Source organism: Notolepis coatsorum, assembly GCF_963971535.1.
Source record: "Notolepis coatsorum genome assembly, chromosome: 8".
Lineage (NCBI taxonomy): Eukaryota > Metazoa > Chordata > Actinopteri > Aulopiformes > Paralepididae > Notolepis > Notolepis coatsorum.
In genome coordinates, this window is record NC_140172.1 from 616,879 (window position 1) to 688,967 (window position 72,089).

Sequence of the window (72,089 nt, forward strand, 5' to 3'; positions counted from 1 at the left end):
GGAGGATTTCAACAAGATAAATGCGACAACAGTGCAAAATATTTCACTATATTTGATCATGTTAAAAAAGGGAAAATAAAAAACATTGTACACGTGCCCTACTGATTGTGGTCTAAATACGCCGATGGTCCCGACCGACCACCACTCATCACGTGTGCCCACGCGGGACGAGACAGTGCGCCGGACCGACACAAGATGGCGAGCCAACCCACTGAACCTCAGATCTAGATCAAGGCTATACCCCCGCCTGATCTGATTACCCCTGTTGCCTCAACAGCCTGGTAGGATTGTGAAATTACCTTCCTCATTCCCAGTGAGGAAGTGGATCAGGAATTAACGAACTAATTGAACTTGAGTCACAAGAACTTCCAAGGACCATCATATCCTCTTCTATGATACGAACTGATTGAACGAGAGCACAAGGACTTCCAAGGGCTTTTGACCCCGTTTCACCTTTTGTATTTTGATATTGTATTTTGTATTTGATTGGTGCACATTGTATATATGGGTACTGATATTTCTCCTGTAAGAAGGGAGAGTTAAAGGGTAAATGCACCCAAAAAGATACTTGAACCACTGATATTTCTCCTGTAAGAAGGGAGAGTTAAAGGGTAAATGCACCCAGTATGATACTTGAACTACTGATATTTCTCCTGTAAGAGGGAGAGTTAAAGGGTCAAATGCACCCAGTAAGATACTTGAACCACTGATATTTCTCCTGTAAGAGGGAGAGTTAAAGGGTAAATTCACCCAATAAGATACCTGAACCACTGATGTTTTCCTGTAAAGAGGACGAGTTAAAGGGTCAAATGCACCCAGTAAGATACTTGAATCTCACTGATAACATATTGATTATAGTTGAATCACTGATTGTTCTCCTGTAAAGAAAGATGGTTTAAAGGGTCATTTCACCTGATAAGGTCCTTGCATTCCCTGCACACTTAAAGGTTTAAATTAATATGTTTAAACACTTACCTATTGAGATGATAAACTGATATAGAGTTTACTGAATGATAAATTGGTATAGAGTTTACTGATCTGCAATTGCAGAAGAAAGATAATGAGTTACTCATGAAAAAGGGATACATCTAATGTCCAACTTTAAACCTAGCTTTTAGCTAGTGATAACCTCAGAGACGTCTGAACCAAACCAAATGTGTTGATCCAATCAACCTAGAACCTGATATCGAACTAACCCTCCTGAAAGAAGGAGTGGTTAATGAAAGAACCTAAAAGGGATACTTCACTTTACCTCACTTTATGTATTGTAATTGTCTAGCTAGCGTGCTTGTTGTGAATAAACTACCGGTCACTGTTATAACCTTGTCTCTGGTCTACTACTCCTTTAACTGTGTATATTACTCCTCTCCTCATTCGACCCTAGAACTGGTCCGTGGCGAACAGCTGTTACTGTTAGTGACAAAAGTGCTACATTATGCTGCAAGTGACGATGCAGGTTGATGATGTCATCAGTGAGCGACTCCACTAAGAGGCTTGTTGTTATGCTCCAAGTGGCGATGCAGGTTGATGATGTCATCAGTGAGCGACTCCACTAAGAGGCTTGTTGTTATTCTGCAAGTGGCGATGCAGGTTGATGATGTCATCAAGCGCGCCGATAGATATTTAGCGTCGGCTCAGAAAAGTAAAAACCAATACAGATAATTTCCGATATTACATTTTAATGCCAATATCAGTTGATAATATTGGTAGGCCGATAATATCGGACATCTCTAGTTATTATTATTATTATTTGACCCAACTCTATTTTGAAAAACAAGGCAAAAACATCTTTGTCCGCTATTGCCGTGAATTCAAATGTAGTTATTTGCCCACTGCAAATGTTGTAGTATTCTTTTAATTGCACATATTTGATGATATAGGTATATGTTATTATTTTATTTGGAAAGCACTTGTATATATGGTGATTGTAAACGTATACTTATTTACAGTATTGCATTGTATTGATTCTTACAATGTGTTTTTATTCTTTCAGGGTTTGAAAGAAGCGGAGGGAGTTCCAGAATTAGTAATTGCCCTCAGTAATATAACAGGTTCCTTTGAACACCTAATTACACATTCATCTGCAACCATGAATACCATTGTTGACATCCTGGACACTGTTGCACATGTTTCCTCTAATATCAGTGAATCTGTCATGGAGGTAAGTTAAAACTCAATTAAAAACCCCTTGGAAATGGTACATGTCACCAGTTGCCTAAATAGTTCCTGTCACGTTTTATGATATGTTATGATATAATAATAATAATAACATTGATTTGTATAGCACCTTTTATACAAAGATTGCAGCTCAAAGTGCTTCACAGTAGCAAAAAAAACAGGCATAAATTGAGCAGAAAATTGGCAGATCAAGAGCATCCAAATAGAACACTAACTGCGGGATCCACTAAGAATGGATTGCGCGGTGCTAATTAGACACAAGTTGCCTCCAGCTCAAGCAATCCTTTATCTACTGGATGAAATCAAGGATGATATTGAGCCAGCCACCTAGAGATCTCATGCAATTGTATTTATTATTTAAATATTGTTATTTAACGTTGTCGGCTTTCCCAACGCTGTCTGCGTTATTGATTGATTGATTTTGAAATGAGATTTAGATTTTGCATCATGCTGCAACTTTTATTTGTGTTATGCATTGCTCTTGCTGCTTGTTTGATTATGTCTTCATTATATAAAGAACTTTGAACTGCAATCCTTGTATGAAAGGTGCTATATAAATAAAGATTATTATGATTGACTGCACTCACGTTCCAATTGTAGCACCAAGCGAAAACTATTGTACCACGCACACTCATATGCTCCAGAATAAACTTTTAATTCATAGCGTTCCGTCGGGTCCATGAGGACCTGGAAACACGGCCAATGAAAAGTGTATTCTGGAGCATATGAGTGTGCGGTGGTACAATAGTTTTTGCTTGGTGCTACAATTGGAACGTAACTGCAGCCAATCATAATAATCATTATTTATATAGCACCTTTCATACAAGGATTGCAGTTCTAGGTTAGTTTAGGTTCGGTTTAACGTTAGATAATGTACAAAATAAACGTATTTCCGGTGCTTTTAGACTTCGCTCTTTTATTTTGAAAGTATCGTTACAAGCCTAAGGCTTTGCAGTGATAATTCTACGATGGTATAGTGGTGCTCCTTTTCTCTGCGTTGTAAAAACGTTTGTATACTCACTCAATAGCGTTTTGAATGAAGTGAACGAGCCAGACGAAGTTCTAAAGTCTTAAAAACAGCTTGTGTTTATTCATTCCAAAAGCACAAACTAAATTAATTGAACAGATATTCGAATTACTTCTATTTCTTTTTTTTGATCAAATATTTTTATTTTCTTTTCTTTTTTCCAACATGAAACAAAACATATCACAATACAACAACAACAATACATAAAAAGACTTACTCAACACCACATGACAAGACAACTACTGATACAACTGTACAGTGATCATCCTAACATGGACACTCGCTCGTTCTCTTCCCCCCCCCCCCCTCCCCCCGCTCACCCCAGGACCTCAACATGAGTCACACTCATAATACATCACAATACATCACTCAGCAAAAAAAAAAAAAAAAAAAAAAAAACAAGAATCTAAACAAACATTTCCAAACTTATATGTGTTCCCTCAACTTTGCCACTGTAGCCAACCAAATTACGATATCAGATTCCCTAACCCCTATAACACGTGCCGTGGATATCTCCAAATAGATCACGTCAAGGTAGGTGAGAAACCATACCTTTGGACAGAGTCTATCTGGATGAAACCAACGTGAGGCAATCAATTTTTTTGCGGCTGTGAGGCCGGCCAAAATTAGTTTTTTCACCTGTATAGAGGTCGGTAATTTAGAGAGATCATTCAGTAATAGTACAGAAGGAGATACAGGTATGGTTAGAGAGAAAATGTCTGAGAGCTGATATGTAACATTTTCCCAAAAAATCACAACAGGAGGGCATTCCCAGTACATATGCATAAATGTACCTGTGGCGCCACTTGGACACAAGGTACACAGAGAGTCAGGTCTGAGACCCATTGAATTCAATCGTCTAGGGGTTAAATAAGTCCTGTGAATAAAATTCAGATGAATCTGTTGGTGATCTGGGTTGTGTGAGGATAACCGAACATTTTCCCAGACTGCATCCCAATCAAAATCTACATCCAACTCCGGAACATCCTTTCTCCAAATCGTATCCAGGGGGAGCTCTTTATACGAGGTCATGAGTAAATGGCGATAAAAGTCAGAGACAAAGCCTCTCGATGTCTCCTTGTCATAAAAGAACTTGTGAAAGCGGTGATGCACTAGTGGAGCATCCCATGGCACGCCATGAGCCTTCAGAGCTGCTCTTATTTGTAAATAAAAGAAAAAGGAGGTTCCGGGGAGATCATATCCGTTGGATATATCCTGGAAAGATCGGAGGCCAGAGTTATCAAAGATATCCCCCAATGTGTGGATACCTTTCTTTTCCCATCTAGGGTACCTAATAGGTTGTTGTTCAATAAGGAGAAGATTGTTATTAAATAGAGGGGAATGCGTGTGCCATTGATGGCGGTTTGTACCCACTTTCTGAGTGTCACGCCAAGTTTGGATCACATGTGTGATTAAAGGGCCAAATCTTAATTTACATTGTTTAATTGATATGTTGGTATACACAATATCCTGAAGTCTATATGGGGACACCAACTTCTCCTCCAATGGTCGCCAAGATACAGCTGCTTGAGCATCAAACCAAGTGATCAAAGGTCTCAGAGAGAAAGCCTGAAAATAATATTTAAAGTCTGGAAATGCTAAGCCCCCATCGAGTTTACTCCTTTGGGCAGTTGATCTCTTCAAGCGCGGGCGTTTATTGTTCCAAACGAATTTATACGAGGCAGAGTGCAATTTCTGCCAGTAACCAACAGGAGGAGGTAACGGGAGCATGGAGCTGATAAAGTTAATTCTGGGTAAAATATTCATTTTAATTATTGACGCACGGGCCTGTAATGAATTTTTTAATTTGGACCATCTGTTAAAGTCATTCGTAATCCTGTCACCCAAGCTGGAGTAATTATACCTTACCGTCTGGCCTATAGTGGGGAATATTTCAATCCCGAGACATTTAAAGTGCTCCACCATAAGCATGTTTGCCGGTAAGATGGTAGCCTTCGCAGGCTCATTAAGTGGAAGAAAAGCAGATTTTGGCCAGTTGATCTTAAAGCCGGACAGGCTGCCGAATTCATCTATCACGCCGAGCAGATGAGGTAGAGAGATGGAGGGATTTTGCATAAACAGGAGTACATCATCTGCGTATAAGCTAATATGATGATGTGTGCCCTGAATTGAAATAGGAGACATAATTTGGGATTGTCTTATGTATTGAGCTAGGGGTTCGAGGGATAAAGCGAAGAGTCCGGGACTAAGAGGACAACCCTGTCTAGAAGAACGCGAGACAGAGAAGAGTGGCGAACAGAACTTTCCCGTTAAGATCATGGCCGAAGGCTCAGTGTATAATACTTTGATCATATGAATGAAACCCTCACCCAACCCCATCCTTCTGAGAACTGCCCATAAGTAAGACCACTCCAATCTGTCAAATGCCTTCATTGCGTCCAAGGATATGACCGCTGTAGGGGCTGCAATATCCTTGCTGGCATTGATCACGTGCAGTAACCGTCTGATGTTGTCAGTAACCAGGCGGCCTCTTATGAAGCCGGTCTGATCAGGGTGAACTAGAGATGTCATGTGCTTTTGAAGTCTGGTGGCTAGAACCTTGGCATATAGCTTAAGATCGGCTCCGAGGAGACTTAGGGGCCTGTAGCTGCCACATTCGGTGGGGTCCTTATCCTTCTTGAGTAAAACAGATATAAGCGCCATATTGACATCTCTAGAAAAATTGCCCTCTTTGATTGAGTGTAAGATCATTGAGAGTAATAAGGGGCCGAGTACATCCCAGAATGCAAGATAGAGTTCCGGTGGAATGCCGTCCCATCCGGGAGCCTTGCCCCGTTGCATATCCGCAATCGCCTCTCTAAGTTCAACCAGCGTGATAGGTGCAGCTAACAACCTAGCACTATCTTCTGAGATCTGTGGTAGATTGATTTGATCAAGAAAATCCTCCAGCTTGGTATGATCAAAGACCACCTCTGACTTGTACAGATTGGAATAAAAACAACGAAATGTATCATTAATCTTTTTTGGGTTGGTGGTTACCTCCCCCTGTTGGTTCTTAATGGAAGGGATATCCGCAAATTGCTCACTGGCACGTATCTTCATAGCTAATAGGTGACTAGGCCTGGAGGCGTGAAAGTAGTAGTGCTGTCTTGTTCTGTGCATCTGAAATTCAGATTGTTGTCTTAAAATAGAGTTAATCTCTTTTTTCACTACCTTAATTTGAAGCTCCAGTCGATTAGAGTAGTTGTGCTGCAAGGAAGAGATCAACATGGCTTGAAGCTTTTCCAGTTCCTCTAGCTTGGAGAGACGTCCCTTGCGGAGATTAGATGCAAAGAGAGTAGTGTTACTTCTGATAAATCCCTTAACCGAATTCCATAGGATTCTGGGGTCCTGTACAGAGCCAACATTAAACTGTAGGAATTCAGTGAGCTTCTCTTTAAATTGCAAGTTAAACTCTCCGTTTTTCAGAAGTGTTGAGTTAAAACGCCATCTAGGGGCACGGGATGTTATTTTACTGAGTGAACCTTTGAGGAGGATACCTTTGTGGTCTGAGAGTGCTATGGGCACTAAGTCAACATCAAAGCTATCAAAGAGATGTGGGGAAGAAAAAACATAATCAATTCTGGAAGAGGTCTTATGTCTCGACGAGAAGAAGGAGTAATCCCTCGCAGATGGGTTGAGCAAACGCCACATATCAATTACCCCTGTGTCCTTAGACCAGGCCTTTAGGGCTGTGGTAGCTTGCTTCTGATCAGAGTTTTCCGTGTGATTGGATCTATCGATCAATGGATCCCAAACTGCATTAAAATCAGCTCCTACTATTAAAGAGTAATCAGGTAGTTTCAACATAGCTGAAGTTAGTGCAGCATAAAAGTTAGCGTCATACAAATTAGGGGCGTATGCAGAAATCAGCGCAATTTTCCGGTTAGAGCATTCTATTTTAGCAATAGTGATTCGACCATTTGCATCAGACCACACATCTAACAGTTTAATATTCAAATTTTTCTTCGCCACTATGGCTACCCCTCGGGTCTTGGTGCCAAAAGAAGAAGAACTTATGTTATGATAAAATTTATTTGCCAATTTTGCATTATCCGCCAATAAAAGATGAGTTTCACTCAGCAAAGCCAGATCCACTTGCTTCCTCTTTAGCCACGTTAGTACACTTGTGCGTTTATGTGGTATATTGAGACCCCCTGTATTCCAGATCAGGATATTCAAATTAGCCATAGTCTAAAAGGGATGCAGTCTGGTTGAATGTAATTCGTTTGGAGTAGAAAACTATAATAGATACATATTCACTTGTTAAGGTTCCATTGAGTACCGAGCGTGAGCGTGAAAACAAAAATAAAACAGAGCGAGTCGACTGAAAAGAAAAACAAAAAACACAATCCCCCATTCCCTCCCCCCTCCCCCCCACTACTATAACTTCTCCTATCCGGAGATTAAGCTGCATCCCACCTGGTCGTCTGCAAACTAAAATGCAAACAGCCAGGTAAAAAGCAGACTTCCTTCTCAGTGGCTACACGCCACGCTCCCACAACAGTAACAAAAAAAAGTATAATTAAATGCCTCTAAAAGGTAGAGAGGAGAAAAAAAAAAAGAAAAAAAAAAAAATAATAATAATAATAATAATAATAATAATAATAATAATAATAATAATAATAATAATAATAATAATAATAATAATAATAATAATAATAATAATAATAATAATAATAATAATAATAATAATAATAATAATAATAATAATAATAATATCAATAATAATAATTATTATCATTATTGTTAAACCGTAGTGGTTTAATTAAGTTTAAACAAGTCGACACACACACCCACAACTGAATGATAACCAATGGGCAGCACATCCTGCAAACTGGGGAGGGCGCAACATTGACTATTAGTCTGTTATTTCTTAAAGTATGCTCTTAAAACTCAGAGCAGAGGGTACCTGCCAATGTACAGTTTCCTCCCCCTCAAATGTATGTATTCTCCTGTATGTCATAAATGTATGGTTGCCACAGCACTATATATCTGCATGTAACAAATATTATGAATTAAGATTGAAAAAGAAAAAGAAAAAGAAAAAGGGGGGCCCTGATGTAAACAAGACCAGTCCTTATCTGTTCTGCATCCCATCAACAACCATTGGGCCATACTGCATTGTACCCACTCTGCAAACCGCCAGCAAAACCTCCAACCAATCAATCAAACCTTTGCCTGCAGTTTGGGGGTAGTGCAATTAGTTTGCCGCACCGGGTGGGGGCGATGTGCATGAGTTCGTCCGCCATCACAGCGAGTTCAGAGTTCAACATGTAAATGAGCAGATAGTGACGCGTCTGGTCACCGACGCAGCCAGGTGCTGGGCGTGACGTTTAACTATAGTGAAAGAGCATGGCCAATGAAATTACAAGACCCCCATTCATGAAATAAGTAAGCAGGAGCAACTCGGCGACGGTCATAAATATCATAGATATATATATACCTCCATGATAAACAAGACGATAAATCCGCGTCACGCACAGGAGCAATACAAAATAGAAATCATATCGATAAGCATAGCTTAGAGTAAACAAAATGCACGATTTGCAGTGGAAACTATTATAAATAAACAAAACAAAACAAAAATAATAATACGGGCGATGTTCCCGAGCGACACACAATGTCCCAACATCACCCATCTAAGCACGGAGATAGACAGACAGTCGTGATGTTTAGTGTGTTACCCAAAGTAGACATGGGTAGGATAAACCGTGTCATGCACAAAAGCAATACAAAATATAAATAATATCGATAAGCATAGCTCAGAGTAAATACAAATGTACAATTTACTTGGAACGGAGAGCATAGCGCTAGTACCACGGCAAATAGCAGATACAATTATCCATATAACGTTGTAAACAAAACGAGCAAAAAAGAAAAAAAAAATTAAATGAGAGAAGAGGCTCCCCGGCGACATATGTCCCAACTTTAGCCGTCTAAGGATGAAAGCACGGAGATATAACTATAGAGTCGTGGTGCTCGGTGTGTTACCCAAAGTTTCACTCTGCTGGAGTCGATGTGTGTTGTTTCTTCAGAAAGTCTGTAGCTTCCTTAGGTGAAGCAAGATGTCTTTTTGCGCCGTCTTTGTCTTTGATGAAGAGTCTCGCTGGGTACCATAAGGATGGTTTATATCCCTGCTGGTAGAGGGATCCCATAACATCTCGGTAGCGGGAGCGTTGTTCCAACACTTCGGGGCAGTAGTCCTCGAAGATTAGCACAGGTTTCCCCCTGTAGGTCAGCGAACCTCTCCTCTTCCGAGCCTCCCGAATAATAATCTCCTTGGTTCTGAAGCGGTGTAGGCAGGCGATCACCGCCCGGGGCCTGGAGCCAGGGGCTGGTCTGGCCGTCAGCGCCCTGTGGCAGCGATCAAGTTCGGGTGGTGTAGCAAGCACTTCCTTGCCCAGAATTTCCACCAGCACCTCGGCAAAAAAATCATTGGGTCGGTCGCTTTGGATAGACTCGTCTAGCCCTATTATGCGTATGTTTGACCGACGGCCACGCGACTCAACATCGATAAGCTTGTTCTTCAGTTTGGCGTTGCTCTCCTCCAGAGTCAAACACCTAGCCTCTAAGCTCACCATCCTATCGGACCATGTATTAAGTCCATCCTCCAAGGATGTCAGACGCTTGGCATGGTCAGCCACGGATAACTGGAGGTTATCTAGTTTGGAGTCGGCCGAGGCGGCGGAGACTCTGAATTCGAGCGTGAGGTTCTGAATTAGTATGGCAATGCTCGTCAAATCCGTCGGCTCGTCGTTTGTGAATGGTAGATCCGCGTCCCTAGTGTCCTTGTTCTTTGGCCATTTCGATGCCATTATGCCTGTCACAGCCAAAAATTCATTAGTAGCAAAATATCCGAAGAAAGAAAGTAAAAAAAAAATAATAATAATAAAGTATCAATGAGGCTTTTTAGCATAGGTTTGTAAAGTTGGGGAGTTGCAGCGTGGAGAAACACGTCTACCACATCCTATACCGGAAGTGAAATCAGCTCGAATTACTTCTATTTCTAACATGTTTCAGCTCTACAATCTATCTATTGCGTCTTCGGGTTGTTGATATGCGTTGCCTCGGCAACACGGTCATCTGGTTCAATCGTCTGCTGATCTTCTTTGTTTCCTCGGACCTGGTGGGTGTGTTCTGTGTCTTCTCTGTTCTCGTTCGCCTTTAAAAAGCCTCGGTCCAGCCTCTGCGCCTGACGATCGCTAGGAGGCTGGACCTTGTTTCCTGATTGGCTGTTCTAGACGTCGGCCATTTTGGATCAGCTCGACGCCATTTTGCAAAGACATACTACCATAGAAGGCTAGATTTAAGTCTTCTAGGGGACCGGCCCTTTCCTAGTTTTCAGTTTTTTAGGTTTAGCGTTTAAAGGTATAATATCTGATTTTACTATCTTAAGAATTAGAGATTAGTTATTACTTTGACTAGACACTTAGTTAAAGTCTTCCCGAATTCTGTGGCATTCTAAATACCTAATTAACCTATTGTTGATCTTTAGACAAGCTTATTGCATTATATATATTCTAAATTAGTATTTATTGAAGTTAGTTTTATTCTTAATGGTTTACACAATGTTTTGCTAAATTAATCTTCTGTTTTAAACTATATTATTTGTTTAATTAAACTTAACAATGGTTATTAAGTGTCGTGTTTAGTCTTAAATTAATCAGTACAATTTTCTAAACAGATTGATTCCATGTTTTCTACTTAATTAATATTAGTTTTGGTTGCTGTTTTCACAACGGTAAGCCAAATTATTTCTTTGTTTAGATGTAATCATAGCTGTTTAAACGCCTTTCCTGTCTTTGCCCATGTGAGACCAGCTGGCGTCTTTGAAGTATAATTCCAAATGGCTGAGGGCCAGGTTTTTCCCCACAGTCCTATTTTTTTACAGCAGACTGTTGAGCAACATATCTTACCCCCTATTGTTCTGCTCAGCTCGGTAAACAAACCCATCTATTGAAATGCTAACTTTAGCCAGCTTTGGCTCAGTTTTTATTGTTTTACTGCTCACCAGAGTGGGGGAGAGGGAGAAACCTATTCAAGACTGTATGTTAATTTAAGCCTATTTGCTCTGTCACAACCTGTCTGCAGACAGGGTGTCTCTAGTTTGGATATAGCAGAAATCTGCTATAGTATTGGTTTTGTTCTCTCTGAGATATATTAAATATTAACAGAACAGAGTTGGTTTTCCACTGTTTCTTATGTGCTTTTTGCAAGATTAATAATACTAGTTAACTGTTTTCCTAATACCAATTTACACACAGAATTCCGACCCGTAGCTGAAGATCCAAGTACATGATTCATGCAGAAATATACGACAGATCCCTCCTTGAGGGTTTAATACCCTCATATGCAACCAGTAATTTCTAAATTAAACATGTCTTTATCCTTATATAAACCTTAATCTGTTAACTTTAGCGTACCATTACCATTACTCTGGATACTACATACAATAAAACCCTCCTTTACGCTTTAAGCTTATTAAATTTAAAAAATACAAAAAACAGTTTCCTTCTGTACTGTATAAAATCATCTTTCACTCTCCCCCCCTCCCTCGTTAGACTTTTCCCCAGTCTCACACACCATCAGTTATTATACGACATCACGACTAAGAAAGTTGTTCCTGTTTTTCCAAGGAACTACCCTTTCAATAACAGCTTTTTTGTTTTATGACTATATTTATCCGTGTTCTTAGATCAATGTGTAGTTATGCAATTCACTCTGCAAGAAAAAGAGTAATACATCACAAAAAAAGATTAACATTCTTAAGAAAAAGAGGGGGAGTAAAACCAAATGATATACAATTTCCCTCTACCGACCTCTAAGGTCTGAATTATCCTTAGCTTCAACCCTGTCAGTTATCCCTCACAGATACCTCTGAGGTCTATTGATAACTCGTTGCGGTCATTGTTCCGTTGGATTTGCGCTAATCGCTGTTCCCTCCAGTGTGTACTTGGATCGTCAGTACCAATGGAATCCTTGGTTTTCCTCGCACCTCACTTAGATGAGTGCTGACAAACCAATCTCCCATTCGTATCCTGCAGTGATTATTTCACTTCGGTGGACAACGCAGGTTACTTATATCCCAAATTGATTGAAAAATCCCCAATTTTCTTCCCTCAGATACTTGTTATTGTTCTGAGTTGACAACTTTTCCTTTTCCAAATCATTTATCTATATATTTCATGGCTTCTATATGTTAGTATTCAATCAAATCGCATTTCTCTCATTTCTTTGTGCTGTACTATTACTAGACCAAATGTCTCAAGTTCAACACAACATTTACCCCACCACCCTTTGAGTGTGTAATTATTATTACACAATCATACCTTTTTCCAGATAGGTCCTTGGTCTGGACAGCTCAGCTCTGACGGCCTTCACCAACAATTCCTATATGAGTGGTCACAAACCATATTTCCCTTAATCTTACATCTTTCACACACTCTGCCAGCCCCTTACAAGCTGTCAAGAGTCCCCCATAAGACAATTATCAATTACACATGTCCACACCTTACATTAAAACTATTTGGCCAATGGCGACCAAAATTATCAGAGCTCGGCTATGTACAGAGAACCTCGTTTCCCCAACTCTCTTCACACCCCAATTTGTGACACAACCTCCCAGATTCTACATCTGGACTCTTAATGAGTGGAAAACAGAATTATGAATTAGCTCTCATCCACCCCTCCGTTTCCAGCTCATCATATAGACACTTCTATCAGTCCCGCTGTGTCACTCCACCAACCTGTACCCTGACCGACGAGAGTTCGCCTCTCAGCCGCCAGGATCTAAGAAAAAGAAAGAGAAAGGAAAAGAAAATCGAATACAAAAATGTAAATATGATTGTCATATCACGCAACACAACTCACAATTTCTTCATCAAACAAAATCAGACTTCCATCCAGAGGCATAAATACCCCTGCAAAAACTAGGAAAGAAATAAAACGAAATAAAACAATATATATATATATTTTCTCGACTTTTTTCTTTTTCTTTTTTTTAACACTTTAATCACCGGAAACGCCGAAACTCATCATTGCCCGCCATGCTCATTCTGCCGAAGACGCCGTAACACGTCTTTGATATCAATATTTCAAAAATCTGTCATCGAAATCATATTTCTCTCCCGGGGACCTGATATATACTGCTGAGCTCCACTCAACTCTCTAACGGTTCAAGAGCGCCATCTGGTGGCTGATCAGCAGATTGCCCAACAGGAAGTCATGTGGATGAAGTGGTGCTCACCCATATTTCGTCCGGGCACTCGCTATCATTAGCAGGACTCCATCTTGACACAGTGAACACCGATCGGTGCACATAACTCGATAAACAACATGATTTGGACGTATACTATTATACAACCTGGAAATGGATCGGATATTTCGACATCCCATAATAGAAAAAATTCTATTCCACGCTCATCCCCCAACGGCGCGAGGAAGATACGGTGAGTTTCAGCGTTATTTTCTAATGTCTGCTATACTAACTGCTCTGATGATCATATGACCCACACTAGATGAATGATATAACGTTGCCCACGGAATTATAAATGACCCCCCGCCCATCCGGTCAACATCAGATCATACGTAGTAACTTCTAGAAGTACCTCCAGTTGAAATTTTTTATCTGGCACCGATCGCTACCAAACTATTTGATCATCAATATAATGCATTTGGGGCTATAAATCAAGTTCTGGAGAGAGCTGCAGAAAACGATAAAAACATACTTATACTTTAGACCGTATTTTAGTATGAATATGTGAATGAAAAAGTATAACGTTGCTACACCCTGAACAATAGATATAGGACATTGAATGGGCCATAATAATGTCAATTTAGCAATACAATTTAAAAAGTTATAGCCCTGCAAAGAAGGGGAACTTCTCCATAGACAAATAGAGCTGGCTAGGGATGGTAAATTATGAATTTAACCATGGCGATCAAAGTGTTAAAGTCTTTTTGACCACCCTTTGATCAATATATCTACTGATCAAGCATGAATAATTACTACTGGTCACTAGCTGAAGTAGTATCATATCATTTCACTGTCTACTATTATATTGCTCCATTATCCTGTTTTAAACCCACCAAAATTTGTTAATATGATTAGTCATGCATCACTAGTTACTTCATCTCCTCACATCCCACTTACCACTGTTAGTCTTCCACAGCCGTTTTAGTAACTTGCACACATAATCTAACCATCCAACTTATCTATATATATATTTATTTTTCCTTTTATCCCTTCATTTTCATTTCCTATATTTTTTTTTCTTTTTTTTCTATTCAGTCTCATGATTTAATATCTATATCTATTTTCCTGAGCGGCATAGCGTCTCCTGTGCATTTCCTCATCGTTCCTTTCAGCCTGTGGCCTCTGCAGACACAACGTTACCACCTTGCAATTGGTTTGATAATGACCCAATACGCCACAGTTCCAGCACAGCTGTCTGCCTGTACCACAATCCCCGGGGGCCTCCTGCCTGCAATCGGATGGCTCCGATCCCCTTGACAAGTTTACCGGGCCCAGGTTCTGTCCTTGCTCTCGGCCATTTCCTCCACGGCCTTCTCCTCTGATGGTCTCTCGACCCCCTTTCTGTCCTTGGGATCAAGACCCTTGTCTGCAGTCCCTGGCCATATGTCCTGTTTGGCCACAAACCAGCATTTTCTCGGCTGGTATCTCACAGTCCCTGACAGGCTCACATCTCTCCGGTCCCGCCTCGGACGTCTCCCTGGGCAGGTCCTGCTGTATTGGGGGAGATGCACATACCTGTCCTTTTCTGCCGCTGCCCCTCGGGCCTGTCCTTGTGAGGGACCTGGAAACTCACCCCTCCCGTGGTATCCATCACCATGCCCCTGCTGTTCAGCTCTCTGTCCGGGCAATGGAGCATGTGGCATCTCTTGGTCATGTATCTCTCGTCTTGCAACCTGCATCAATATTCCAAAAATCGTAGTTGCCATCCTTTTAGCCTGTTCATCCTGTTCTCGCTCTCTTACTTCCGCCCAGTGCGCAGCTTGGTCGATAGCCAGCTGCCTCTCCACCAGGTCTCTACGGACTGTCTCATTCCGTTCGAACGCTTCTACGAACGCTCTCTGTCGTTCTTCTCTTCCTCCACCCTGGCACTGGCTGTCTGGCTCCCCGTCACCGGGCCCCGCCTCTCATTCTGGCTCTGGTGCCGGGGAAGATCTGGGCATGGGGAACTTGAGGGCTGAGACAATTTCTCATGTTTATCTCCATACCTGTTGTCGGTCCCACGTATTGGCCACTCCATCTGTGTCCCCAACCCTTGTCCAGCCTCTGTTCCAGCCGCAAGGCCAGGGTGGGCCTCTTGGGACTGCCGTGACAATGCAGCCTTCCTCTGTCTCTTTCTCTGTCCTTTTGTCAATTTGTAGTTACCTGAAATGGTTAGTCCAGCATGGATCGGCCCTGCCGACTCTTGCTTGACGGACACTAGTTGTCTCTGTTTGTCTCTCCTCAATGACCCCCTGTGTTGGAGTCAAAGTCATCATTTCAAGTCCCTCTATCATGCTGGTCACATGAGGGAAGTCCATCACATCCAAATCAATCAGGTTAATTTCAGTTGTCAATTCTATCTGGGGAGTGTCTGCAAAGGTATTTGGCTTTCTCTCACTATAGGCCTTGTATTTGTCTATCGCCCTTCGTGCTTTCTTTTTCTGCTTTTTGTTTTGGTTATGCAGTCTATAGCGACCTCCTTTTTTATACTTCAATACAAGTTTTCGTAAAGGCCTGAATATTTTTGGCCATTTCTTTTTATTTTCTACCGTTATACTGATCGTCAACACTTGTTACTGTTATTTCATCTACGCTTCTAGTTGCTCCTAACCAAGGTGAACTTGCTCTATTTTCGCCATTCTCACACTTTCAACCACTCCTGTAATATTACCGTTTGGAAAAACAAGCTTCTCTGCGTTCACTTTATCTATCAACTTGGGTTAACTTCACCCACACTTCCAAACTTTTTACCGGTGTAGACAGGAATTGGTAACTTTCTTATCTTTCATACAATACCCCCCAGGCTCTTTTTAGCCGTTTGTCCCCGTTTGGTGTTGGAATCATCAGAACTGCATCTGTCCTCGCCCCGTACCTGTCAAGACAAAAGAACAACACCTGCACTTAATGTCAGCGCCACTTTCCCTCTTTATTCCATTAATATTTTACTCATGTAATGTCAGGCTTTTCTATACTAATAGGACTATTGAGAGCTAGTGCAATTCATTTGAACACAACAACACAGCCTTAGCTTTGTTTTCTCCGTTGTCCCATTTGAAAACTGGATTTTCCAATAGATTGTTGTGTATTATCTCACACGAATCTCTGGGGAATACAAATTCGCATCAACCTCGCCCGTCCGTTCCGGTATGCTGTTGGTCCTCCTTAGAACAATCAGAATTAGTTTCACAACAACCTATCATTCCTAAACTTCTGGTGGATATTCGTTATTTAGCTTTTCAAATTTTCTTTTTTCCTTAATGAATTTGTCATATAGATCTCATAAAATACTTTGAATGACAACGTCAGCTTAATGACTATGTGTAGATGTAATTTTAATTTTTTCTTCTTGCTTTGTTTATTTGTCTCTGAGAAAGTCTAAAATGTATTCCTATTTTACATCACAATTAATATTCACATTTCAATATCACATGTCACATAACATCATTCTTATAATCATTAAACTACCCGTCATTCCCCCCTTGGACACCAGTCTTGGTGTTCAACATTTCTGCCCGCTTCTAACAAGGAGAATAAATAAATCTTTAAAGGCTCATACCTCTAAACCCTTCGTTCATCATGTAATCCCAGCTGCCTGTGTCATAATTCACAGACGCCAGTACCACACTTCATCGAATTCCCTACATTCCTCTGACTTCTCAAAGGCCTGCCAACCTCAGCCCAAAACATCTCTCTCAGTTTGCAACCTGAAAGAAAACCTCTAGATTCCTTTTCCCAAGGAATTCCACGATAAACGTCCAACCATACTCGTACCTCGACAGGCCAGTGCCCATACGGCACCCAGATTCACATTCATAATAACAACACTTCTATCCAAAGAAACACACACAATATGGCGTAAAGCCCAACCCTGTTTCCAAATACCCCCCAACCCCGACTAACACACTTCTACCTTACAAAAATAATGCACAAACCTAAGCTTAAAATGAGAAGTGATTTCCTTCTCATAGTCATATCACCTGTCACCTTAGTGACACATGCACAATGGACGACTTGCAATTAACACCAGTCCATACACCGGGTCAACATCTAATTTACAACCGCCGCAGAAGAAAGGGGCTGTGAGAAGCTTGGAAGGGGGGGGCACTGAAAAGGGAATTACAACTCACAACAGGAGGGGGGGAGTAGGGGAGTAGGGGGCGTCTCTCAGCCTTCGGACACCGGCGGGGAGGTCCAGCCGTACCTGTCGTGGGTCTTTACCAGGGACTTAAAAGCGGCCTCCGCTACCTTGCGGCTGAAGGCCTTCTTGGTCTTCCCAGTTTTCCTGCAGATTCGTCCCTGTCCTATTACGAGGCTTATGGCAAACTGCCTCATAATGGTCTCCGCGGTGTAGGCGCTGGACAACCCGCGCGGGATCAACAGCTCCATGCATATGGCCCCGCCTTCTAACTCCAGCCACGGGGTGAGCACCCGCATGAAAGGCGGAGAGAAGGGGAATTTATCGGGGAAAGAGACATTCAACAGTATAAACTCTGTGTTCGTTTCCTTCATGTCCTGCCATAATGCAGAGTCTACGTCTACCTGGTGAAACTTGATATTCCAGTCGAAGAGGTTGTCCTCGACCAGTTCCACCGTTATAAAGTTGTCACCTAGCCGCCGGATACCCTGGAGCTCTTTCATGAGTCTCCGCGTCCGGACCTGGGTGCAGTGTCGCCAGTGAGGTGCCGATGGCGGTGCAGAGGGTGCACTGGTCGCTTTCACCCTGGCGATCACACCTCCTGCCATTTGCTGTTTCTCCTTCGCCCCTTTCACCATCTTTTATTGGTCAAATCAATCGTGCATTAGTCAATTTTGGTGATTCGTTCCTATACAATTCACTTATGACATTTAAGTAACATTAATCAACTACAGTATCACGGAGACAACTACCTATTATTATCACTCTCCATTCCAGTCGATCATAATGTACATGACCATATTACGGAGTGCTTACCACCGTCAAGAAAGGGAGAGAAAGCGAGGGAGAGATAGAGAAAGCAGCAGGAGGGAGGGAGAGTTAAGGAGAGAGGGGCTGACGCACCGCTGAAGCACCACTGAAGCACCCCTCGTTAGTGTCAACATGCTGATGCTAATACTAATAACCATAAGGAGAGCAGTCAGTTTTTGTGCCTGTCCACCTGTGTGTTCGGCGTGCGACTTGGTGGAGATGTGTGCTCTACTGAGCGCACCTTTCTAGTTTGCAAATAATACAACCACCCTGAAATAAGCAGATGTGTCATACGCGCAGGAGGTCAGGTGCTAACAGGTAGGCTATTCAAACAAGCAGGAAACCGCAGACCCATGGCGCTACCTGCACATGCCTTCAACAAAACATCCCTGTGTTACACTCAAAAAATTTAAAATTTATAAATAACAAACAAAGTCAAACAGGTGCCCCTTACAATCTGATATGACTACTCACAGCTTCTACATCTACACTGCAGTCAAACGAAGAACTGCCAGGCCCACCACATGTCTACCCTAAAAAAAACTACATCAGGCCCTAACACACTACCTGTATTTTCTGGCACCCTAACCTACCTACCCTGAAGCTAAAGCACTGTAGACCTAACCCTCTTCAACCACACCTGCTACCAGCCAAAGATCATATTGACCACCCACCCGTCAAGTATATGGTATGATACAAGACAAGTAGATGGTACTAATCACTTCTATGACTGCCCCAGGAGTAAGTGGTACACAGGAAGCTGACAAACAACCAGAAAATAATGACACTACCTACATGTGGTGTCCACTAAACTATATAGTTTAACAGCATACAAGTAGTCAAATCAAATCACAAAAATAAGGGCATACTCACCTGTTTGAAGACCGGCTCAAGCCCCCACGTTACACAACATGTAACGATCACTACCCAAACTACAGCACCAAGACACACCATGCAAAAAAAACAACAACAAACAAATTCTAGGGGTATCTGTTTTCCAATTCACTCCCGGACGAGCGCCCAATTGTTACGACCCTGGCTCAAAGGGAAGCAACATTAGTGCACAGAGACATCAATGGTCTGTGTTTAAGCCAAAAGACTATTCTAATTATGATAACTAGCTCAACTAAAGATCAAAAATGGTGGAAGGGTAAATACACTGTTTCAACAATCTCTTCTAGCAACCGTGACCCTGCATGTGTGGGTGAGGAAGTGACTTTGAACCTCCCAGCCAGGTGTCCAATTAGCAGCAATCAGCCAATTAGCAGCAATCACCTGCATGCACAGTGACACAGGAGTAACCAAGATCATGGTACATAACAGTAGGGGAGGACATGTCCAACATGAGAGTAGGGGAGGACATGTCCAACATGAGAGTAGGGGAGGACATGTCCAACATGAGAGTAGGGGAAGACATGTTAAATTGTTTTCAAAGATTATTCAAATTTGTATTGTTTAAAAAATGATTTTACTTTCCCAAGCTCCAAGATATCTCTGAACATATATACTGTATATAGATTTATTTATTTATGTTTAGGGTGGCTATAGATGCAAAGATGTACCCTGACAGATCTCTTTGTGATCCACAGAATGTCCTGGCAACGGTTAATGTCCTGATCTCTCCTGAAGCAGCAGACTCCTGGACATTTCTGAATGCAAATAAAACCAGCTGCACAAGCAGCCGCTTACTGGGTTCCCTGGAGACCATTTCAGGTGTGCTGGAAGGGGCATATGTTGACATAGCAACCGAGCGCATCGTGCTAAACCGAACCATGTTTAATAATTCATTCAAGGCAGACCTTAACTCCGGCATCAGCATTGACATTCCAGACACCAACATCACTGACCTCCAAATCACTACCATCAGATTAGATCTCAAGCATGTTCTTCCAGCCAGGAACAGCAGCTTCAATGACAGCAGCTTCAGCAGCAATGAAATTGTCTATGATAACGCTATCAATGCCTTTGTCGTGCTGATCAAGGTAAACGCAACGATTAACAATGTAACCTTGAAGTTTGCCAAGTTGAACAGTTCACTGACAGAGAGCCCACAGTGTGTCTTCTGGAACTTCAGTCTTCATGATAATCGGGGTGGATGGGATGATGGCTTGTTTGTGTCTGATATAGATAACATAGTCACCTGCAACTACAACCATCTCGCCTCCTTCTCCATACTCGCTAGCTCTGCTTATGGTCCGAGCTGGCAAATTAATTGGCTGTCTCTTCTCGTCATCTTAATTCTCTCTTCTTTCCTCTTTCTGCCATGTGTATGTGCCGGGTGCCAGTGTATCGAAGACATTGAGCCTGTGTAGCCCAAGGTTGGGTGCTACCAGTGGTGGTGAAGGAGGCACTTTCCACCCTACATTGTAAAGGGATTTGAGTGTCTAGAAAAGCAAGTAATTATTATTATTATTATTGTGATTTGGAAATATGTGCTCAATGTTAGCGTGAGCTTACTACATGGCTTTACTAACGTCACATGCTGTTGTGTTTACATTCTGAATGTTGCAGAAGAAACGTGTCACTTTCAGTAGCGCCTACGTGCGCACGTTATGTTAATATCGTGATTAATTCATAGTAGAGATTTAACAGAATTAAAGATTTAAAGCCTTCGATGCCGCCTGTACATTTCAGGCTACAATCTTTTCTTTTCTTTTCTTTTTTCTTTCTCTAGAATACAGACAGAGCATTGAGTTTATGGTGAATTCCCATAGGCATGCCCTGGGTTATAGAGCCAGGCGCTGCTGGGATGTGCTGGAATTTAGTTTTGTGTTGTCATGTATTTATGTTATTTGTTGTGTGTGTGTGGGTGGGTGTGTGCTTGAATGTATGTTGCTCTCCTGCTCCCTGCCCTTTATCCACTGTCCCTCCTCACATAATGCGCCCCGGGTCGATCTAACTATTGGTTGAGGGGCACAATATAAATAAATGTATCATATCATATCATCATATCATAAGATTGTATATCCCGTTTTTTCCATTTCTCTTTTTTATTAATTCAACTCTGGTATGATGAATACTTCTAAAGGTTTAGATGTTATCCACCTGAATATAAGGAGTCTGTACCCCAACATTGATCTACTGAGAGCTTGGCTTGTCTACAATAATCCCAGTGTAATTACTGTGTCTGAGACATGGGTTGCATAGTGCAATCTGAAAACGAGGTTGGACTTGACAACTATGTGATGTACAGAGCTGATTCTAGAGGTGGAGGAGTGGCTACATATGTCAAATCAAACCTGACATCTGAGCTTCTCAGGCCAAGGGTGAACCCTATAAACTTTGAGTGTCTTTTCATTAATATTTCTTTTCATGAAAATAAACAGTTTGATGCTGTTCAAAAATGGTTAGCTATTAACACATTTTTATTAAATAAGAAGAAGTCCTATAGTATGCGGTTTGGCACTAGATCAAATTTGTTGCAAATATCAAATCAGTTGTCAATTACGTTTTTAGATGATGCTCCTCTCGAGAATGTCAATGAATATAAGTACCTGGGTATTTGGCTTGATTCTCAACTCACTTTCAAGTCACATATTGATGCTGTGATAAAGAAAAAAATTGTAGCCTGAGAATATTGTATCGTTCTATTAACTGTGTTTCTTTTCAAGTTAAGAAAATAATCATTACACAGCTGGTACTTCCAATAGTGGACTACGCAGACATAGTCTATCAGAACACCACACTAACAAACCTCTGTCCTTTAAATGTCACTTATAATAGTGTTTGCAGATTTATATTGAGGTGCTGTGGTATAATTTACCTGTGTTAAATTATATTATTCTTAAATAAGCAGTGTTAACTTCCATTTTGAAACTCAAGATAAAGGTTTAAAGTAGATTCTCAGGTGACTGAGCCACAGGAAGCATATTATGGTTAATTTGGATACAGCTGAGATCACTAGACAAGAGGATAGGAGATGACATAGTCTTGTGAATATAGTAGCCACTGTGTTGCCAACAGCTTCAAAGGAAACATACACAATTAAAATCATTGATCAGATTAGAATGTGAAGATTCAGGGCCTCCTGGGAGACAGAATGATTTGGCCTCAGGAAGTGTTAAAGTCCAAGTCACATGGTTAGGTGGCCACACAGCTGTGTAAACACAGAGGTGAGAAGCTAAAGTTCATCTGACATGTCAAAGTGTAAATAGCATGTAAGGTGATTAAGGTAAGGTTTTAAGAAGTCAAATCATATGAAATGCCATATATATATATATATATATATATATATATATATATATATATATATATATATATATATATATATATTGAACTGGTAAATAACTAGTGAATGTGAGCTTTGTGATTTATTCTGGGACGAAACTGTTAATGTTTTATATTGAAATGTGTTCTTGAAAGAGGAAGCTGGAAAATCATATATCATGTGTATTAAATGTAATAGTTATAATGAGTTAGCCCTAGAATGGTTTGGAAGCAAATACTAAGTTCAGTTGAGCAGTTAGGGAAGCCACGCCTACTTTTTCAGAGTCAAACAGACATGGTGATGGATTGGAGGAAAATCTGGTCTGATGTCACTAGCTGTGAGGTCATCACCCTAGCCTCTGGCCTGCTATAAATAGAGGGCCACTTAGACACTAGGGGAGAGTTGAACGAGATGATGATGATGAAAAAGAAGAAAAAGACGTCGGATGGACTGCCCCAATGATGAAGAATAAGCTATATCTCGTTGCCAAGGACGAGATACGATCAGAGAACATTCTTGTTAAAGTAGTTTGGAGATCCAATGCAAACCTTGAGTTATTGTAACCATTCAGTGTTTTTGAGCAACAGCAAGAGTTTTTACAAAGCAGCCATCATCTTGCTTCTGTTAATAAACTGCCACAAATCAGGAGCGCATGTCTGGACCTCCATTTCTACCATGAAGGGTACAGTTGGGTTGATACCAACGCAAGTACAGAGGACAGAGTATCAGAATCTCTGATACTACAAGTGGTGCGGTGGCGAGCTGAAAGACCTGAACGCAACTTCCAACTACAACCTACACTACGAGGCTTGGGGTGAGTTACACAACACACCCTGGGAAAATGGTGCTGTGGGGGCTTAGTTGGCTGGCGCAGTCACAAAAGAGACCGGCGTTGCGTGTGTGGAATGGCAGCGTGATATAGCTTGTTCGGCCGTCTGAGGAAAATTTGCCGGGGCGGGAGACGGAGCTGTGATGTCAGAAATGGCTGTCTCTCGGCTTGGCTCAGCTTTTCTCGAGACGTGGGGGTAACGTTTTTTCTTCAGTGAGGACCGGCAATTTGTAGGCTGACCTGGCCAAAATAGGGACAGAAAGGGACAGAATAGTGGCGTGACCGGTTACAGAATAGGGAGTCGATGTAGAACTGAAGGTGAGGAACAGATACGAATCGGGAAGCTAAATATATACCCTATTTAGTAGTCACGACAGCACAGTTGAGACGGGGAAGGAATAGCTTGGAAGATGGAGTAGGGGAGAGCAGCAATTTAGAGAGACGTGGGGCAGCATAAAGGTTGAACAAGGAATAGATGGAATAGATGTGGGTTTTTAGTGTGCTGTCGTGCCCTTTAGGAGGAGAAAATTCGTAAAAGAGCCATAAAAGGTCGGCTGGTCCTTTCTTCTGAGGCTGTAAGGTGCCGCGAGAGAAAATAGATAGTATGGGATTTGACTGCGACCACGAGAGGATGGTAGTAAAAATTTGGAAGATCGTTTGACTCAATTTGATCTGCCTAGGAAAAGTGTACAGTTTCTGGGGAGGTCAGGGAACAATGATCTGCAGAGAAGTCGGCGCAAAGGCCTTGGTATGTTATAAATGTAGAAGCGTCTTGTAATTGTGAGCCATACGTAAGGCCGCAGTTTGTTAGTTAAATTTATGTAATGAAGCACTGAAACTTCAAGGAAAGTAGGTGGGCGGTTCTTTGAACCTAAATGGCTGACAGAAGGGATTATATTTGTATACAAAATACGCTTGTGTTATGGTACAGGGGCTAAATAGGAAGTACTTAAGGTTGTTGTTAAATACGTGTGTTTTAATAAACAGTATGGCTGTAAGAGTAATGTTGGATTGTCGTGTCGCTAAACTAAACAAAGAGGTTTGAAAATACGAGCATCTTGCGAGAGCGGCGGGGTTTGGCGTGTAATGCGATGAATATTATGTGTTTAAAATATGTTGCAACGGTCGGATTGTTGTTAAAAACGGAGGGATACTAGCTAAGTTGTTGGGGAGTTGGCGTGTATAAATTGATTGCTTTAAAAACGGAGAGAAATGTCGTAATTACGCTGTTTAAAACGGGGTGATGGGCGAAAATCTTCGGTTTTAGCTTAACGTGTGGGGTGAAGTTCAATTCACGAGCGGGTAAGGGGCCTACGTAATGTTTAAAGAACCAATCTAAGGTTGTGTGGAATTTACAAATATAGATGTGAAGAAAGATTTTGAAGAGATGTTTTAATTTTCTATTAAATTAGATAAGTTGCCGGTGAGTTAACGTTAGAGTGACGCGGCAAGGAAAGATTACGTATGTCCGTTTCCGGTTTGCGCAATGAGCTCTGGGTATCGTAGTGTTAGTGTTTAACGTTATGCTGTGTTTATGTTTCAATATTGTGTGTTTGTAAATGTGAAGTGTGGGGGATGTTTGTTGTGTGCGTGTTTATACAGTGGGTCTGGAGTGTGATTTGTTTTATTGTATTGAACTTTGGATGCAAAAGCGGACACGTATGACTCCAGGTCAGAAGGTTGCGTGTTTAGATCACGTCACAGCGGGAGTGATTAGTGCTGTCCAGTTGTTCATAAAGTAGGGAATATATATCGCACCACCAGTGATGCCAGTAACGCGTTACTAAGTAACACGTTATTGTAATCTGATTACTTTCCCCCGAAAATAGTAATCTAACGCGTTAATCTTTAAAAGCCAGTAATCTGATTGCAGTTACTTGTCCAAGTGGCTGTGCATTACTATTTCGTTACTATCTCATCATAAATTCATAATGCAGGCGGAATGCAGTATTTTATTTCGTTTTCAACAGTCAAAAAAACATTTTGAGCTGTTTTTCTTTTGGGAGTGACGTGGTGTGGCAGTGAAAGGGTTAAATACAAGAATGTGTCCCGCGGCGTGACTGGTCCCTCTGTCTGTGAGTGACTCTGCTTTGGTTCAATCACATTCCCCATCCACAGTCTGTGAATCAGAGGCAGAGTAGGGCGGGTCTTCACAGCACGTCATGTGACATATGCGCCAATCGTGTGACAGCAGCGCTCCGTCGTCGGAGAATTCCACCCCAAAACGCTTGGCAAAATTAAAAGTTAAACCGCAAGATGACTTTTGCGGTTTCTGTTCAGAATTCCACCCCAAAACGCTCGTCTAAACGTAGCCTCAGTCACTACTTCACGGCGGAGGAAACAAAATACTGTCTACCGCTAAAAACAGCACATCCAATTGCATTGAAAGCATCTGGAATCACAACACTAGCCGACGCTTCGACTAGGTACAGGAGGGTTGATGGTGGCAGAGCAAAAGCTCTTATTTGCCAGATTTACAGTTAATTTACATGTTAAAGAGAGACTGATTGTATGTTTATAGAGAGACATTTATAAAAACAATTTAATAGTTACAGTTGATATAATTGAATAGTTCAGCCTGCATTTGTTAGATGTGATACACTGGTTTTGTAAAACCACTGGCTGGCTGCTCTAATGCTGTGAGCATCATAGACTGTTGCTTTACCATACTTGATGGTACAGAAGCTGAAGCACTAGTTTAACAATTTACGTTATGTGCAGAGAAACAAGTTAAAAACAATTTATGCACTTTCAATAAAGCGTTTAAAAAAAACTGTTGGGGGAACGACGACGACTTCGTAACCTAGTTACTTTCAAAGTAACTAAGTTACTCTGATAATCAAGTAATCAGTAAAGTAACTTAGATTACTTTTTAAAGGAGTAATCAGTAATCAGTAATCAGATTACTTTTACAAGTAATCTGTGGCATCACTGCGCACCACAGTGTGCATGTTAGTCGAACGGTCAACACTCTATCTCGCTCTATATAACATTTTCTTTCTCACGCATATGCTCTCTCAGGGTAATATTGTGTGGGGAGTGTTGTGTAGTATGAAGTGTTGTTGTTTGTGTTTTGGGTTCACTTTGGTGTTGGGGTTGAGTGGGACTGGTGTCTCACTGGGTTATTGAGTTGATATTGATATTAATATATATGTGTGTGTGTTTAGAGTAGTCTGGGTACCATTATGGACGGACTGACCTGTTTAAGTGCTTAACACTTTGATTGCCTAAGGCTAAATTCATGATATACCATCCGTTGCCAGCTCTATTTAACATGGAGAAGTTCCCCTTCTTTGCAGGGCTATAACTTTTTAAATTCTATTGCTAGATTGCCATTATTAGGGCCCATTCAAGGTCCTATATGTATTGTTCATGGTGTAGCAACGTTAAACTTTTTCATTCACATATTCATACTAAAATATGGTCTAAAGTATAAGTATGTTTTCATCTCTTTCTGCAGCTTTCTCCAGAACGTGATTTATAGCCCCAAATGCATTATATTGATGATGAAATACAGTTTGATAGCAATCGGCGCGATATAAAAAATTCCAACTGGACGTACTTCTGGAAGTTACTACACGTCATCTGATGTTGACCGGATGGGCGGGGGATCGTTTATAATTCCGTGGGCAGCGTTATACCATTCATCTAATGTGGGTCATATGTTCATCAGATCAGTTAGTATCGAACACGGTAATATTACACGCTAAAACTCACCCCAGTCTCCTCGGGCCGTTGGGCGATCAGCGTGGGGTAGACAGTTTTCCATTATGGGATGTCGAAATACCCGGTCCAGTTCCAGGTTGTATAATAGTATATACGTCCAAATCATGTTGTTTATCGAGTTATTGGCAACGGATCGCTATGTATTGTGTCGAGCTCGAGTCCCGGGACCTATAGCGAGTGCCCGGAAGTAATATGGGTCGGCCACCAGATGGCGCTCTTGAACCGCTAGAGGATTGAGAGGAGATCAGAACTGTGTGTGAAGGCTGCAGAGGGGAAATATGATTCCGATCACAGATTTTTGAAATATTGATATCAAAGACGAGTTACGGCGTCCTAGGCAACTTGAGCATGGCTAGGAAAGACGCCTAAACACGTTTCCAGCACTTAAAGTGTTAAGGAGGTTGGACGTTTGTGTGCATCTTGTAATTCCTTAGGAAGTAGGGCCGAAGTGGTTTCTTTCATGTTCTGACGAGGATGTGGGGGAAGTGTGCTTTAGGCTGGTAGTGATGGACCGTTGATTGTGTATCAAAGTGCTGTGGGAATTCAAGAGAGTGTGGTGTTCAGGTTCCATGGATTATGACGTGGGATGGCTAGATACTACATGAGAGCGGGAAATTTAGTGGTAATGAGGCCACTAAAAAAAATTTTTCTCCTTGTTGGATGTGTGGGGGATGTATGAGGAGTTGTGGGACGCCAGGCTACACTGGTGTCCGGGGGGATATCGGAATAATTATGTATAATTGTAATAAGATGTTATGTGAAAGCAGAAAAATGAAATATTAAATGTAAATTTTAATTGTGATATTTTAATTGTGATATTAATAAATAAGAGTAAATACATTTTTGTTTTCCCATAGTAGGATGGTGGACAGTAAGCAAACAAGAGGAAATGTTAGAAATGATAGGCCTCTGTGAAGCTAACTGTGAAGATTGTTTTCAAGGAGGAACCAGGAAATACCAGAGTGGGCTCATGGATTAAGGCAACATGCGAGAGGCCACAACAGAGTGATTGGAAATCCAGAATTTTCTAGCTGGAAAGACAACGGAAGAAAACAAAGCTAAGGCCTTTTGTTATGTTCAAATAAATTACAATCTCTCTGTATATTATTAAGAGTAAAAAGCCCAGCATTCTGAGAAAGTAGAACACTAGAACGAAATAAAGTGGGAAATGTACACTGAAATTAAGTGTATGTTTTCTTTTGTCTTGACAGGTTCTTGGTGAGGAGAGGGGAAATTCTGACGGCTCCGATACCAACCAGAACATAAAGGCTGTAGAAGCCTTAGGGTACCGTATAAATAAGAAGGTCATCAATTTCTGGTCTGCACCAGTCAAATAAGAGTGTGGTTGAATTTAAACCAAGATAAACAAAAACAGAGGAACTTGCTTTAACAATGGTAATATTACATTTATGCAGAGATGAGAAGAATGTCTAATGAAGTGCAAGTCAAAATTGAGAGGACTTTGTTAGCTGCCACTGAGAGGTAGATAGTTTTGACAGTGGGCAAAGCGAAGAACAGTAGACAATTTGCTCATCTCATAGAACTAATAGAATATTGGAACAGAGGAATAAACATTGCCTAAAAATTGTTTAAGCCAGTACAAAGAATCAGGCAAGGGCTAGCAAGTGACCTCTGCAAATACTCATCAGACAGTGTTGCCTAGTGATTCTAACCTGATAGATTTGGACATGGCAGACTCCAATCGTGGGACAAACACAGTGGAGAGAATTGAAGTGACTACTTTGACTCCTACACAGGGGGTCAACGAGGAGGGGCAAACTGGAATAACTGTCTCAGTCCAACAGGTGTCCGTCGAACAAGGGTCAACTGGACCGGTCCAAACTGGATTAACCGCTTCGGGTAACAACAAAATATCAAAGAGACAGAGAAGGGCGGCATTATTACAGCGGTTGGAGCAAAACAACCCTGGCCTTATGGCTGGGACAGATACTGGACAGGAGCTGGAGGGACCAAGGGAGTGGCAGGTACAGCTACATATCCAGGCGTCCGAGCCCAGGAAAGTAGTGGAAAATGTACAGGCCATTGTACAGGAAATCCAGCCACAGGTAACCCAGCCACAGGTAACCCAATCACAGGGAACCCAGTCACAGGAAGGTATCTATGTACTGGCAACAGAGGAACCCAGGGGCCCGGGCCCAATGCACCAGCAAGACCAGAGAAGATCTGGTTGGGTGGCCCGGGGCCAAAATGGATATCGGAGAGAGGGACCTGGAGGATACCAACCACAGCAGGGTTCCTGGATACCTGTGTGCTGGAACTGCGGAGGAAGAGGACACATGTCACGACAGTGTCCACAGAACAACCCAGGAGTACAAGTCAAGTCAAAAGTTTTATTTGTCACGGCATACAAGTATACAATGAAATGCGGGTGGTCTTGCCCGCAACAATGTGCATAATACAATAGTAATAACATATAATATAATCCAATAGAACGACATTGTGCAATAAAACACGAGTAGGGCATATCGGTATATGTACATAAGTTATTTACAGAGCATGGTAGGACATGCTAGGTCCTGTGGTAGTGCAATACACTGTTAGCTACGGATGAGGCACTGGGTCTTTCTGTACATGCTATATTATACAATCTCAAGTTATACTATACTATTCTTAAAGTGACCTTTCCTTAGTGGCCATAAGTGTGGGCGTGTGCAGCATGAGTGTGTGCTTTCTCATGTTAAAGTGGCTGCTAGTGTGTGAGCGTGTACAGTGTGTGTGTCGTGTGTGTGCTCATGTGTGCTTGTGTGTGGAGAGTTCAGTGTTCAAGGCTCTGATGGCCTGGGGGAAGAAGCTGAGCCGAAGTCTCTCTGTCCTAGTAGTTGGTGTTCGCAGGCGTCTGCCTGACCTCAGCAGCATGAACAGGCTGTTGTTGGGGTGGTGAGGGTCTTTCATTATTCTGCAGGCTCTGGATTTGCACCTCTTGTTGTATAGAACCTGCAGGGGTGGTAGTGCAATACCTGTAGTACGCTCGGCTGAGCGCACCACTCTCTGTAGGGCCTTCTTGTCCTGTGCCGTGCTGTTTCCATACCAGGCAGTGATGTTTCCAGTCAAGATGCTCTCTACAGCTCCGGAGTAGAAGGACTGGAGTATCTTCCCAGATACTCTGAACTTCCTTAACTGTCTCAGGTGGTAGAGGCGCTGCTTCGCCTTTTTTACGACTGAGTCTATGTGTGTTGTCCATGTCAGATCCTCTGAGATGTGGACCCCCAGGTACTTAAAGCTGCTCACCCTGTCCACGGTAGCCCCGTTTATCCTCAGTGTTGTGTGTGTCTCCTGCTGTCCTCTCCTATAATCCATGATCAGCTCCTTGGTTTTACCAATGTTCAGGAGCAGGCTGTTGTCCTGGCACCAGCGTTCCAGTACCTCAACCTCCTCCCGGTAGGTCTTCTCGTCGTTGTCCGAGATCAGCCCCACCACCACTGTGTCGTCCGCAAACTTCACTATGGAGTTGGAGCTGAACTTGGCCACACAGTCATGTGTGTATAGTGAGTACAGCAGGGGGCTCAGAACACAGCCCTGGGGGGACCCGATGCTCAGGGTGATGGTGTTGGAGGTCTGACCCCCCACCCTGACCGCCTGGGGCCTTTCGCTCAGAAAGTCCAGTATCCAGGCACTCAGAGCGGGGCTCAGACCCAGCTCGATCAGCTTGTCCACCAGTCTGGTGGGGACTATGGTGTTGAATGCTGAGCTGTAGTCAATGAACAACAGTCTCACATAGCCCCCCTTCTGGCGGTCAAGGTGAGAGATGGTGCTGTGCAGTACTTGGGAGACCGCATCATCAGTGGACCTGTTTGGCCTGTGCAAAAAAAGATTATTTTTATTTTGATGAATATTAAAAGCGGGTTGAATGTTGTTTATATTATGTATGAATTGAGTTAAGTAACACAGTAATTTATGTTATGAAGTACACGGAAGTACCCTATGAAATTTATTTTTTAAATTTTTTTAATTAATTAAAATGTTTATAAATATTTAATGGTTGGTTATGGTATGTACCGTATCAACGGTTGTACAGTGGTTTATGAACCACCGAAGAGTGGTTTGTGGTATAATTTACCTGTGTTAAATTATATTATTCTTAAATAAGCAGTGTTACCTTCCATTTTGGAACTCAAGATAAAGGTTTAAAGTAAATTCTCAGGTGACTGAGCCACAGGAAGCATATTATGGTTCATTTGGATACAGCTGAGATAACTAGACAAGAGGATAGGAGATGACATAGTCTTGTGAATATAGTAGCCACTGTGTTGCCAACAGCTTCAAAGGAAACATACACAATTAAAATCATAGATCAGATTAGAATGTGAAGATTCAGGGCCTCCTGGGGGACAGAGAATGATTTGGCTTCAGGAAGTGTTAAAGTCCAAGTCACATGGTTAGGTGGCCACACAGCTGTTTAAACACAGAGGTGAGAAGCTAAAGTTCATCTGACATGTCAAAGTGTAAATAGCATGTAAGGTGATTATTTAGAAAAGTATGGTTTAAGACTTTACTGAATTTAGGTAAACCAGTGTCGTGTATTGTCAAAATAAAATATGTCTTCTCCCAAGGAAATGTGCAATCCTACACAGTGGCTCAGGAGGTAAAGTGGGTGTCGGTAGATTTGGCACAATGCCTAAAGATAGCAGTAACAGATAAAACAGGCCACTGTGGTAGAAATACCTTCCCCCGCCCAAGCACACATTCTAAAAGTAGAAGGATACCAAGTATTTTATTATCTTTAGAACAGATGGGGTTTGTCAGATAAGGAAGTTAAAACCATAAAGACACTCAAAAGGAACTCAGTTGGGACGGAGGTCAGTAGATTATCTCAGAGGATACGGCCTTAGGTCAACGTAAGGGTCTGGCCTTGTGTTTATGGTATTAGAGAAGCTGAAACAATCATTAATCCTGAGAAAAGGGCCTGTGAGAAACAGATCTGGGTTCAGCAAGGACCAGAGAATAATAACTTAGAATGTACTAGAACAAGAAAACATATTGATCTATTAAGAGGTAAATTTGGCTACAACTGATATAATCACATTAGCAAATAAGTTAGAATGCCTGAGTAGGTGAAAAGGAGAAAACTAATTGCCTAAAAGATTAGAGAACAGTTAACCAGAGAATAATATATAAGCAATCTAAAGACTAATCAACTTGACATAAAACTAAATAAGATACTTAGTGTTCAACTAAGCTAAAAATACCACTTTAACTTATATAGAATAACTAAGTTTGAGCAGATCAATAAAACAAGGTTAAAGATTACTTTAGAGAATATGAATACAACCAGTATGATTAACAAATAATAAAAGGTTTAAGTACAAAGTTACATGTGGACATAACTCAAGGAAAGACTGTTAGAAACTGTAGTCAAAATAAAGAATAAATCTCTTAATGATAAAGGATAAGAAAACCGGGACCAAGTACTTTTAATCTGTTAAATCAAGAAGCCACGTATGCTATTTCTGTTTAAGGACAGAGGGTCTCGAGAACTGTAAAACTTCCATATAAGGGAACGAAATACTTAAAATAGTCCTAGATGTAAATAGGATCTGTGCCTTTAAGGATACAAAATGGCCGATATCACGTTAAGCCAATAGAAAACAGTGACGCCCCTAGCTATCGTCACCAGGACGACACGGGAAAAAGGGGCAGAGAATTGTCTTTATCTACAGACGCTGGGAAGACGATGAGAGAGAGAAGACAAAACGAGCTCCCAGCTCTGAGATCACGGAAAACCAGGGTTGCCTTGCCAACCAGCAGCAAACAAAGGACGGGCCTCGTGTTGCCGAGACAACCAAACCGGAGAAGACGCTCTGAGCTCGGCACCAGCCGATCAGAGGACATGAACCGACAGCCAAACCGAAGACGATGATTTTAGATATAGAAAGTAAATCCAGTACTTGTTTGATTCATTTAGTTTGTGTTTATTTGGAATGGAATAAACACAGCTGCTTTATTCAAAACATCTCGTCCGTGCTTCCTTCCTGCAACCGAACCCAAATTGAAATGACAACACAGAGCGACGGGGAATTCCACTATACGATCAGAGAGATGATAGATATTAATGAATGATTACTTCAAATGGCGCCGTGCCCCGTGCTGGATTCGAACGAAGCCGATTGAAGACGACGAAAGCTACTTCTCGAAGGACCGAGAGGTTCTCTCCCTGTCTTCGACGCCTCTACGACTGTTTTCTTCACCTCATCAGCCAAGGACAGCGGGTTTGTAGGTAAGTGAGGAAGATGGGGCGTCTATTGGTGGAGGACGAGCAGTCTCCGAATGGGGGTTGCTATGAATAGTTACTGTGCTAGACCGGAAAAGTGTTTATGTCGGCAGACGCCAGAGACCAATATTCACAACCTTGGCTCTGGTCTCGACCGCGCGATCACTGTGGGGCACAGAGATAGATTAGGGAATTAAGGTGTGTTCGGTTAGGAAACCTAGGATTAGTACAATGGGTTGACGTGAATCTGCATTGCTAGTCGTTCTGCGTAGGAACAGGGCAGCTAGCATGTGGATAGGGAAAACCAATCAGGGATTGGTAACATGACTGATTAAAATGGTGTTGTTTAAGAGTGAGGGTGCTAGTATGACAACTCGGCCCACTCCACGGCAAACGTGCCCGCGCTCGGAGTTCGCCCCATGGGGTGGGAAGAGGGTCATACAGTGTGATGAATTGCAAACCCTCTATTAAACAATAGGATGATAGTCGGTGAGGAAGGTAAAGCTAAGACTATTCTAGGTGGGATCGTGCGCCCGCAGGCCTAAGGTTACTTGTGCCAGTCCGTCAAAAAGAGACATAGCTTTAAGTCGATGTGCGTGACAATTGATTTTTGGGAGACGTCGCAATTAATTCAAAAATGTACAAAAGCATCGAAACAATTCGACCGTGATTTGCGAGTTATGATCAAATTACGGGAGGGAATATTCTTAGATGGGAGAATGATGTAAGACTATCGGGAGATTGAAGCCTCGCTGAGAGCACAGAGGGACTGCAAGCGCCGATTTGAGAGATCCTCTTGGGTCAAGTCTCTGTACGATTATTCTGCTGAATTGGAGCGAAATATCCGAAAGGGCGGGGCGATGTTTTCAAACGCCTGTTTATTATAGGAATAATAAGGAGTACTTAATTAACTGATCAGCTATCTGCACTTATGGTTAGGACATAGGGAAGAGTTGTATGATACGGGCGATGTTTAGGTTAAGAAATGCAATAAACAAGCACTGAGGACGATTGTTGCCGGATGAATAGACTGTGTATAACCAGGACAATGTGTTTTGCTACATATATGATTGATGAATGTCTGCTAGAGGTTATGAGTGAGTGCCAATGTGTGTAAGTTATTTTTGTATCGTTATGAAATTCTAGTGACCAACAGCCGCGGAGAAACAATATAGGAGGGTCCGTTGTGAAGAATGTTCATTTTTTCGAGGGCCGTTGGAACGCAGCATGGTTAGCTGCTAAGTTAGCCGCGGGGGCGAGCAGGGTTAAAAGTGGACGTGGCGTCGTGATATCAAGTATATTGAATGAATCGGGAGTGTGATGGAGCCACGGGGATGTGTAGTGTACGTTGGAATTTTTGAACTCGGTGGTTTTAAGGTCGTTGTTTAATGTAATAGAAGTCAAATGGAGCGATGTTTTGGAAACTGATGTCGTCACTGGAAATGTCCGGCCGAGGGGACTTTGGGAGCGTTGGGTTTAATATACTGTATATTTCGGCCAGGCGGAGAAAACGGACGAGCGGGGTAATGTAAAGATGATTGTATATGATCTGTAAACTAGCGCTTAAATGAGATTAAAGTTCTGTTGCGGGGTAGAACTGTGTTGCGCTAACGTCGCGGTGTGTTGTGGCACTCGAAACAACGGGACAATAGGCCGTTTAGGGGACATTATTAAGGGTGGCGTGGTTGATGCTAAGCTAAGCTAACTAGCCGCGCTAGGCTAACGGGCAATGATATGGTTGATGCTAAGCTAAGCTAACTAGCCACGCTAGGCTAACGGGCAATGATATGGTTGGGCTAAGCTAATTGAGCTAGCAATGCTAAGCTAACAAAGCTAATAAGCTAAGCTACCTGTGCTAACGATGTAGCATGGTGGAACTCTCGGTAAATCTCGCGATATGCTACTGAAGCAACTTCATTTGTAAACAGGAAGCGCCGTGGCGACCATTTTGGACAGGGCGCCGTGGCGACCATTTTGGACAGGGCGCCGTGGCAACCATTTTAAACAGGAAGCGCCGTGGCGACCATTTTGGACAGAGCGCCGTGGCGACCATTTTGGACAGGGCGCTGTGGCAACCATTTTTAACAGGAAGCGCCGTGGCGACAAGCCCTGTGGCGACCATTTTAAAATGTGTAATTTTTATCGTTTTTTCCCGTTTTGTGTAGCGACCATTTTAAAATGTGTAGTTTTTATCGTTTTTTCCGTTTTGTGTAATGGCGGATGAAGAACGAATGTATATACATGTTTGGTTATCAATCTATATCTATTGTTAGCCCAGTATGATGGCAGTAGTGGGGAAAAACTGGACGGATGAGTGTGTGGTTGTTTGTGACTTTACTAAATGTTTTAAACCAATACTAAGCAGTGTATGAGGAGGCTGTTATGGTTAGAACGTGTAGATGGTATGTGTCGGTCTGCGCATGCACGCCACGGTGCCGTCAGTATAAGGGAGATGGATTATGGGAAATGTAGTTGAGCTTTTTGTTGGGGCAGGGACCAGTAAAGGGTGAACGGTGTTGATCAGGACGAGTGCAGTGAACAGCGACGTTGGGTGTTGTGAAGCGGCTGCATGCCCCCCCCCCCCCCATTATCCTTCTCTCCTGCGTGTCTCCCTCTTCTCCCTCCCTCCCTTCCTCCCTCTCCCCCATTATCCTTCTCTCCTGCGTCCCTCCCTTCCTCTCTCTCCCTCCCTCCATCCCTCCCTCCCTTCCTCTCCCTCCCTCCCTCTCTCCCTCCCTCCCTCCCTCCCTGCCTCCCTCCCTCCCTCCCTTCCTCTCTCTCCCTCCCTGCCTCCCTCCCTCTCTCCCTCCATCCCTCCCTCCCCCATTCCCTTCCTCTCTCTCCCTCCCTCCCTTCCTCTCTCTTCCTCCCTCAGTCCCTCCCTCCCTCCCTTCCTCTCTCTCTCTCGCTCGCTCCCTCTCTCCCTCCCTCCCTCTCTCCTTCTCTCCCTCCCTCCCTCCCTCCCTCTCTCCCTCCCTCTCTCCCTCCCTCCCTCCCTCCCTCCCTCCCTCCCTCCCTCCCTCCCTCCCTCCCTCCATCCCTCCCTCCCTCCCCCATTCCCTTCCTCTCTCTCCCTCCCTCCCTTCCTCTCCCTCCCTCCCTCCGTCGCTCCCTCCCTTCCTTCCCCTCCATCCCTTCCCTCCCTCCCTCCCTCCCTCCCTCCCTCCCTCCCTCCCTCCCTCCCTCCCTCCCTCCCTCCCTCCCTCCCTCCCTCCCTCCCTCCCTCCATCCCTCCCTCCCTCCCTCCCCCATTCCCTTCCTCTCTCTCCCTCCCTCCCTTCCTCTCTCTCCCTCCCTTCCTCTCTCTCCCTCCCTCCGTCCCTCCCTCGCTTCCTCTCCCTCCCTCCCTCCCTCCCTCTCTCCCTCTCTCCCTCCCTCCCTCCCTCTCTCCCTGCCTCCCTCTCTCCCTCCCTCCCTCCCTCCCTCCCCCCTCTCTCCCTCCATCCCTCCCTCCCCCATTCCCTTCCTCTCTCTCCCTCCCTCCCTTCCTCTCTCTCCCTCCCTCCGTCCCTCCCTCCCTTCCTCTCTCTCCCTCCCTCCCTTCCTCTCTCTCCCTCCCTCCCTCCCTGCCTCCCTCCCTCCCTCCCTCCCTGCGTGTCTCCCTCCTTTCCTGTTTACATCAAGACTTCCCTGTGGTATCTGACTCTGTTGAGCTCCCGGGTTCACAAAGGGGATTATTCAGGTTAGAGTGCCTCTACAGTAAGGCTTAAGGTATAGTGGTAGCTTTTAGGAACTCCATGCAGAAACCTTTAGTCTTATTAAAGTAGGGTTACATTTAAGTTAAAGTTATGCAGCAAATGCTGATAATAGTGTTTAATGCCCTGTTAGTAAACTGGACCAGGTGAGACGGTAAGGTCTGCTAGATAATTTTTTATTTTTGATAGTGTTATTATTCATTTGGGAGGCCCCGCCCCCCCCCCCTCCTCCGTCCCTCCATCTCTCTCTCTCCCCTCCTTCCTTTGTCTCTCCCCCCCCCCTCCGTCCCTCAATCTCGCCCCTCTCCCCCTCCCTCTGTCTCTCCCTGTGTCTCTCCCCCCCGCCTCCATCCCCCCCCCCCTCTCCCCCTCCATCCCTCTCTCCCTCCCCCCTCTCCCCCTCCCTCTGTCTCTCCCTGTGTCTCTCCCTCCCTCCCCTCCTCCAATGCTTGCCCTTCGAGTGGTTGTGGGTACGCTGCTAACCATTTCCAGTTCAGGTGGTGGACTGCTAAGTTGGGTCTAGGATGTTTTTTTTCATTTAGAGGCCCCTCCATCTCCCTGACTGGCCCTGGGGGTAATGTTCAGCCTTGGGTGTGGGATGTATGTTTCGACTGGGTATATGAAGTCCAGAAGGGTTGGTTATGAAGGGGATGGTTTTACATTAGTTTGGGGTTTGTTTGAGATAGTTGAAGCGTGGGAATGGGGTATGTATTTTTTCATTTAGACAAGGTGTCAGTCCCCTAAATCCCCCCTCCTGTTAGGGTCCTTGGAAACAGGGTTGGCTTTACGTCAGGTTGTGTGTGGTATTAGTTGGATAGAAGCGTTATTATGTGTGTGAGTGTGGGTCAGTGTTTGTGATATTCCTTGAAATCGGGGCCTGGGGTGTTTTCGTTCGGGTTCGAAACTGAAGGGAAAATGCTTTGGGCTGAGTAATGGCAGGCCTTTGAGAAGTCAAGGGTCTGTGGGGGATATTGCTGTGGTATGGTGCGGACGTCTATGAGATTATGACGTGGACGACTGGGCTATATAACGGTCAAGGGTTTGGTGGTCTAGAGCATATATAGTATATAGTATAGTATAGTATAGTATAGTATATAGTATTTAAGTATAGAAAAGGAGGTCGTTATAGACTGCATAACCAAATAAAAAAACAGAAAAAGTAAGAACGAAGGGCAATGAAAAGAAATAATGACGGTAGTGGCAGCATGCTGACAATTTTTGCAGACACTCCCGATAAAAGATTTATACCTGAAATTAATCTGATTGATTTGGATGTGATGGAATTCCCTCAGGTGACCAGTATGACAGAGGGACTTGGAATAATGACTTTGATTCCAATACAGGAGGTCATTGAGGAGAGAGAACCAGAGACAACTGTTTTACTCCAACCAGAGCCGATCCCCGCTGGAGTGTCCATTGCAGGTGACTGCAATTTAACCAAGGGACAAAGAAAGCGACGGAGGAGAGCGGCATTGTCCCAGGAGGTCCACTCTGGCCTTACGGCTGGTACAGAGGCTGGACAGGGGTTGGGCACACCGATGGAGTGGCCAATGCGTGGGACCGACAGCAGGTATGGGAATATACACGAACAGTTTCCACAGCCCACAAGTTCCCCTTGTCCAGACGTCCCCCAACACCAGAGCCAGAATGAGAGGTGTGGCCCGGTGACGAGGAGCCAGCCAGCGAGGGCCAGGGTGGAGGAATAGAGGATGACGTGCCTCTCTCCAGAAAGACAGAGAGCATTCACGGAAGCGTCCGAAAGACATGAGACAGTCCGTAGAAAACTGGTGGAGAAGCAGCTGGCGGTTGACCAAGTCGCATACGAGAGGGAAATGCTGGAACGAGAACTGGCGGAACAGACTGAGATCATGAGTGATGTAATTTTAGAAGTTATGTTCCGTGCTGCAGAACTGGGACTCAGTGAACAAGAGATGTCACTTGCTCCGTTACCTGAACGGGGAGCTGAGCAGCGAGGGCATGGTGATGGAAACCGCAGAAGGGGTGAGTTTCCAGGCCCCTCCCAACAACAAGCCCGAGGGGCGGCGGCTGGAAAGAACAGGTATGTGCCTCTCTCCTCCATAAAGCAGGACCTGCCCGGAGAGGATCGGAGAGGTGGGAGCCTGTCGGGAACTGTGGGAGACCAGCCGAAAGACTGCTGGAGATGTGGTGAACTGGGACACAAGGCCAAATCATGTGGCAAAGGGTGGCGAGCTCAAAGAGAGTCCATCAGAGGACAGACATGCTGGACATGCGGGATGTTGGGGCATTTTCAAAGGGGGTGTGTAAAGAGGTCGTGTCTGCAAAGGCCACAGGCTGAATAGAACGAGGAGGAAATGGACAGGAGACGCGATAACGCTCAGGAAAAAATAAATAAATAAAATTTAAAAAAAATGCGACTGATTAGAATAAAAATAGAAAGGAAGATATATAGAGAAGTTAGATGGTTAGATTATGTGTGCAAGTTACTAAAACGGCTTGGAAGACTAACAACGGGTAAGTTGGAGCTGTAAGGGGATGAGGTAACTGGCAATTGCATGAGCTAATCGTATTAACAAAAACGGTGCTTTTAAACAGGAAAAATGGAAAAAAATTAATATTAGACAGAGTAATAACAAAGGACTACTTCAGTAGTGATTAGTAGTGATTATACATACTTGATCCAAGGGTGGTCAAGGAGATATTGAAAAAAGAAAAAAAAAAAGCATGAGAGAATGTATGGAGTATTTAATTTCTTTTTAATTTCTTTATTAGTGTTTATGGGGGTATTTATGTCTCTAGATGGTAGTTTGATTCTGTTTGATGGGGGTGTTGCTATGACACTCACATTTTTCGTTTGTTTTTTTGCGTTTTTCTTTGTTTTCGTTTCTTTTCTCTATTTTTTTTAGGAACTGACGGGCTGGGAGGGATCTCTCGCCGGTCAGGGGTAGCAGGTTGGTGGTGACAGCGGGACTGGTAGGAATGTCTAAAATGATGGGCTGGAAACATGAAGGGTGGACGAGAGCTGGTTCATGATTTTGTTTTCCGCTCATGGGGAGTCCAGATGTAGCATCTGGGAGGTTGTGTCACGGTTTTGGTGTAGGGTGTGTGTTGGGAAAACGTGGTTCTCTGTGCGTAGGTAAGCTCTGTAGGTTTTGGTCGCCATTGGCCAAATAGTTTTCATGTAGGGTGCGGACGTGGGTAATTGATAATTGGCTTATGTGGGACTCTGCACCGGCTTGTTGAAGGCTGGCGGAGCGTGTGGAAGATGTGTGTTTAAGGGGACTGTGGTTTGTTACCATGCATATAGGATCTGTTGGTGAAATGGGTCTCGTCAGAGCTGGCTGTCCGAACCGAGGAACTGTCTGGAAATAAGGTATGATTGTGTAATAATGGTTATTCCACTCTCAAGGGTGGTGTAGTGTTGTGTTGAACTTGAGACATTTGATCTACTAATATAGTACAGCACAAAAATGAATGAGAGAAAGGTGATTTAATTGAAGAAATAATAACCTAAGAAGCTGGAATATATAGATAGCTGAATTGGGAAAAAATGTATTGTCAATGCAGAACAGTAGAAGAATGTATCTGAGCGAAAATGTGATCTTCCAATCAATTGTCTGTTTGTAATAACAAATCCAAAAAGCAAAAAGGACAGAGGGAAAATCATTTCCTTCTGTGGAGATCAGAGCAGTACCAAGGCTGCACACGACCAACGAGATAGCGATTAGCGCAAATACAACGAGGAGCAACGGTCAAAACAATTTAGCAGTAAAGACCTCAGGAGGTTTGAACAGGGATAACTGACAGGGCTGGAAGCTAAGGAAAATAGACCTCAGATGATCCTTTCGAGGAGAAGAATTGTATATGGTTTCTGGTTTAAGTCTCCCTTGGTTTTTTAGAGTGTTAGAGTGTTAATCTTTTCGGTGTGATGTATTAATCTTTTCTTGCAGAGTCAATTACACAAAATAGACACATTAAGCTAAGAAATCACATGGATAAAATAGTCTAAACAAAAAAGCTGATAAATTTGGAAGCAAATTCTTGTATGATTACCTTCCAATAGACATGGTGTCGTTAAACATAACTGATAAATGTGTGTGACTGGAGGAGTTTAACGAGGGTGGAGGGAAAGAGTGAATGATGATTTTGTAACTGTACAGACTGAAATGGGTTTTGTAGTTTGATTTGTGTTTTTTTTTTATTTTAAAGAAATGTTAGTAATATTATGGTATATATACGGTTAGAGACATGTTTGATTTAGAAAATACTGGTGCTATAATGTGGGTTGGAAACCCACAAGGGTGGAATGTCGTGTATTGTCAAAATAAAATATGTCTTTTCGCAAGGAAATGTGCAATCCTACAGGGGCGACAGTGGCTCAGGATGTAAAGTGGGTGTCGGTAGATTTGGCACAATGCCTAAAGATCGCAGTAACAGATAAAACAGGCCACTGTGGTAGAAATACCTTCCCCCGCCCAAGCACACATTCTAAAAGTAGAAGGATACCAAGTATTTTATTATCTTTAGAACAGATGGGGTTTGTCAGATAAGGAAGTTAAAACCATAAAGACACTCAAAAGGAACTCAGTTTGGACGGAGGTCAGTAGATTATCTCAGAGGATACGGCCTTAGGTCAACGTAAGGGTCTGGCCTTGTGTTTATGGTATTAGAGCAGCTGAAACAATCATTAATCCTGAGAAAAGGGCCTGTGATAAACAGATCTGGGTTCAGCAAGGACCAGAGAATAATAACTTAGAGTGTACTAGAACAAGAAAACATATTGATCTATTAAGAGGTAAATTTGGCTACAACTGATAGAATCACATTAGCAAATAAGTTAGAATGCCTGAGTAGGTGAAAAGGAGAAAACGAATTGCCTAAAAGATTAGAGAACAGTTAACCAGAGAATAATACATAAGCAATCTAAAGACTAATCAACTTGACATAAAACTAAATAAGATACTTAGAGTGTTCAACTAAGCTAAAAATACCACTTTAACTTATATAGAATAACTAAGTTTGAGCAGATCAATAAAACAAGGTTAAAGATTACTTTAGAGAATAGGAATACAACCAGTATGATTAACAAATAATAAAAGGTTTAAGTACAAAGTTACATGTGGACATAACTCAAGGAAAGACTCTGTTAGAAACTGTAGTCAAAATAAAGAATAAATCTCTTAATGATAAAGGATAAGAAAACCAGGACCAAGTACTTTTAATCTGTTAAATCAAGAAGCCACGTATGCTATGTCTGTTTAAGGACAGAGGGTCTCGAGAACTGTAAAACTTCCATATAAGGGAACGAAATACTTAAAATAGTCCTAGATGTAAATAGGATCTGTGCCTTTAAGGATACAAAATGGCCGATATCACGTTAAGCCAATAGAAAACAGTGATGCCCCTAGCTATCGTCACCAGGACGACGCGGGAAAAAGGGGCGGAGAATTGTCTTTATCTACAGACGCTGGGAAGACGATGAGAGAGAGAAGACAAAACGAGCGCTCCCAGCTCTGAGATCACGGAAAACCAGGGTTGCCTTGCCAACCAGCAGCAAACAAAGGACGGGCCTCGTGTTGCCGAGACAACCAAACCGGAGAAGACGCTCTGAGCTCGGCACCAGCCGATCAGAGGACATGAACTGACAGCCAAACCGAAGACGATGATTTTAGATATAGAAAGTAAATCCAGTACTTGTTTGATTAATTTAGTTTGTGTTTATTTGGAATGGAATAAACACAGCTGCTTTATTCAAAACATCTCGTCCGTGCTTTGTTCCTGCAACCGAACCCAAATTGAAATGACAACACAGAGAGACGGGGAATTCCACTATACGATCAGAGAGATGATAGATATTAATGAATGATTACTTCACCAGTTTTAAGAAGTCAAATAATATGAAATGCCATATATATATATATATATATATATATATATATATATATATATATATATATATAGAACTGGTAAATAACTCTAGTGAATGTGAGTTTTGTGATTTATTCTGGGACGAAACTGTTAATGTTTTATATTGAAATGTGTGTTCTTGAAAGAGGAAGCTGGAAAATCATATATCATGTGTATTAAATGTAATAGTTATAATGATTTAGCCCTAGAATGGTTTGGAAGCAAATACTAAGTTCAGTTGAGCAGTTAGGGAAGCCACGCCTACTTTTTCAAAGTCAAACAGACATGGTGATGGATTTGAGGAAAATCTGGTCTGATGTCACTAGCTGTGAGGTCATCACCCTAGCCTCTGGCCTGCTATAAATAGAGGGCCACGTAGACACTAGGGGAGAGTTGAATGAGATGATGATGATGAAAAAGAAGAAAAAGACGTCGGATGGACTGCCCCAATGATGAAGAATAAGCTATATCTACGTTGCCAAGGACGAGATACGATCAGAGAACATTCTTGTTAAAGTAGTTTGGAGATCCAATGCAAACCTTGAGTTATTGTAACCATTCAGTGTTTTTGAGCAACAGCAGGAGTTTTTACAAAGCAGCCATCGTCTTGCTTCTGTTAATAAACTGCCACAAATCAGGAGCGCATGTCTGGACCTCCATTTCTACCAAGAAGGGTACAGTTGGGTGGATACCAACGCAAGTACAGAGGACAGAGTATCAGAATCTCTGATACTACAGTGCCCTTATAGAACCCATCACTGTCTTATGTTTGAGTCGTTAAACTGGCTGTCTCCCCAATTCAGAAGACATTTTCATTGGTTGCTTTTTGTTTACAAATGTATTTACTTTAATTATCCCCCCTATCTAAAGCAGTTCCTAACACCATATAGTTCAACTTATAATTTAAGACACATGGATCATCCTTTCTTTACTATACCTCGAACCACCAAAGCTATTGGTCGACTTGCTTTTAAATATAAAGCACCAGCTGATTGGAACAAACTGCCTAGTTCACTCAGATCTCTCACCTCTTACCGGTTATTTAAGATATATTTGTTCACTCATCTACAGACTACTTGCACTTGTTATTGATTTACTGTGTTAGGGCTTATATGTTTTTTACAGATCAAACTATAATTTTGTATGTGTCAACATGCAAAAAACAGATAATTTTTTCATACATACGTTCTGAAATAAACGCTAGATTATCGGTATTACATTTCATCATACACGCACGGAAGCGGGGGAGGAAAAGTCGCCCCTCCATGCTTTGGTCGCAGCCAACGGCAGGCACACACACACGTTGTCTTCGCTGCGAAAAAACATCAGATTAACCAAAGATTGGTAACATAGTCCTTACCTCACATCTGATGTACTGCAATATCAAGACCCCAAGATCAATGTATATTGATCGCGATCGTCTTTCCAACGTTTCTCAACCAAAACACATGAATCCACAGTGCACAGTGTCCCCAGTCAATGTGTTATAACCACACCCCATGCCCGGAAAGGAAAAGCTGGACCGGACTTCTTAGACCAATGCACAGCCCAACACAGAGGGATTCCAATGATGTGCAATACTGGCTGCAAGGCGTTAGGTGGCGGTATTGGCCTTTTGCGAGCTCAGACCCATTCCCAATGATAACATCAGGCTGGATGGATGAAAAATGAATGGATATAGTGAATAAAAGAAATAACAATTAAAACCCGACTTTTCTGGTGATTGGTGCTGAACCATCGGCGAGATAACCCGACTTTTGTCGTCATTGGCGCCGAATGTGTTAAGGACCCCCTCGAAAATGAGATAGCATATCTTAAGGGGTTTATCGTTCTAATAAAAAAGATTTCAAATTAATCAACCATTCCTTTTGATTCACTGTTATTGGATATGATCACTTATATCGGAGTACCCATATCAATTACAAGTTTGATAATTTGCTTCATCATCGAAACATGCATTTGGAAACCCTTGACCAGGAACAGCACGTCCTATAGAAATATAATATAATAGAAAAACTTTTATTATCCCGAGGGAAATTTGACACTGCAAATCGCTCAACATTAAACATTTAGACAGAACAGGTCACGAATACGAATAACAAAACAAATCAAATTGCCTAGGATAAGAATAGAATAAAATAGAATAAAAAAAGAATAAAATGTACAGTAAATAAATACAGTAAAAATATACTGAGGTATACAGTAGGTGTAATATTGCACAGTGCTGTTTTAAAACTAAGAGTCCAGGAAGATGGTAACTGTCACTGCTCAGTGATGCAGTGAGGCACAGTGATGCATTGTATAGTCTGATGGCTGTCTGAATGAAGGACTTCCTGTGCCGTTCAGTGCTGCATTTAGGTAGGGTGAGCCTGGCACTGAACCTGCTCCTCCTGTCAGCCAAGTCTGTGTATAGTGGGTGGGAGGGGTTGTCCCTGATGGCCTGGAGCTTAGCAAGGTCCCTCCTCTCCGCCACCCTCGCTAGGGAGTCCAGCTCCACCCCAACCATGCTACTGGCCTTCCTGACCAGCTTATCCAGCCTGTTGGATAAGGATGTTGCCATTGTGAACATCGCTGTGTCTCTGCTGATCGCGGACATCTGGTTCCTCGTCGGCATCGGCATCGCCAAGAATCCAGTGGAAGACCGAGGCGACTATACAGTCCCGGTAGGCGGGTGCACCGCGGCAACGTTTTTCATCCACTTCTTCTACATGGCCCTGTTCTTCTGGATGCTTGTGTTTGGCCTTCTCCTTTTATACCGGATAGTCATGGTTTTCTCTGACATGTCCAGGGCAGCCATGCTGGCCATTGGTTTCTGTTTGGGCTATGGAGGACCTCTTGTCATCGCCGTCGTTACCATCGCAGCCACGGTGCCGGATGACGGGTACATCAGGAAGGACCTGGCGTGCTGGCTGAACTGGGACAAGACCATGGCCGTTCTGGCCTTTGTGATTCCCGCCTTGACAATAGTTTTGATAAACTTTTTGATCCTGATTGTGGTCTTGTTCAAAATGCTGCGGAGTGGGGCGGGAGACGCGACTAATCCCGATGAAAAGTGCGCTCTCATGGTCATCGCCAAGTGCCTGGCCGTTTTGACCCCTTGCTTTGGAATTACCTGGGGTCTAGGAGTGGGGACCGTGATCGCGCCAGAAAATCTCAGAATCCATATCGCCTTTGCATTCTTCAATTCACTACAGGTAATACTGTGCTTAGTGTGTTGTATGATTTGGTGTTTCAAAAAGATTTCAAAAGGAATAAAAATCACTCAGAAAACTAGGATCAATTATAACCCGCTGGATTCTCATAGATGCAGACGAGTGCAAAAACCACAGAATCCAGAAATCATTCTCTCTGATAATTCTGTTTGTCCTTTTATACAGAATATGTTACTTCATTCTCCTCATCGAGTCCAGGGCCCTCATTTATCAATAATGCATAGAAAGTGTTCTATTTTTGTTCCTACGCAAGGAATTTTGAATGTCTCTACGCACAGAAAATCGGGATTTATCAACCGTGCGTGCACAGGTCGTACGCACACTCCGTGTTGATAAATACCATTGTTCTTACCGTCTATGCTCGTGCATGATTATTGTCGTAGGAAATATTATCATGTCATTATAGATCTGTGTTGAGATATCATTTTATCTTTGTACAGCTTGACTGGTTCAATATGACCAGCTAGTATAATGTGTGTGTGTCTTTTTAAGAGACTCCAAAGTACCAAGGTTATCTTCCCAGCCAGCCAAAGCAAGGTTGTGTTATTACTTCCCGTAACTGGGAACCATTTTTATTTACTATTCATCATCATATCTGATTTATTGCAAGTGTGTATAATGTACGTTCTGACCAGACCTCTTTGTCACTTTGCTGGTCAGACTCTTGTGTGTGAACATGAAGTCTCTGATTGTAAACTGAACTTTCTACTGTGGCCACAGAGAAATAATTAAAGTATGCTTTCTATTTTTTAATAACTCGACTCAGAATGATTTATACAACGGCTCATCTTTTGTCCTTTAATATTTTCCATAACATTATCCATATGTGACCCAGTCTGGCGAAAATGCCTACAAGTCGCGGAGGTGAGATGACAGGAGACACAATAAAAGGATTTTTTTTGTGTGTGTGTTTTTTTTTAATATATAATTACAGTTTGAGTGTTGAAGAACACATTTACTATAAAAGCGAACAGTTATAGTATCTCTAATAGTAACAATTATTTGTTTAAAAAAAGGCTCTTTGTGAGACGAGTTTCTTCCCAGTGCAGGGGCGGAGTTAATTTGCATGTGAAAGAACAACAACAACAGCTTGTCAATGCGTAGCATAGCCAGAGTGCAGAGTGCTTTGCAGAGTCAACAAGAAATAAGCCAGATAGCCTTCTACAGAACGAGTCAATGAATGAATCACGCTAGAAATACATAACGCCTACATGCTAGCTATGTGTGTGTGTGTGTGTGTGTGTGTGTGTGTGTGTGTGTGTGTGTGTGTGTGTGTGTGTGTGTGTGTGTGTGTGTGTGTGTGTGTGTGTGTGTGTGTGTGTGTCTGTGGATTCAGTAGGAAGCTATCTGGCTGCGTTATTCGCCTAGCTAACCGGCACATCCGCTTCCATTCATTGTGCTAGGCTAATAAGAATGGATAAGTCAGACAGATAGCTCTAGAGAACGAGTCAATGAATCACTGTACATACATCTGATTAGCACTACACCCAGTAGTACTCAATTTATATATTTGATTATAGTTAATTAGATGTTGGAAAAGCTTTTATGTCTATTGTCTATGTCTATAACCGAAATAGTAATTTTGCCTGGGTTTGAAACGACTATTCAGTCCCTAGACGTGGTGGAGAAAAGCTTTGATTGTTTTAATACTTTGAAAATAATTGGCTCTTTGGGTTTGCACGTTTACTGTACATGAGAAAAATTTAAACAAAGATAGCATACTACTGCTACTACTACTATTATTATTATTACTACTACTATACAAAGTGTTTGATTTTGTATACATTTTAAGGCTCAAAGAGCTTAGGACAATAACATCTGATCTGTCATGACAGCATGCCTGTCACAGCACTTAATTATGTTAATACTATTCAGGGGAGGGGTGTGGCTGGGAGGTATTGTCTACACCCAGCACAAACTGGCATAGGTGTTTTCTCTGCTTCAATCTCTGAGAAAAAAGACTGCTTACAAGATTTAAAATGAGCACATCATAATAATAACATTCTCAGATTTCAAAGTATGACACATCATTTGAAAGCTTACATTCTGTACTTTCACAATCTGGAAAATGAAAATGGAGACATGTCGGCACAATCGCTGGACTGGGTCACATATATGGTAATGAACACACCCCCATGGGATGTGAAATAATGGACTAAGCCCAGCGAACTATGAGAAACTTCACAAGCGAGATTGATCACGGAGGTCTAACCAACTAATTTAATGCACTGTCGAACCAAGAAGACAAAACGCGTGTTATGGGAGAAATACGCGACAGGCTGACGGACTTGTACACGGTGGTGTCGGATATCAACGACTCCCTAAAGACCATTGCTGCAATGTGGCCTGGGCAGCGCAAAATACCAATAAAGACAGTTAACCACTGTTTGGCGTTGGTGTCATTACCAGTGATGCCAGTAACGCGTTACTAAGTAACGCGTTATTGTAATCTGATTACTTTTCCCCGAAAATAGTAATCTAACGCGTTAATCTTTAAAAGCCAGTAATCTGATTGCAGTTACTTGTCCAAGTGGCTGTGCGTTACTATTTCGTTACTATCTCATCATAAATTCATAATGCAGGCGGAATGCAGTATTTTATTTCGTTTTCGACAGTCAAAAATACATTTTGAGCTGTTTTTCTTATTTGGGAGTGACGTGGTGTGGCAGTGAAAGGGTTAAATACAAGAATGTGTCTTGCGGCGTGACTGGACGCTCTGTCTGTGAGTGACTCTGCTTTAGTCCAATCACATTCCCCATCCACAGTCTGCGAATCAGAGGCAGAGTAGGGCGGGTCTTCACAGCACGTCATGTGACATATGCGCCAATCGTGTGACAGCAGGGCTCCGTCGTCGGAGAATTCCACCCCAAAACGCTTGGCAAAATTAAAAGTGAAACCGCAAGATGACTTTTGCGGTTTCTGTTCAGAATTCCACCCCAATAGGGATAGGAAACAAAATACTGTCTACCGCTAAAAACAGCACATCCAATTGCATTGAAAGCATCTGGAATCACAACACTAGCCGACGCTTCGACTAGGTACAGGAGGGTTGATGGTGGCAGAGCAAAAGCTCTTATTTGCCAGATTTACAGTTAATTTACATGTTAAAGAGAGACTGATTGTATGTTTATAGAGAGACATTTATAAAAACAATTTAATAGTTACAGTTGATATAATTGAATAGTTCAGCCTGCATTTGTTAGATGTGATACACTGGTTTTGTAAAACCACTGGCTGGCTGCTCTAATGCTGTGAGCATCATAGACTGTTGCTTTACCATACTTGATGGTACAGAAGCTGAAGCACTAGTTTAACAATTTACGTTATGTGCAGAGAAACAAGTTAAAAACAATTTATGCACTTTCAATAAAGCATTTAAAAAAAAACTGTTGGGGGAACGACGACGACTTCGTAACCTAGTTACTTTCAAAGTAACTAAGTTACTCTGATAATCAAGTAATCAGTAAAGTAACTTAGATTACTTTTTAAATGAGTAATCAGTAATCAGTAATCAGATTACTTTTACAAGTAATCTGTGGCATCACTGGTCATTACCATGCTGGAATATGAATGCCTTTTTTCGTTTCGTTCTTTTAAAGTTCGATTGGCTACCTGGTATCATATGATTTGTAGAGGCATTGTCATAGTCACAGCGAGAGCGTACTTCACCCCTCCTCCTTCTCCCCTCACATTCACCACGCACTCCTCTTCATCCTCCCTTCCATCCACCACGCACTCCTCTTCATCCCTCTTCCAATCACCACGGAAGCCTCACGCCCTTTTATGGTCAGCATCCCTTCACCACCCGTCACTCAACCCAGCTGCACCTCATCCTCTGATTCACACGCTGTCAGGCACCTCACTCCTCACAGCTGTATCCCATCCCCTGATGATGAGGACCCTACTTCAACCGGACGACGCTGACCAGAAGTCGTCGTGGTGTTAGTATCATTACCTAGGTACGATGCCTCAGTATGAAGACCTGCTAGGCATCCCTGTGTGATTATTCCCTGTTCTAACTTTCCTCTCTTGTGCCCAGGACCTCCGTGCCAGCGTGTCCCTGTCTGGACCCCCTGGAGCTTACCAAGGAGTTCCTGCTCCCTCTCTCAACACGGACCCGTGTCTTCCGTCTGCAGTAGCACTGGAGTGCACCTGCTCCCTTTATCCCCAATTCATATCTGTTGTACATTTCTGGATGTAATTCTTGCCTACTTGGGAATACCATTAAAACAACCTGAAACACTCCATTCTCCTCTCCTGTGTTCAGCGATTGGGCTCTGCTTAAAACCCATTCTCACAGGCATACAATCTATTTAGTTGTCGGTATTACGTAGCCTATATAAATTATATATAATAGCATAGCCTACATATCTGCAACAGTAACTTGCGCATAATGCATGGCACAGACACGGAGCCCTGCGAAGCCTGCATACAGTAAACTAACTTGATCGTTAATCTAACTGTTGTCCTTGTATCTTTACGCTTATGAAAACATTAAATAATATTTATAGGCTATAGGCCCTCGTTTTGCCATAATAGCCTATTCTCAAATGGTTATCCGCTGTGGGCTATCTCCTTGCTGACGGACCAGTATATCTATATCATATCATATTCCTATGTCTCCAAGGAATCGTGGGGCTCTGGGGAAGAGAGGTTGGGAACCACTGCTATAGCCTATCATATGTTATAGGCTATTTTATTTACAGTAGTCTATTTAAGATTTTTTCAATAGCCGGTCTCAGTTATGATGTGGCTGAGACGGATCGGGATTAATTAAGCTGTTACATCCCAATGTATATATTCCCCATTGTGTGTCTCCATGTGTGTGTGTGTTCTCCATTTTGTTTCCTCCCTCCAGCCATTGTTCCCTCCACCCGTCCTCCACCATTGGTCCCTGCCAGGCCTGCCCTTCCATTATAGCAGCACAGCACCGATTGGTGGATGGTTTTCCAGACTCCAACACTCAATCAACACCCATCACCCACCACCCAATCATGGATCACCACACACCTGTTAAAACCTGGCTTCTCACTTCAGTCTCTCTCTCTCTGACATGAGGCTAGGCCTATTGTTACTTTGTGACATTGACTTTGATATTTGCATTTCGTTCAGTGGCCTTTGTGCTTAGTGGAAATTGCCTTGTGTGTGTATGGCCACAGAGAGAGCATTGTTAGCTATAGTTTGTTTTTGTATATATTCTGCCTTTTGTTGTATGTATCATTAATGTGTTTTTCTCTCTTTCGCAGGAAGCACAGATGGGGTGAGCTGCCATTTTCCTTTGGATATTGTTTTCTCCTGTTTTGGTTAGGTAAGGGTAGTTTAGGTAATGTAATTTCTTTTACCATAGATTAGATTGGTTTATTTGGAGTATAGTGGTGTTTGTTTGTTGTTTTGGCCTGGGCTCACCCTTGAGCTACATGTGCTTCCTTTGCCTCTATTAATAAATATCATTGTTGTTTACAAACGTGGTTCATCTTTTCTGTCAACCAACTGTTATGTTACAGCCCTTTACCCTTAGACGCACAGGGGTTGTAACATAAATGGGGGCTCTGCCTGGATTCTGTAACCCGTGTTCATTGTTGGTTGATGGATTTGGTGAACTGTGTTTGTTTACACTTGTATAGTAAATAATTTGTGTTTAAAATGGCAGTTAGTACTTTTGATCTGGGGAAGTTCTTGAGCAATCCTACTTGGGAAGAGCTGGATAGCTGCCGCAAGGCAGACTTAGTGGAGATTGCCACACATTTTAAACTCTCGGTTCAACAAAAGCATCTTAAGCAGGATATCAGGTGTCTTGTGGTAGATAAGCTGTTGGAGCAGGGGACGCTTGTTTTACCTGTGGTCTCTGATGAACATGCAAGTCCTCCTGGTGAACCTACTGAAGCACAGCCTTCTGAGGAGCAAGCTCATGGTGAAAGTGCTGAGAAGGCAGGTGTGAAAGTCACATTGCCACATTTTCACTTGGCCTCTCCTGTGTCAACTGGGTCTCGAGAAGGGGCCCAGGTCAAGGTTAGAATAGCACGTCTCCAGATGGAGGCTCAGGAGAAGGCACAAGCACGTGAGGTGGAGTATCGGCTTCGTAGAATGGAGCTTGAGGCAGAAAATGAAAGGGCTGTTAACATTCGTAGGTTGGAGCTTGAAGTGGAAAAAGAGCTCATACTGCGGGAGTTGGAGCTGGGAGTCCAAAATAGTGAATCCAACTCTGCTACACGACTCCTCCACAAGGCCCTGGTATGTCCTCCTCCACAGCTTATTCATCACACACTTTTGATATAAGTAAACACATTGCTTTGGTGCCTCCGTTCCGAGAGACAGAAGTTGATACTTATTTTAATGTGTTTGAGCGTATTGCTGCTTCATTGCGCTGGCCAAGAGAGGTCTGGCCTTTGTTGCTTCAATGCAAATTGACTGGTAAAGCCCAAGAGGTTTGTTCAACACTTTACCTAGAAGATAGTCTATTGTATGATACTGTGAAGGCTGCCATCCTTCGTGCATATGAGCTTGTGCCCAAAGCTTATAGGCAGAGGTTTCGCAGTCACAAGAGAGCTGTCAACCAGACCTTTGTAGAGTTTGCTAGAGAGAAGGGAACTCTCTTTGATAAATGGTGTGCAGCAAGCAAGGCCTCAGATCTTAACTCTCTCAGAGAACTCATTCTATTAGAAGAGTTTAAGAATCGTTTGCCAGAGCGTATTGTCATTTACCTGAGTGAGCAGAAAGTGTCCACTCTGCAGCAGGCTGCTGTATTAGCTGATGAGTTTGCGCTAACCCATACAACTGTGTTTGTAGATAGGCTTGACTCGTTTCTCCCCCATGATTTCTCTCAGAAACATTCTGTCCCCAACCATTCAGAATTCACACACCCCCAACCAAAAATGTCACCTCCATGCTCAAAAGAGGAGCGGACATGTTACTACTGTCATAAATCTGGTCATGTTATTTCTGACTGTTTAACATTGAAACATAAGCAGCAACCGTCCTCTCAGAACTTTAGGCAACCCAAAGGGGTTGGTCTGATTAAAATGGCACCGGGTTCCGATCGACAGATGCACAATGATCAGGATGTTCTTGACCCTTGTTTCAAGCCATTTATTTCGAAGGGTTTAGTTTCCTTGACAGGGGATCCAAAAGATCAGTGTACAGTTCAGATCTTACGAGATACTGGAGCCTCACAATCCTTTATCCTCTCTGATGTACTACCTCTGTCTGAGAAATCTTCCTGTGGTTCTAGTGTCCTAGTTCAAGGTATTGAGATGGGTTTCGTGCCAGCCCTGTTACTGTATTCATGTACAATCTGATTTGGTCACTGGTTTCTTTAAAATAGGGGTGAGACCTTCCTTGCCAGTTAAAGGCATTTCCTTTATCATGGGAAATGATTTAGCTGGAGGACAGGTGAACGCTGTGCTGGAAGTGTTGGATCACCCAGACACAGATTCTCTGCCTGATGACTTGTCACAGAACTTCCCTGAAGATTTTTCTGCAAGTGTTGTCACTCGGGCTCAATTGAAAAAGAGGGGTGATGAAATTGACTTGTCTGACTCTGTTTTTGCTTCAGCTTTTGTCAGGGAGGAGTTGCTGGCTCCAACTTCTGACACCGCTGACAAACCACAGACTCATAGTAAGGTACCCCCACAGACAACTGTAACTAGTTCCGACGCATTGAAGTTACCTGTTACTCGTGAAATGCTAATTACTGCCCAGAAGGCTGACCCTTCTCTTGCTAAATGTTTCTCTTCTCTTGAAACAGAACAGAGGAGAGAGTTGCATTCTTATTTTGTGGATGAAGGAGTTTTGATGTGTACATGGAGGTCCCATGGTACTAGACTGGCAGAGCATGCACAATCGGAGATAGGGCTACCAGCTCAGGTACCAGACTGGAGCACTGTCTATCAGATTGTTGTCCCTGCAGTTTATCGTCAGCATGTACTGTTCTTGGCCCATGACCACCCTTGGTCTGGACATTTGGGAGTCACTAAAACATACAACAGAATACTTCAACATTTCTTTTGGCCCGGTTTGAAGTCCGATGTAGCACAGTACTGTCGTACCTGTAGTACTTATCAGATCACGGAAAGCCAAACCAGGTAATTCCACCTGCTCCCCTCTGTCCTATACCAGCGGTCGGTGAACCATTTGAACATGTCATAGTTGATTGTGTTGGTCCGTTGCCAAAGACCAAAGCCGGCAATCAGTTTTTGTTGACAATAATGTGTACCGCCACCCGTTTTCCTGAGGCTATACCTCTTCGCAGAATTACAGCGCCTGTAATAATTAAGGCTTTGACGAAGTTCTTCTCCACGTTTGGACTGCCTAAGGTAGTACAAACTGACCAAGGCACCAACTTTCTGTCTAGGTTATTTGAGCAAGTGTTACAGTCCCTGGGTATCCGACATATAGTGTCCAGTGCCTACCACCCTGAAACTCAGGGGGCTTTAGAATGTTGGCATCAGACATTAAAGTCCATGTTGCGTAAATATTGCTTAGACACAGAGAAAGATTGGAATGAGGGTGTCCCCATTGTTCTATTTGCTGCGCGAGAGACCATACAGGAGTCTCTTGGTTTCAGTCCTGCTGAGCTCGTTTTCCGGCACACGGTTAGAGGGCCTCTGAAAGTTCTTAAAGAACGGTTCATGTCAAAGGGTGCCAGCGCACCCACTAATGTTCTAGATTTTGTTAGCCAGTTTCGAGAGCGACTGCATCAGGCGTGCTCTCTCGCAAAAGAAGCGCTCTCTTCTTCCCAGAGAACTATGAAACGGCACTATGACGAGAAAGCTCGATCTTTCCAGCCAGGTGATAAGGTTCTAGTCCTGTTACCTATCCTTGGCTCTGCTCTTTCCGCTTGTTTTTCCGGACCGTATGTAATAGACAAGAAAATAAGTGATACGGACTATGTAGTTCGCACCCCTGATCGTAAACATCACTCTCGTGTTTGCCACATCAATATGCTTAAACCATATTTCTCCAGAGATAGTCTGCAGGTGAAGACCTCAGATCAGACAGCCGGACTGGCCGTCTCTGCTGTTGCCTCAACTCCAATAGTTCCGGACTCTCCTAACGTTAGTGGTGAGGATGTAGATGGCTTAGAGTTGCGCAATGCAGCCCATCAGTGTGCTAGATTGTCCAACACTGAGATGTTATTGAACCTGCCCACTCACTTAGCACACTTACCTGAGGAGCAGCGAGAGGACATCACAAATTTGATTCAGGCCTACATGGCTCTGTTTGGTGATGTTCCCTCCTGTACTTCTGTATTGGCCCATGATATTAATGTTACCAATGCTGTGCCTATCAAGCAACATGCATACCGTGTTAACATCACCAAGAGAGTCATGATGCAACAGGAGGTTGACTATTTGTTAAAACATGGTTTAGCCAAGCCAAGTTGCAGTCCCTGGAGTTCACCTTGCTTGTTAGCTCCAAAATCGGATGGAACTCCTAGATTTTGTACTGATTTCTGAAAGGTAAATGCTGTCACCGTGCCTAATTCCTTCCCACTGCCCCGCATGGAAGATTGTATTGACAACCTTGGATCTGCCACCTATGTTAGCAAACTAGATTTGTTAAAGGGTTACTGGCAGGTCCCTTTGACCCCCCGTGCCTCGGAAATCTCTGCGTTTGTTACTCCTGACAATTTTTTGCAATATACTGTAATGCCTTTTGGAATGCGTAATGCCCCGGCCACTTTCCAGCGACTGGTGAACCTAGTCCTGGCTGGTGTTCCAAATTGTAATGCCTATCTCGACGACCTGGTTGTCTATTCGACCAACTGGCGTGACCACATGACAACCTTACAAACTGTCTTTGACCGCTTAGCTGGAGCCTCCCTGACCCTTTACCTTGCCAAGTGTGAGTTCGGCAAGGCTACGGTTACCTATCTTGGTAAGCAGGTAGGACAAGGACAAGTGCGTCCGGTGGATGCAAAAATATCTGCAATCACAACTTTTCCAGTGCCTACTACTAGGCGGGAATTGCGTAGATTCCTTGGGATGGCTGGGTATTACCGTGGAAGTACATGTTAACTCGGAGATGGGGATCTTGTTTGTTAAAAAAAATACATGTTTTGTTGGTGTTATGGGTTATGTGTCAAACATGTTTTTGTCTTATGTATGGGGGTGTTACATCCCAATGTATATATTCCCCAGTGTGTGTCTCCATGTGTGTGTGTGTTCTCCATTTTGTTTCCTCCCTCCAGCCATTGTTCCCTCCACCCGTCCTCCACCATTGGTCCCTGCCAGGCCGTGTGTACCACTTCCGCAACGTATTTTATTTCCGGGGTTGGCCTGATTGGCCACTAAGCCCACGTGACCCTACGCTGGCACGCCCCCCTTACCCCGCTTACGCTTGAGAGTCACACACAGCTAGCGAGCCTTGCTACGCCTAGCCGAGTGATGAATGAAGATCTATCTGTTTCACCTAACAGCACTATTGCTCCGTGATCATAGCCATCCATCTCTAAAGCTAACCACTATTTGAAAAAGCCACAACCACGTTACCATATGTAATAATGTAAATCATTGTGTCATTGTACATATTGTGTATACACCGTTAGAAGCTAACGCAGCTTAGCCTGGTAGCTGTTGTGCTAACAACATCCCGATGCGTAGCTTGTTAGCCAGCGCGAATGCCCGATGTAGAAGGCATAGACGCAGGTCATGTAGAAGGCATCTCCTCCTTGTATACCCTTGTCCTCACAAGTATTCTGCCAGGGTACTTATGGACATGACAATAGTATTTATAAGGTGTTTGATCATTGTGTCGTTGTACATATTGTGTATACACCGTTGCGTTAGAAGCTAACGATAGCTGCGAGCTAACTAGGCTACAAGCTCAAACACCCTACAACCCACCACTATTGTCGCGTCCACAAGCTCCCCCGGCAGAACACCCGCAAGGACAAAGGCACACAAAGAGGAGAGAACCACCCCAAATCAGGCACTCATGCCGGCCAACAAGCGACCTGCGTCTATGCCTTCTACATCGGGCATTCGCGCTGGCTAACAAGCTATGCGTCGGGATGTTGTTAGCACAACAATAGCTACCAGGCTAAGCTGCGTTAGCTTCTAACAGTGTATATGTTACAGGTACCAGGATATGGCACCTGATAGCAGATATATGTTTAACCTATGAAACAGGTTGTAGTTAGTCATTTGACAAAGGAAGGTGCAGACACGATGTTACTGACTCTGGGTCCCCCGGTTGTCTTTCAACAACGTTTATTTATTCCACAGAATAATCAATCAATCATTGTATCATCATTGTATCATCATTGTATCATCATTGTATAATCATTCAGTTCAATTAGTTACATTACTTTAATACATTCAATTATAATCCCATTCTTGTTATTAATTCAAAAGCATATTCATCATTGCAACACACATTCTACCATTTTTGGATACCCTGGTTCACTTCAATAGCATTTTCCTTTTAAATGTAGTTATCCAGTATTATATACTGTACATTGTGATTACTTATGTCTTTATACATATTTGGCGTCTTAAGTATAAGCACGTGAGAAGAGAAACATTCTCCTGTTAACCTCTGTCTAGACATGTCTAGGCATGTTGGAAGAGACCATCGTATGTCTTTTAAACAACACTGTCATTCTCATTGTCTGTCAAACAATTCCTTAAATCACCAATAAGTGTTACCTTTATCATCAGTCATATCCACTATTCTCTACTATACAGAAATACCTCAACACCTCAGTGTTACCCATAGTTGTGTTCCGGTTCAAGTTCTATTGAAACTCAAATGTGCAATGCAAGTGCATTTATATATCTATATATGTATCGGGCCGTTCTCAACCCTACTAGGAATTTGCTAAACCGTGACCATGGTATAACTCAAGGGAATAGATTTATATTTACATTTAACGGAGGGCGCGAGAGAGAGAGAGAGAGAGAGAGAGAGAGAGAGAGAGAGAGAGAGAGCATGTGGTACCGCTCCGGTGTTTAGCCACCTCCCAGGTAGTGTAAGCTAAAGTAATTTCCCTCTAACCGTTTTGTACACAATATACACATTTACTACACAGCAATTCAACCCAAAACAGTATGTATTTCAAAACATAAACCTTTATAATCCCCTTGGAGATACTTAACTCCGACACGTTAGTGATTAAATGGACAATTGTATTCCAACACTCTATTTAAATGTACCCCGAAACATGGCGCCATCAATAGACGGTCTGCTTCTCAACCACGTTACTTGTCGTCTTAAACTTCTTAAACTTGACTCAAACATCGACAATAGTTACTTCATTTGAACCCTCGACATTGCATGTATCCTTGTTAACCTTTATGTGTGTTTTGTAGTATATTACCCACCTATGAAACAGGTTGTAGTTAGTCATTTGACAAAGGAAGGTGCAGACACGATGTTACTGACTCTGGGTCCTCCCGGTTGTGAAACTGAGGTTGCCTCGTGCGTCCCTAAGCACAAAGTACGGTTCCCTGGAAGGCGAAGCCACTAAACACCAGTCCTATACTGCCACCTATTGACCAAATTATGTTAATGTCTCCCATTACATATAAATGACTGTTCTACCTTGTTTCTGATGGAGGTAATCCTGTACCAATATGTTCACACTGTTTTGACACATAATCTAAAGTTAATAACGTGATACCACTTCTAGTGGGCATCACACACTCCCTGACCTTAAAAAAATTGCTCCTGACATTTCCGAAAATCACCAAACACAACCATCCAATATCACCCTCAGGCGTGAACCCCTAACAAACTTACCGTGGGTGTCGGTTGGACGGTAAGCATACTGGGCATGTTGTGGAAGGCTGTAAAAAATTGGATGCAACCATGGCATTACGAAGGGTATCAATGGATGTGGTAGTGGACTGTGGTGTGGTGCGGGCACCATCGGTGGCACTGTACTACTGAATTCACGGTCACCTTGTTCTGCACTGACGGTTCACCTAGCATATCATACGTAAGACATTGTCTAGGCCTTCTGTCACGGGCAGACCTCCTAACCTCTGACTGGACCTGTTCTACCGGCGAGAGTGGAGGGGTTCGGAGATTGAGCTGGGCTACGGGGGAGTGAGCTTGGGGTTGGGGTTGGGCTATTGGAGAGTGAGCTTGGGAGTGGGGTTGGGATATTGGAGAGTGAGCTTGGGAGTGGGGTTGGGGTATTGGAGAGTGAGCTTGGGAGTGGGGTTGGGATATTGGATAGTGAGCTCGGGGATGGGGTTGGGGTATTGGAGAGTGAGCTCGGGGGGTCTCCCTTTCTTCTTCTTCCCCTGATTCACTAACATCTCCCTCCGGTCTGGCCAAGACAGGCAAATTTCCATTCGTGTTTCCTCCCCTGTCGTCTTCACTCTCAGGGCACAGGCCTGGCATGACTTCAGGTCGTCGTTCACGGTGTCCAAGTGATCTTTCCTCTGTCCTTTCAACAGGTATCCTTAGCCAGTATCCTCTGTCACTGTCATCATCCGAATCACTGTCAGTGCTGTCCCTTGTCTCTACTTGTCTTCGTGTGTCTGACATTCGTCCTTGTCTTGGTCTGTCATTCGTTTTCTTCGCAGGGACAGTTCTGACTGGCGGTGGAGTCATTTCCACGGGCAAATCATTTACCAGCAGTAAGAGATTTCGGTGTAGTGTTCTGGTCTTTTTCTGGTCTCCATGTTCATGGCAGACAATGTATACTGGACTCTCAGCGAGCTGGCTTTTGACCACGTAGATCGCCTTCTCCCAGTACGATCTCAACTTGCCTGGTCCTCCACGCTGACTGAGGTTTCTCACCAGAACTCTGTCTCCTGACTGCAGTACTACTCCTTTTGTTTTCTTGTCATAAGTTACTTTTCCTCTTGCACTGGACTTTTTGCTATGTTCACAAGCAATCCGATAGGCTTCAGACATCTTCTCAGCCCATTGCTCCGCGTATCCTCTGGGTGAGTACGGTTCCTCTTTCTTCGTTAACCCAAACAACAGGTCAACGGGGAGGTGTGGATGACGACCGTAGAGGAGGAAAAAGGGTGAGTAACCCGTTGATTCATGTTTGGTACAGTTGTACGCGTGTAACACATGCAGGAGGTGGTCCTTCCACCGCAATTTCTCATTTTCAGTCAATGTCCTCAACATCTGTAGTATGGTCCGATTGAGCCGCTCCGCTGGGTTGCTCTGTGGATGGTAGGGTGATGTTCTAGAGTGGCCGACCCCAGACAGCCGTTGCAGTGCTTGGAACAGTTTATTCTCAAATTCTCGACCCTGGTCGTGATGTAATTTCGAGGGATAACCGAATTTGGGTATAAAGTCATTAAAGATACGCTCTGCAGCTGTTTTCCCACTCTTGTTCTTGGTGGGGTACACCTGGGCGAACCTAGTGAAATGGTCGATCACCACTAGGATATATTCATACCCTCCACGACTGGTTTCCAGATGTAGATAGTCGATACACACAAGTTCTAATGGGAAGTTGGAGGTAATGCTGCCCATGGGAGCTCGGACATGTGTGACCGGCATCTTAGACTTGATACAAGGACATCTTCGGGTCACATATTCTTCAATCTCTCTGGACATGAAAGGCCAGTAGAATCTTTCTCTTGCGAGGTGGATCACTCTTTCCGTTCCAACATGACCCATCTCATTATGTAGATGTTTCAGGGCAAGTGTTCTATACTTTACAGGGAGGACCAACTGTTGGTATTGATTGGTCTTTCTGTAAAGGAGATCATTTTCAATATGTAATCTGCTCCATTCATGAAGTAGCTTTCGGGTTGCTGCGCTTACGGTTCTTCGTACGTTGTCTGACAATTTCGTGTTCGACTCTTTCAACTCCCTGATCGTGTTGATGGCTTGGTCCTCTTTTTGGGACTTCACCAGTTCATCGTGACTGATTGTTTGTAGGTGTGGGTGAGACTGCTGGTTTGAGTCTGGGGACGCGATGTTGAGTGCCGCAACCCATGCCACGTCTTTCCTTTCAGCTGCTTGGCTTCCTTCCCACGTTGCTCGTACTGCTTCATTAGAGAGCTCTTCTGTGCAGGTCCTTTCATATCTCTCCATATACAGGGGAAGGCGGGAAAGAGTGTCTGCATCTATGTTGGACTTTCCGGGTCTGTATTTGACGTCAAACCGGAAGTCTGCCAGTTCTCCAACCCACCGATGACCGACTGCATTGAGCTTGGCAGTACTCATTACATAGGTCAACGGGTTGTTGTCGGTGTAGATAGTAAAGTGTGGGGCATAATACAGGTAGTCACGGAATTTCACACACACAGCCCATTTCAATGCAAGGAACTCCAGTTTCCCACAATGCATATGGTAATTTCGTTCGGCTGGTGACAATGTTCTTGACCCGTACCCGATGACTCTCAGTTTTCCATCTTGATGTTGATACAGAACAGCTCCCAGGCCTTGGTCGGAGGCATCCGTGTGCAACCTGAAGGGTAGGTTGAAATCAGGATATGCCAAGACAGGGGGTTTTGTGAGAAGGTCAATCAGTTGTTCAAGTGCTCTCTGATGTTCCGTGGTCCACTCTATGGGCTCTCTGGAGGGCAACTGGGGGCATCTGATGTTCTTACTCCGCGCTGGGGCTGGGGTCTTTCCTGGCTTGATTTGGAGTAGCTCGTAGATGGGTCTGGCAATTCGGGAAAAATCCTGAATGTATGAACGGAAATATCCCAGGAATCCTGTTATTTTCCTCACTTCGCCGACAGTTCTGGGTGTCTTACTTGACAGGGCTTTCACGGCTTCAATGTCTCGTGGGTCTATCTTGACCCCTTCTGTGGACACAAGGCGACCCACGTATCTGACTTCTTGCTTGAAGAGGTCACACTTCTCAGGTCTCAGGAACCTTGCGGAGGGTCTCTACATGTTCTTCAAATGTCTTTGCGTAACAGAGTATGTCGTCAAGATACGGAATACAGCATTCGTCCCTGAGGGGACCTAGCATCTCCTCCATGCTCCGTTGGAACGTTGCAGGGGCATTCGAGAGTCCAAATGGGATGCGCACCCACTCGTAAAGACCGCACAGAGTGATGAAGGCGGTGAAGGGTCGTGAACCCTCGGCGACGAAGCCCTGGTGGTAGGCTTTCCCTTGGTCTAGGATACTAAACCAGGTATAGCCTCCAAGCGTGTCAGTCAGGTCTTGTATTCTAGGTAGTGGATGACGATCGGACACAGTCTTTTTGTTCAGGAGGCGGTAGTCGATGCATAGCCGTAGGCTGCCGTCCTTCTTTCTGACGCAGACTACTGGGGCAGAATATGGAGACTTTGACTTGACTATCCAACCTTTCATTAACAGTTCCTGTATGTACTCTTTTACTTCTTTAAACAGTGGCTTTGGTACTGATGAGTACGTCTTCTGGACCGGGACAGTATCATGGAGAGCGATTGTCATCTGCAGGCTCGGGATGCACCCAATGTCACTACTGTCTTGTGCAAAGGACCCAGCCTCTTCACAAAGCATCCTGTTGACTATTGTCTGTTGTTCGTCGTCGAGGTGACTGAGATCGACGGGGGGTTTGAACAGGATGGAGCTGGGCACAGCTGACGTTGTAGCAGCACGGTTGGGGGATACCGTGGGCTGGGAGATTTCAGGTGAGTAGGTTGGGATGGGGGTTTGCCGTGGGGAGTCTGTCGTGATGACTTTCCCAACACAATGGATGCTGCCCAGAGCTGTCTTCCTGGAGAAAGTGACGGTATGCCTTGTGTTGTTTCCCACAGGCACGGTGACATACGGCTTCCTGGGGTTTTGCGCTTGCAGCAGGCCTTCTCCAACATCCAGTTCTGCCAGCGCTAAACTGCTGTCATCTGGTTCGAACAGGAAGGTGGGGTCAGACAGTTCCACGTGGGGGGGGATTTGGCACTTGACCCAGGCCACTTGACCGGCGGGGATGACAGTGGCTTGTTTACCTGTTCGTAGGCGACCAACCTGCACAGGGGGTCTGTCAGTCTGGATATAATTCACCAGGAGTTCTGCCTTCTCGGCTGGTATCACCATGGCGTTACAGAGCAGGCTGGTGAGAGTTGGGATCAGTCTTCCAGGTTGTTCCTGTATCATCACTTCCAGCACATTAAAACCCAGTAGGGGTCTCTCAAGAACAAGGCTGCTTACAAGGAAAGGCACAGTGATTGACAGGTTAGGATCTTCATTCCCCTTTAAGTTCACTGTAAGGGCCACCCAACCATCAAATGGGAGGACCTCACCGTTTACCGCATAGACTTTCAACTCCTCTTCTTCTTCGATGATTTTGCTAAGGGGTCTGACTGGCATGTCAGGTAAGTATCTATTCTTCCAAGTTCTGTCAATCATGCTTACTTGGGCCCCTGTATCAAGCAGGGCTTGGACTGCTAAACCGTTTAGGTTACAATGGGTGAGAACTCTTCTCCCTACGAGCTTGGCGAGGCATTCACTCTTGGTGTTTGGTAAATCAGGGGGGTCTGTATGCTTCTGTATCTGGTTTACCGTCTTGGTTCCTGTTCTAGGTGCAGTCTTCTCCTCTCTTACTCTTTCCTTCTCAGGCTCACTAGTACGACGGTTGTCAGTTTGGGACAGTAAAGGGGAACCGGTCAATGGTTGTCCTCTTGCAGTGACCGGCCCCAGTTTCCCTGATGGCAGCCTAACGCTCTATGGCCTTCTTCGCCACAATGGAAACAGTGAGGGCAATTAGGTAAATTCTGTGCTACACATTTGCTACAGCCATATGGCCTGTCCCTCTGCCTATTTGTCCTCCCTGTTCTGACCTGGGGCTGTTGTTGCAGGAGATCCACTAGATTGGTAAGTCTCTCTACTTTCTCTGTTAACTGCTGGATCGGGTCTAGTTTAAGTTTCTTTCCTGTATTTTCTTCCCTAGTGGGGGGGGGGGGTACTGTGCTCCCTTCACCTCAGCACCTGCACTATGTACATGGGGGGGTCTATTGCGATTGGTAGGCCCTAACCGTCGCTGTCTTTCACTCTCATCGCTCATGACCTTTTTCATCTGTCTGAGAATGGCCTCATCAGTTACTCTGTCTTCAAGTAAGGGTTTGAGTTCCCTACGAATGTCATCATGTTTGTGTCCTAAACCTTGATATACAGTGTGGAGAAAGACATCCTGAACGGTTTGTTCGTTGTACTTAACGTCAGTAGCAGCATATTTTGATGCTAGTAAAATCTTCTGCTTGAGTCCTATGACTCTATACAAAAACTGCTGTGGTGTTTCACTATCCTTTTGCTTTGTACACATGAGTTCTTGAAACAACTCGGTATTACTTTGTTCACCGAGGTGAGAATGGAGAAAACCCTTCAGCTCATCGATAGTCAAATCGTCTTTTACCATTAACATATCCTTAAAGCTGTCAGCTTTGATCACTCTCAAGACTGCTCTAACAACCTCTGCATCGCTGAATTGCTCCTTCAGACCTTCGTCGATCTGTTTGCAGACACTGTTGTAACTAATGTCTGATCCCTGGTCTCCTATCTGACCTCCCTGGAGCTTAAACTCCCTGCGGTGAACGTACGACAGTTCTCTTAAAGATATTAGTTTATCTGGCGACACACCAGGGGTTTCCTGTTTACTTTCGGTGTCTGGTACACTCTCATTCAATGGCACAGCCTGAGCTGTGGGTGGTAGTACACTTGGCAGGCACTGTAAAACCTGGTTGCTTACTTTTGAAGTGGGCACACCCTCAATGGTTTCACTTACATCATAAAAGACGCTAATGGGGTCGACTGGTACTGCATCACTTTGACTGGTGGACCGTAGGCCCTCGGTTTTACCCTCTGCTGGACCCACCACCTCACTCTGCATAAGCCCATCAGTCACATCTTTTATATGTAATAAATAAGACAACCCTGTATCCTCTAACTCCAGTAAAACCTTACTGTACAGGTAGTCGTTGATAAAGTTGAAGCACCCCTCCGCGTCATCTACGGTAAGGTGGGTTCGGTCAGACGTCTCCAGTCCTGTTATCAGTTCCAATGCCTCGGCAATGCGAAACAGTTCATCCGCAGGTAGAGTGAGCAGGCTCTTCTTGATGTCCCACACCAAGCTTTTCCTCTCGCTGTCTCCCATGGCTGCTTCCCGATTCCTCGCACTTGGCTCTCAGTTCAGGCTCACTGTGGCGACTTTCCGTGGTGGGTGGATCTCCTCTACACGACACCGGTCTTCCTTCTCGTCAGGTGGAGTAGTGGACGCAGCTCTCGTTGTCGTCTGGCATCAGATGAGGCACTTCACTGCTGTCGATACTGCGCAGATCAATCCCTCATTCGACGACCTTTACACCGGGCATTCCTGGTTCATCGGGTCGCGGTTGGTCCAGGTGTCAAGATCTCTGGATCAGCTCCCATCCAGCAGGTGGCGCTGAATCCGGACGAGCCCCCAATACACTGTTACAGGTACCAGGATATGGCACCTGATAGCAGATATATGTTTAACCTATGAAACAGGTTGTAGTTAGTCATTTGACAAAGGAAGGTGCAGACACGATGTTACTGACTCTGGGTCCTCCCGGTTGTCTTTCAACAACGTTTATTTATTCCACAGAATAATCAATCAATCATTGTATCATCATTGTATCATCATTGTATCATCATTGTATAATCATTCAGTTCAATTAGTTACATTACTTTAATACATTCAATTATAATCCCATTCTTGTTATTAATTCAAACGCATATTCATCATTGCAACACACATTCTACCCTTTTGGGATACCCTGGTTCACTTCAATAGCATTTTCCTTTTAAATGTAGTTATCTAGTATTATATACTGTACATTGTGATTACTTATGTCTTTATACATATTTGGCGTCTTAAGTATAAGCACGTGAGAAGAGAAACATTCTCCTGTTAACCTCTGTCTAGACATGTCTAGGCATGTTGGAAGAGACCATCGTATGTCTTTTAAACAACACTGTCATTCTCATTGTCTGTCAAACAATTCCTTAAATCACCAATAAGTGTTACCTTTATCATCAGTCATTTATCATCAGTCATATCCACTATTCTCTAGTATACAGAAATACCTCAACACCTCAGTGTTACCCATAGAGAGAGAGAGAGAGAGAGAGAGAGAGAGAGAGAGAGAGAGAGAGAGAGAGAGAGAGAGAGAGCATGTGGTACCGCTCCGGTGTTTAGCCACCTCCCAGGTAGTGTAGGCTAAAGTAATTTCCCTCTAACCGTCTTGTACACAATATTCACATTTACTACACAGCAATTCAACCCAAAACAGTATGTATTTCAAAACATAAACCTTTATAATCCCCTTGGAGATACTTAACTCCGACATGTTAGTGATTAAATGGACAATTGTATTCCAACACTCTATTTAAATGTACCCCGAAACATGGCGCCATCAATAGACGGTCTGCTTCTCAACCACGTTACTTGTCGTCTTAAACTTCTTAAACTTGACTCAAACATCGACAATAGTTACTTCATTTGAACCCTCGACATTGCATGTATCCTTGTTAACCTTTATGTGTGTTTTGTAGTATATTACCCACCTATGAAACAGGTTGTAGTTAGTCATTTGACAAAGGAAGGTGCAGACACGATGTTACTGACTCTGGGTCCTCCCGGTTGTGAGGCTGAGGTCGCCTCGTGCGTCCCTAAGCACAAAGTACGGTTCCCTGGAAGGCGAAGCCACTAAACACCAGTCCTATACTGCCACCTATTGACCAAATTATGTTAATGTCTCCCATTACATATAAATGACTGTTCTACCTTGTTTCTGATGGGGGTAATCCTGTACCAATATGTTCACACTGTTTTGACACATAATCTAAAGATATTAACGTGATACCACTTCTAGTGGGCATCACATTAGCATCTTTATTGCGACGTCGGCAAAACGAGTGTGACTCTCGCAAATGTATATCGTTGTAACAGGTTACCTTGGCGAAGTATTTAAACCCCGCCCGCACGGCTCAGCTCGGCCCAGATAACAAACCACAGCGTTTCTAATGTAGTGCAGTTGCTGCCACAATGCGTTAGGGGGCGGTATTGACCGTCTGCAATCGCAGACACACTCAGAACAGTATGCACAAGGTGCCTCAATGAATTATGAATGGCAATAGTGAATAAAAGAAATAACGAGTTAAACACGTCAAGCGCTGGCTCCCAATCACGTATATATATATACGTGGATGGCCCCGGATGTGTTAAAAACAGGTATCTGGCAACCAGGAAACAGAAATGTGAGTACACACAAAACTTTTACTTCAGTGTGTTCAAACCTCTGTTACTCTATTCTATTTCGTTAGGACTCAAAGGGATTTTATTGTGTATGAAACATCAGAATGTTACCTTTCAAAAGAGACCAGACTTTTATGCATGTGCTTTAAGGATAAAGTATAATAAATCGCAAATTACTTTGGGTATGCAATCGTCCCCCGCCAAAAAAGAAACTAGCCCCATTTTGCCAAGTGGTTAAGAACATGTTTACTATAAAAGCTAACAGTTATAGTATATCTAATAGTAACATTTCTTTGTTTAAAAAAGGCGGTTTTCAGGCTGTTTTTTCTCATTGCGTGAGTTAGTTGGCCACCGGTGTGTACTCTGAGTTTCGCGCGACGGCCATAAACAACGCACACGGCCTTTGTTATTGTTGTTGAGCTGCTTCTCACGATGGACGCCCAGACACTCGCTGCAGCTCTGAACAGACTTTCGGCTTTTTGCTGTGTGGAGTTTAAAAGAGATAAACCCAATGGAAAAACACGCAGAACAGATCGCTAGTGTGTGTTCCTATGTGACGCCCATCGCAAGTGTTTGTCACTGCATGACTACGTTGCAATGTGTGCTACGAATAAATTCCAGTTTAATCTAATCGAATGTAATTATACAGGCACATCCACCTGTATATGACTCCTTGCTGTGAATTATTCTTTCAATCAACGTTTATTTTTAACATAATTTACCACAACAAGGGGTCGATTCACAGAGAGAAATGGCAGACACAGAGAGAAACCAGACACAGAATAGAAGTGCAGGAGTAGTTCAGTTGATCCAGTGAGTGCAGGGTTGAGCCACTGGGGGGCAGCAGAGAGCTGAGCTGTGTGTTCGGTCTGACAACAGTATTTTCAGCTCATGGGAGAGTGCGGGGGATGAAATGAATGAATGTTGATGAGGGGCCTCTCCGGCTCTCTCAAATCTCTCTGGATTGTCCCGACACACTCCCTGGGCAATCTGTGCATGCAGAGTTTGGGAAGTAGGTGCGGAAAAGTGACTATAGCTCGGCAGAGAAAGTGCCGATCGATTTGGAATTGAGCTCTCCGTGTTCAGGAGAGCTCAATTGTATAAAAAAAGTATTTTGGATCATGTCTCCAGCACCCCCACAGCCGTAGCTTATACAACCACTTACGTCAAGGCTTTCATCCACATTCTTTAAGTGTATTTCTCCCCCCCCCCGCGTTCTCCCGTGAGCTCGATGTGAACGCGGAAGTGCAGTGGTGTATTACAATGGGTGAAAAAACAAAGAAAAGTGGCTGGTGATTGTTCCAGTTCGGCCCTGGTTTCCTCTATCTGTTCCAGTATCTCTGCCCTGACACCTTCACACCCTTGAGATGTTACCCATTAACAGTTAGAACAACACCGTGGGCCACACGGAACCAGGAAACAGGAGCGCCGCCGGACTCTGAGCCCTCAAGAGGAGAGAAGTACGACTGATATGTAAGGATGAGAAAGTTCAGGATTATCACGCCGCCTGTTAATGAATGAGAGTTTGTCAGCTGGGACCCCAGTTCATCACAGGTGACATGTACAGTATAGGATTTCAGATGCCTAGGCAGTTACACAAATGTAAAAATAACGTATAACCGACTGCAAGATATATTGAAAACCAGGTCGTTTCATTCAAGAAATGCATTTTCCTCAGAGACAGAAAAATGCTTCTGTTTTTTTTTTGGTCTTATTTTTCGGATTAATTTGGAAACTGAGAAAAAATATTGCGTTGATGGTCTTTACGGTGAAGAAGGAAGCAGAGTCATCCTCACCAGGGCCCTCATTTATCAACAGTGCGTACGCACAGATATGTGCGCAAACCGTGCGTGCGATCATTTCTAAGCAAAGTGTGATACTTATCAATTCTAAATTCCTTTGCATAGGAACGAAGATAGAACACTTTCTACGAATTATTGATAAATGAGGGCCCAGGGATGTGCACAGGTTTACTCTGATTGGCTGAGTTGCCCCTCTTACTCTGATTGGCTGAGTTGCCCCTCTTACTCTGATTGGCTGAGTTGCCTCTCTTACTCTTAACAAGCAGATACAGGGAGGGGCAAGTAGGCACAGCGACACTGCCCCCCCCCCCCCCCCCCGCCTATAGCTTATTAACAGCGGAAGAGTGCTGCCGAGTGCTTCCGCGTTTTCCCTGATTGGCTGCGACACGCCCCGCGGAGCGGAGCGGCAGAGCTTGCGGCATTATGTAGCCGTAATCCCAGATGTTTTTCATTCGATGCTTAGCTCAACTGGCAGCGCTGCCGTGCTGTGGATCCTGTGGTCCGTTGGTGACAAGTTTGATTCCCTTCAATTTTTTTATTTTATTTTTTTTTAACGTGCATTCTTTCGCCGGTTAAGTTTAGGCATGTTAAGGAGCTGGTTAAGGTTAGAGTTTGTCTTAGAGAATGGCAATATTCTTTCGGAGTTGGTTAAGGTTAAGGTTAGGCATTGTTTCGGAGTTGGTTAAGGTTAGAAGGGTTAAGTTTAGGCGCTGTTAAGGAGCTGGTTAAGGTTAGAGTTTGTCTTAGAGAATGGCGAATGGCAATAGACAGCCTATTTCCGCGCTGCAGCTCTCTCGCGCTGCCGCGGTCACATGGGCGTCATGGCCAATCAGAGAAAACGCGGAAGCACGCGACGCACTCTTCCGCTGGGAATAAGCTACACGCGCCCCCCCCCCCCCCCCCTCCCCCCCTCGTGCCCCCACGGTTTGAGTGTCAAAAATATTGTATACTTGTATACTTTTATACATAAGGGGGGTGCCATTTTTCCAGGTTAGAGCAATATTAACCCTTTAAGAGGCAGCCATGCAAGGTGACCAGAGGGGTTAAAGGGGAACTCCAACATTTTGGGAAATTAGCTTATTTAACATCTTCCCTGGAGTTAGACAAGAAGATACATACCTTTTTTGTCTCTGTGCGTGCATTTTAGCTTTGGGAATAGACGCTCCGTTAGCATAGCTTAGCTTCATCACTGGAAGTGAGGCAGGACAGTAGCCTTACAGTGCCTTACAGTGTATTGCAAGGTCTGACATTGACCAAACTTGATATGCATGACCTTGGTGGGCTCTAGGTCAACTCCTGAAAAGGGGGTCAATGTCAGACTTTGCAATCAAAAGTTAGGGGGCTAATAACCCTTGCCATAATTTCAGTGCGCCCCCTAACTTTTGATTGCAAGGTCTGACATTGACCCCCTTTTCAGGAGTTGACCTAGAGCCCACCAAGGTCATGCATATCAAATTTGGTCAATGTCAGACCTTGCAATACACTGTAAGGCACTGTAAGGCTACTGTCCTGCCTCACTTCCAGTGATGAAGCTAAGCTATGCTAACGGAGCGTCTATTCCCAAAGCTAAAATGCATGCACAGAGACAAAAAAGGTATGTATCTTCTTGTCTAACTCCAGGGAAGATGTTAAATAAGCTAATTTCCCAAAATGTTGGAGTTCCCCTTTAAGTGTCTCATACACACAGGGCCGCCTCAGGGGGTGTGCGAGCAGTGCGGTCGCACAGGGCCTTGCGGGAAGGGGGGCCTCGCAAAAAAAAAAGAAAAAAAAAAATTATTTTTCAGTACCTTCAGTCACAGTGCTCAGGTATTCTGCCACTGTGTACTCTCTGTTTAGGGCCAAATAGCATTTCAATTTCTTTCCAATGTGTCTCTCTCTCTCTCTCTCTCTTTGGATTTAAGTGTTGATCTTTGTCCTTTTGGATCTCTCATACATGATCTCTCTCTAACACACACACACACAACAAACACACATGCTCTCTCTCTCTCTCTTTCTAACACACACAGTCTGCCTATGGCGGCCTTTCTCGATGGCTAGGCTGTGCTCGCTGAGTCTGTACCTAGTCAAGGATCTTCAGTCACAGTGCTCAGGTATTCTGCCACTGTGTACTCTCTGTTTAGGGCCAAATAGCATTTCAATTTCTTTCCAATGTGTCTCTCTCTCTCTCTCTCTGTACACTATATATTGACTGTAGAACGGGAGCTCTCTCTCGCTCTCTCTCTTGCTATATGTTGACTGTATCATGCCCAGCCTCGGGAAGCGCTATTATTTAAGAATATGTTGACTGAAGAAGTCCACTATTATCCCTGTACCCAAAAAATCCAAGCCTGCTTGCCTCAACGACTACCGCCCTGTAGCTCTCACCTCCATAGCCATGAAGTGCTTTGAGAAGCTAGTAAAGGGCTACATCTGCTCCTCCCTCCCCATCAACATGGACCCCCTGCAATTTGCATACCGCCCCAACAGGTCCACGGAGGACGCCATATCCCATGTGCTGCACACAGCAGCATCACACCTGGACAAGAGGCAGGGGAACTATGTGAGAATGCTATTCATCGACTACAGCTCGGCATTCAATACCATAGTCCCCTCCATACTCATAGCCAAGCTCAGGGACCTGGGCTTGGGCTATGACCTCTGCCAGTGGGTCTTGGACTTCCTGACTGGCAGACCCCAGGTGGTGAGAGCAGGCAACTGCACCTCCTCATCCATCACCCTCAACATAGGGGCCCCCCAGGGCTGTGTTCTGAGTCCCCTCCTCTACTCCCTGTACACACACGACTGTGTGGCTCAGCGGAGTAGCAATACAATCGTCAAATTTGCTGACGACACAGTGGTGGTGGGCCTGATCTCTGCCAACGACGAGAGGGCCTACCTGGAAGAGGTCAAGGTCCTGGCGGGATGGTGCCAGGAAAACAGCCTCTCCCTGAACGTCAGCAAAACAAAGGAGATGATTGTGGACTTCAGGAGGTCGGGGGTCAAGGACTA

At 43.6% G+C, this 72,089-nt stretch overlaps 2 protein-coding genes across 2 annotated transcripts; one reads left to right on the forward strand and one right to left on the reverse strand.

Moving 5' to 3' along the window:
- Nucleotides 1–17,606: 17,606 nt before the first annotated feature.
- Nucleotides 17,607–18,080, reverse strand: LOC311233322 (ubiquitin-conjugating enzyme E2Q-like protein 1; the record flags this gene model as incomplete). Its single annotated transcript, XM_084320284.1, has 1 exon — nt 17,607–18,080. One exon carries the CDS (start codon nt 18,078–18,080, stop codon nt 17,607–17,609), a length of 474 nt encoding a protein of 157 aa, XP_084176410.1.
- Nucleotides 18,081–19,730: 1,650 nt separating this feature from the next.
- LOC311232902 (adhesion G protein-coupled receptor F5-like) lies at nt 19,731–47,039 on the forward strand (the record flags this gene model as incomplete). The annotated part of the gene is made up of 6 exons (XM_084319738.1): nt 19,731–19,790; nt 19,977–20,564; nt 38,982–39,074; nt 39,161–39,276; nt 45,487–46,153; nt 47,007–47,039. 6 exons carry the CDS (start codon nt 19,731–19,733, stop codon nt 47,037–47,039), a joined length of 1,557 nt encoding a protein of 518 aa, XP_084175864.1.
- Between the last annotated feature and the right edge of the window lie 25,050 nt (nt 47,040–72,089).